Here is a 72,089-nt window from a genome sequence, read left to right as displayed (position 1 = left end):
GTGGGCACGCCGGCGTGCCTAGATTACTAAACTCAAACATTCGGTGCTACTGCAACCAAAGTGTGAGATAAAAACAGAAACGCGTTGTTTCAGTTTCAATAGTAGACGATACACGACAACTATGCCGAAAACGGAGTTTCGCAGCCCCACCATTGTCGCTCCGGTCGTTCATTTAACACGCACCCCCTCCCTGCAGTCTCATCTAAAAAACACCACCCACCCTTGACATAATGGACAATATTGTCTATCCTGGCATTAATAAAAATATTCTTTCACCACTAAAAAATCGTATTCCGTCATAGCAACAAGATAAACCCGACAATAGCCCTAAGACATGCCTATACAGCAGTGAAAACGCTGCTCACTGAATAACGAAATAAACGAGAAAAAGTTTTTAAAAATGATACCATGTCATTCTACAGTCAATATCTGGGACTAAATATTGAATAAATATAAAACCTTACTGTTGGTTTTACGTGTAGAGATGTCCCTTTTGAGACTGCGTGGTCATATATTGTCTTAGACAATCCGTTTGGGAAATATACGCTCATCTGTGACGCCTGGGTATCTTCCAAAATAGCTGTGCGTAACACCACACCTGTTGTTTACGGCGTCGTCGCCCTTTTTAGTACAGTCTGACTTCATTGACAATTCATTTATTCAGTAGGCGAGAGTATAAACTTTCTAACGATGTATAACATGTCTAATTCTGCTTTTGGAATAGCGTTTTATAGGTCAGCGTAACAGAAAATATTCATAGCATCGCTATCACTTACGCATTCACTCTGTTAGCAGACAAATACACCTGATGCACCTAACGAAACCTGTTCAAGGATATTTTGTAATTTTTTGGAAAATACTATTATTATTGAGGACTTCTGAACATAGCTAAGCCATATGTTTGCTGATAGACCTAGCTGACATCGTTTTCTGGAGCAAAACAGAAGCGAATAGAACAATATCATTGATACTGTCTCTGTCTCTATCTACTGAACATAGAGGAGATTTCATCATTGATATGTACTTATTACCGCTCAAAATATTTCGGTTATATACGTTATTTTTGAAATTGAGTATCTTTAAATAGGTTAGTGGTGTTATATAATGTAAATATTTCACACTGTAATGTAAGCGTTAGATGGAAGTGTAATAGTTTTTGTGAAGCATGCAACAGTGATGACGTCAGAGCTGGAACATTGCCAAAACGTGGTGGACGGGTGAAAATTGTTTTCATGTTGTCTCATCCCCATACAAGAAAACATACGAGAGTACAGAGTATAGAAATACTCTGTAAGTTAATTATTACACATTTAGGTACTGTACCGCATTGTGTGACAATATTTTTGCATTATTTTTAAAAATCTGATAGCAATGTTTCATCTTAAACCCTCATAAGGGGCTCATTTATATGCTTTATAATGGACAAAAAGCATTTTATTCAATTTTGGAGAGATTTTGGATATGTTTCTGGACACCTAGCTATTTTAGACCACTGTACTGACTGAAAGCTTGTAATTCCCATTTGAAAATTATGCAACAGTGATTTTCTTGAGTCAAAACAGTTGATTTGTAGTGAAATACATGGATATGTTATGATTTACAGCAATGCATAATTTAGACATTTTGGATAGATTTGGAGATGCTGGGTACACTGCTTAGTTTTAGCTTCATACATCTATAGTAGTTCTACACATCCACCCTTAGATTTTATGAACTTGTGGTCAAGAAGTTTTTGACCTAGCACATGTATAGTTTAACCTTCTGCATATATGCAATCTCTCAGTATTTCATTGCAAACTTAAAAAGTGCAAATTTATTTTGGATTTTTTTGTCAAAACAATTGCATTTGTGGCACTTTATTTCTTCCAAAATTATGAATATAAACTAATCTGTTAGTATTGTAAATTGTACAAATGTCTTGCTTCATTTAAGCCATTTTTCAAGTCTCTGTGGTGTTCGCGTCTGGAGTTATAAAGCTTTAAATAGGGTACCCCCTAAATGGGCAAGGATTGGCAAAATTTGGCTTGTGCCTTAAGATGTTAATCGTTGTAGGAAAGCGGACTTGTCGTCAATTGTGGAGCAATTGTAATTTCCGGGTTTGTCAAAAAAAAAGTGATCACTGAAACGGACTCGCCCAGTTTCTCCTTACAATCTAACTAGCAAGCGGCTAAGTTAAAACAACTTGAGCTTCAATATGCGTTTAAAGAAATAAGCAACTTAAAAACATAATTAAAATAAATGTAAACAGAATGTAAAAAGAGGGCAGAAAGACTTGAACTAGAAAATGTTTTACGTTTGAAGGAAATTGAGCTACAGTTGAGGCCAAAGGTTTACATAGACCTAGGCTAAAGATATTCAACCTCGGGTTTTCACAACTCAGCACATTTCATGTTACTATACATTTATTTTGGCAAGTCAATTAGGCCATCTACTATGTTCACACCAGAGGTCATTTTAAAACAATCGATTAGAAATTTATTTCAGCTTTAATTCACTAGATCAGAAATCCAGTGGGTCAAAAGTTTACATACACCAAGTTGACTGTCTCTTTAATCAGTCTGGAAGATTCCAGAAATTGATGTAATGACCTTTTAGAAGCTTCTGATTGGGCAGTTGTCATAATTAGGAGTTAACTGGGAGTTAATCGGCACCTGCGGCTGTATTTAAGAGCCTACCTTTTGACCCACTGCCTTTTTGCCCTTGATACCATGGGAAAATCCAAGCAACTCAGCCAAAATCTCAGAAAGTTCGGTTTCTCCTTAGGAGCAATTTCCAAACAACTGAAGGTACTACGAGCATCTGTACAAACAATTGTATGCAAATATAAAAATCTTGGGAACACACAGACACTACATCGTTCAGGAAGGAGGCACAAATTAACTCCCAGGGCTGAACGAACTTTGGTCCGAAATAAAGTAGATACCCTAATTGACTTAACACAGGAAATATATGGCAACATGAAATGTGTGGAGTTGTGAAAATTGAGTTTAGCCTAGATCTCTGTAAACTTTTGGCTTCAACTGTAGATGCTTACAGGCAGGGTGTTACGTCCCCTGCCTCTGCTTGCCTGGGTAGTGCAGGTGGAGGTAGTTGCTTAATTACTTAATTGCCTGATTGCTTCCACCTGCCTGTGGCCCAATATAAGCCCAGTAGTATGAGGCAGGGGAGTTTTTTTTCTTTTGGGTCTTGTGATTTGTGGGGAGAGCTTTGGTTTTGTGAACTTTGTGGGTTTTTGTTTGTAATTTAGATTAATAAATGTCTGGGTTTGTTTTTAGATCAGTTTCTGTCTTGTTTTTGATCCATCCAGACTTTGTTTGTTGCGGCCAGTCGAGCCAGCCGTAACACAGGGTGTTTCTCCACCTTCAAAAACTTTTGACGTCAGCAAACACATTTGGTTGGTACCCCGTTTTAATAAAAGAGGTGGATAAGTACTTTTCCCACTTCACGATTTCTTCGCAAGAGAGTGTGGACACTTAGTACAGTGCGTTCTAACCAGCAAAGCTCAAGTGGTTTACTCCTCTTTAACACTGGAGGAGAGTTCTGATTATGATGTTGTAAAATATGCTATTTTAAAAGCTTTTGAACTTGTCCCTGAGGCTTACTGCAAAATGTTTTGACTGTTTAGGAAACAAGACAATCAAACATAAAATTTTGCTCAGGATAAGGAGCCATTATTTGATAGGTGGTGCTTGTCAAAATGTCACAGAACTCAATCAACTCCGTGACTTGATCCTTCTTGAGGAATATAAAAACTGCATGCCAGAATGTACCGCCACCTATATAAGTGAACAAAAAGTCACAAAGGTCTCTAAGGCGGCTGTGCTGACCGAGGAATTTGTGCTGAAACACAAAAATGTGTTTTTTTCTGAACTGCCTTCGTGTTTTTTTTAGGGATACTATGAAAAGTCCCGAAAAAGTAGGTACTCTTACCCCAGAAAAGGAGGAATTTATATAATGATTTGCATTCATTGTAAAAAGAAAGGTCATGTTATTATATAAGAAATGCAAAATCTCAATTGCTGGTGAATACCTCGCTTTCAGATTTCTCTTTAGTGAGTAATGCGTCTCCTGTGGAAAAGGGGAATTTACGTGAGGATTACACCCCCTTTCTTATGGAGGGAGTAGTGTCACTATGTAGTGATCCTTCTGTACAGCAACCTATTACAGTTCTGAGAGATACAGGTGCTGCTCAGTCTCTTGTTTTGGAAAATCACTGCCACTGTCAGAAAAATCCTCACTTGGTTGTAGTGTTCTTTTGCAAGGTATTTACATTTTTTTGTGTTGCCTTGTTTTCTTTTTCATCTCCAGCCTATGATCTACACTCTTCTTGTACACTCAGGTATGATCTTGTTTAAATATATAAATATATATGTATCCATATTAGGCTGCCAATATCATTTGCCTGCATCCTCCAAATAAAATCATTGGGCCTCATTCACTAATATCTTTTCACTAAGTTTTTTCTTAAATTTGTTCTTGTGAAAGGTCCTAAGAAAAGTCTACGTCAGATTCACGGTGTGTTCTTAAACCGCAGAATTGTTCGTAACTGTGTTTTTAAAATGATGAATCCCATTGTCCTCGTAAATGGAAAGTGCGTGCCAGTTGTGTCTAATTAGCATAGGTAAACGCCCTGCCAATCCTCGTAAAAGGGCATGAGACTGCAGGGCCATGTGCACACACAGAAATCGAAAAGAAAAGTTGAGAGCGAAGTCAATAATGCCCAAATGAAAATCTAAAGACGGTGGAGCACCGGACTCCAAATGTAAGAAAAACTGCAGTAGTTCTGAAGCGGAGGTATTGCTGCAGGAAGTGAACAGCAAACGACCTGTCATATTTAGTAGCGTCAGTAGTGGATATAAAATAACACAAAAAAAAGATGCACGGGATGCTATTACTCGTTCATTGAATGCTGTATCCGGAGAAGGGTGCACAACTGATGAAGAAAAAAAAATCGTTTGATATCAAATCTGAGGCAAAAAAAAAATGCTGGTGGGAGTGGGCGCAAGGAATTGCGTGTTATGCATTCAAACGAGAAAAGCGCTTCTCGTCACATTAATACCGCTATTCAAATCAACCGACAGTAAACTGCATCGGATAAAACACAAAACACAAAAACACTGTGACGCCTCTGAATAAGTGTTCTCTTCTTCAACATGTCCATGTGTTTAAAAAGTGTTACCTGTTAAGTGCTTAGTTTGTATTCAAAATTTAAACATTTGCTTTAGCAGTATAGATCAAACATTGCATAATTTAAACCCCTAAAAATAAAAGGTCACTACAATGGTTTGATTTTTATCATTTATTTACAGATGAATTCCTGCTGAGGCAACCACCCTCTGAGGCGGAACTTGGCACCTTAACGCTTTGTAAAATAATGAAAATAATTATTAAAATATATTATCAATGATAAAAATATTATTGTAATTTAAATCCTAAATTGTATACTGTAGAATTGAAGAAAACGCAATAACCAATTATTTTGCACAAACATGTCAGCACTCAAATGTGCGTAAGTGTGCTCTTGAGTGTGCGTAGATTCTGTTCTTACCTAAGAACAAATCCCAAATAAGAAAACATTGGTGAACATTATAATCTTCGTGAAAACTGCGTAAGTGGTAAGAACAGTTAGTGAATGAGACCCATTGTGTCGCCTATAATCAAGTCTGTGTTTCTTGGTTCTGTTATGGTAATTTCTCAGGTTCTTGCAAGTTAATATGTTTGGATATTTAAGCTCCCGGTTAGTGTAACAGGAGGAGTTTTCAGGTTGTAACACACACCTTCACACCTGTATACACACACACACACACAGCCTTAATAGCATTAGCCACTGAAATTGTTTGTCTTGGAGTAATAGCATCAGGCATTTACAATGACATGTATTTTCATGTATCTCGCCAATCACAGTAAGAATGATCGGGCGTTGATAAATGCAGCGGCTTAAAACAATCGTCATTTAAATATCACGCCCCTATATATTCTCTGTTTAGAGGCCTCGCCCCTAGAGTTTACGACATGGAGAAGCGTAATACGGCCAAGAAGAGCAATTTCTCCAACCTAGAATTAGAATCTGAACCAATTAGTTCTATTTGGCAGCCTGAAAAGTGGCATAGAAGGAAGTCAGTGTGGAAGGAAATCACTGCTGCGGTCAACAGCGTTGCCGTAGACAATCAAACTCCAGCTGAGGTTGGAATATTTAATTTATACATCCGTGATATGTATAGCCTATATAAATATATATATATATATATATATATATATATATAGTCATTAGCTTATATCGTAATTTTTTACATTTAGGTGAAGAAAAAATGGTCAGACCTCAAACTCACCACCAAAAAGCATGTTGCAGCCCGTAGGCGCAGCACCCAGCTGACTGGAGGAGGCCAGCTGGATTCCAGCCTTGCATTGACGCAGACTGAGGAGCGAGTGTCCGGACACAGACGCACCACCTGTGTCTGAGCCGGATAATGGTAAATTTAATAGCCTAGGCTACTAGTATTTAAACTTAGCCAGATTTACTATGCTGCACTGCATGAAAACTTGCGTACACGACTTGAGACTTGACCGTAGCCTCCACTCACGTCCAAATTGATAAATGCTGAGCTTTGCGTGGAAATGACCGTACGCCCAGTTTTGTCATACGTTCATTTCATAAATGAGGTCCAATGTGTGTGTGTGAGTTTGTGTTTGCGTGCATGCATGTCTGTGTGTATGTTCAGGAGGTCTGTGAGGCGTAACAGGTGGGATTGTTTGAGGACACTAACCTGTGTGCAATCCATGCCAAGAGGGTGATCATCATGCCCAAAGACATCCAGCTGGCTCACCATATTTGTGGAGGGCTTAGATTTGTCTTCCCTAATGCTCACACCCCTCCTCTACCCCTATTCCCCACCCACCTACAGCCAATCCTACACTCCTGCCCTCCTATTCTCAGTATTCTGTAGAGTTATGTTTATCATGATGAGAATAAATTGTGCAGTCATGTTGCACACTTAGTCCTGTCAGCAGAAGACCTGTAGGGTATGTTTCTTGAGCATGTACCTGCTTGGATCTGATTGACTGGAGAGAGAGAGACAGCAAGAGACAGTCAAACTGCTTCACCCTGCGCTCAAACCATCTGTCCAATTTGCATGCACTCAGACTTGTATCTGTCCATACCTACAGTACGTATGACCAGAGGGGAACATGAGAGGCACTTTATTTGTAGGGAGGGAGACACTGAAGACAGGCAGTGAAGAGAGACAGGCATGTAGGCATTGGGACAGACTGGTTTTAAGAGAAGCAAAGTGGTCAGGGGTATGTTTGCTGATGATTTTGTCAGCTGGGTGCTAGAATAACTACCCTTGGCCAACCCCTGCTGTCATACTCCTCAGGGCGCCAGTGAAGGAGGTCAGCAGTTTCTATGATGCCTGGGGTGGAGCAGTGGGAGTGGCAGTTTGTGAGCATTGGCTCATGGCCTTTTGTTGCGAACTGTAGAGAAATATGTAATCAAGCATTTCTTGGTTGAAAAATTGTCAATTACAAAATGAATGAATTTTATTATTGTTGTTTTAGTATGTATTTTTTCATAACAAGTCTGTTATTTTCAGAGTTTCATAAATTACAAAGAAGTGCCAGTAATCAATGTGAAGTTCTTATTGAAGAAAACAAAAAAAAAACATTATTTTCAAAGGAACAATGCTGCTGAAGACCTAAGGGGTACTCTGGCAATGTAAGCTTAAATATTCTCTGTCAGTCTATGATATCTCCTTGCTCTGGTCAGTTTAATTTATCTTTAGAAGTGACAGAAGTGTCTAACAGATTACCATAAGATGGCAGTATGTAATGAATGTTTACTTTATTTCTGTACTGTCCCCCTTTGCTTCAGTCTCTCTGTTCACACCTGCTCATCCTAGATCCTGCTCATCCCATAATTCTATTTGGGTGTGAAGCTCTATCATTTTGTCTCTTTATTTTGATTTCAGTTTATTCAGATGTTCTGTCCAGTTACACCTCAAAATTTCGATGCATAGAAATACTTTTATGAGCCCAATATATTCTGGACATTTATGACGTACTGTAAAAGAAGGAAGTGAAAGTGGAAGATTTTTTCCCATTCCTATGGTGGTATAGCATTTATTTAACCTTTATATACCCGGTGGAGGTTCGCTGAGCACGGATGCTCTTTTGCAGGAACACCCTGCTTCATGCTAAGTAGTTGCTTTTCAGCAAGAGGTACTAAGAAGCTTATTGCCATCAGGTGCAAAATGGATGGAGGTACCTTTGAGTATTTTATTGTAAAATAACTAACCACAAATTTATTCACAAAGCTCTAATCTGAGTTCATTGGATTTAGACTAACTTTTTAAACCTACACTGCTGCAAATATTTTAATTGTTATGATCTGTATTACTTAACCATTTTGTATAGGTAATAATTCCACTTTTACATTTAGTTACACTGTTAGTTCCTCAGTATGGCCCCATCAGACTGCATTTCAAAGGAGAGGGGAGTGGCTCTCGGGGTGCCCAATGCTCCACAAAGAAAAATGTGACAAAATTATTACTATACAGCATAGTGTAAATAGTTAGGAAAAATGGGTCCAAGTAAAAAAAAAAAAAAAAAAACAGAAGTTATGCTTTAATGTTTCCCAGAAGTGGCTTCAGTCAATCCATTCTTGTAGTTTCAGCCAATGTGCTCTGCAGCACTCTTGGCCAGTTTCTCAGATTGGCATGGCATGACAGCCTGATCTTGGTACTGTCTGGGTTGTGCCATATATACATTTTTGGACTTAACTGTACTAGGGAGGTTCTGCCAGCCTTTTCATCTTGAAGCTCCACAGGTAGCTCCCTGGTCTTCAAGGAGGTTTGACTGATCTGATCTGCTGTTTCAGTCTTGAGACCTCACAAAGTTGATTAAATTTATTATGAAATCATGCAATTAAATGTAGGTGGATTTGACGTAAACATAAATCAACAAAATACACCTATTTAGAGTCATCCCTTAAAAAAACTGGAATACACCTGGCCCAATTAAAGTTGTTAATACAAAGGGGGAGAATACTAAGTAATTCCATAACCTTGCTTCCATTACTTGATTCCTTCTGAGCACACCACAAGGAAACATGAAACGGAGGACAGAAAATGCAGACAGGAAAGTTTTCATAACAATTCAGACATCCTTATCTGCAGTATCATTTTGCAACATCATTCAGGAGTGATGTTGAAACATACCAGCAAATGTACTTTGAACCTTGTAATATTTTTGCTTAGCAGCATTTTGTAACAAAACTGTATTATGTACATGCTATTTAAAAAGGGATATTACAAATACCGTTTTGTGTAATTTCCACCCATCCATCCATTTTCTAGACTGTTTATTCCTGATCAGGGTCACAAGGTGGGGAAGGGGCTAAAGGGGCAGGAAGTTTTCCAGTTCCCATTCCCTCCCATTAATTTTTGCAAACGCGCTGAAATTAATCGTTTTAAAAAGCAAACTAACTACAGAGAATAATAGGTCGACAAAAGAGAGCACTAACATCACGAGGTCTGTAGTTTTTTTAATATCTAGTGTATTTTAAATGCTTTATTGCCTTATAAAAGAAAAAGATCTGAATAAAGTTAAATCAAATGGCTTGCAATATTTCTACGTAGTAGCCAATCTGAAAATAGTTTCTCTGTTTATAGCTAACCTAAACCTGAAAACAGCTTATCAGCTTGAAAAACCTCAGACCTTATGAGGTGAGTGGTCTCATTTATTGACCTATTGGCTTCCTTAAAATTATTAATTTGCGATTGTGAAAATGAATGGGTCTGAATGGGTGAGTGCGTGAATGGGACTTAATGGGATCCTGGAATCCGAGAGGACAGTCCTGCTGTCAATGATCAACAAGGACATCTGGTGTTGCTAGTATTCATGCTACGCAAATACAATGGGGTCAGCTCCAAAAAATGACTTGTGTTATACCAAAGAGAAATTTCCCTTTAAAAGTTCTCATAGCGCCCCTCCACGGGTTCATGTCATTGCTCTGCGTTTACTGGTTTACTATGATCCTTCACGTTTATGTACTCAGTGCACATGCTCTGGTGCCAAAAAGCCACATAGTCAAACATGGCAAACCTCATGAATTGGCTTCATGCAGCAATGAGCAGCTCCCATAGGAAACCATCAAACCGGTAAGTGGAAATAGTCTCCAGTTTTTGTAAATTCTCAGGGTTGGATTCAGATAAAGATTAAAGCGTTGCTGCAGTACGGGCACTTCCAAGTATAAATAGGTGAAATGTGTCTCACTTCAAATTACCCGCTCCTCCCTTGCTCCCTCCCAATCGAAAAAGCGTGTGTACGTATACTCCTGTTTTATTAGTATGTGTGTTATATCCTCCCAAGTGAAGTTTGCAAGCGAAGTTTACGAGGGTGTAGCAAAAACTGGATTTGGATGCAGCCTAAGTAGAACATTTAGACAGTGAACAGAACGTGCGGTATGTCTCAAAAAGTTCTGTATTAGAGGTTAAAGGTAAGATTAAAGCATTGCAGCAGTAAGGTCATCTCCCAAGGACTTTCGAGTATAAACGTGAAATGTGTCTCAATTCAAATGAACTACTCCTCCCTCGCCCCCTCCCACTCCATAAAGCATGTGTACGTATACTCTTGTTTTATTGGTATGTGCGTCATATCCTCCCAAGTGAAGTTTACAAGGGTGTAGCAAAAACTGGATTGGGACGCAGCCAAAGTAGAACATATAGACAGTGAACAGAACGCACAATATGTCACAAAAAGTTTGGTATTAGGAGTGCAGGATCCAAATAATTAGCCATTATGTTTCAGCCGATACGCAACTATCACATAGACAAACTAGAAAGACCATAATGTTTTATACAACTGCTTGATTAGTCGGCAGTCATATTTCAGTGGAAAGGCTCTAAAGGCTTTTAAAGGTCTTATAAGTAGGCCTACTTTGTAGCCAGTTGGGTGACTGGGATCAAGCTGTGGAAGGTACTCAACAAGTCCTTGTTTTTGATCTGGTCCAAAGTGAGTTGTACTTTAGCAAGCTAGCAACATTTCACTTGCCTTGACTAGATCCAGCCCCCTGAGTCGCCTGCCTTTCACCCTGTAAATGTTATAATAGGCTATAATTAAGTTCAGGAAATTCAGAATTGAATGGTATACAGGGCTCGACAACAAGGTGGTTATTGGCCCAAGGCCACTAACAGATGGGTTCTAACAGCAGGTTTATTGATCTGTCACTTTCCCAGTAGGGCCAGTAGGTGAGAGCAGTTTTCATATTTGGCTCAATTCTGAATATACTACTGGAGATAGATTAATAATTTTTAATACAAACAACCTACATCGCTTGGCTATGATTACACACCACAGTGAAATTTCTGGGACATACCATTCACTAGCAATCTGAAATTGAAATTACCAAGAGTGAAATGTTACAGTACATTTAACCCAGAGGTTGGGGTAAAAACTAATGCAGCGAGGGGTACACCTAACAGTTTTTATAGCTTTAAAATTTAACACAGTAAGGCAGTTCAATACAATACCATGTTGAATGATACAATGTCTTTCATTTATCTTTTGATTACATTTATATGTTTTTCATGGTGTACCTACGTCGCTGAAAATCTATCAAAAGACTGTACATTATTCTCCGGTTCCCGTCTAATGTCTGTTTGATCGAAACAGCTGTATCAGTCAATGTCACGTTACCACATTGCCAAAAGTTAAAGTTGAGTTAAATGAATGTATGAAGATCCAGAGTTGAACAAGTCCAATCAATTGGTTAATTAATATTTGACTGACAACAGGCTAACAAACCTGTTCAAGTTGACCCCACAGGGGGAGGTAGTTTTGCCTGACTAGCATCCCAACAAGCTAGTTGTGATATCAATTATTTTTATAGCTTTCTTTGCATTTGTATCATTCTTTACAGAGTAAGAAGGCAAGAAAAAGAGCAAACAGAGCAAACACCAGACCCCCAAATAGCAAGTACATAAGGTAAGAACTCCCATTGGGGAGAAAACCCTCAAAAGGTGGCAAGAAAAAACTCCCCAATGGGAAGAAATCTCAAGAGGAACCCAGCTATAGAGGGGGAGCCCAACCTCCAATGGCCAGCCAGGTATAAAGTAGCAGTAGAATGGAATGTAGCAGAAATTCAAAAAGGGATCTATCACAGCAATAGAATGGTTACAGGTTACAGCTGAGGAGAAAGCTAACAAGAATAATAGAAAACCAAATGGTATTGTTCAGTATAGTGCAGTTTAGGGGACGGGTCTGGAGCTCCAGGCTGCTTCAAGGGATGGACAAGGTAGGAACAGGGCTGAAGCAGTCCATGACTATGGAGGTAGGGTCAGGGTTGGAGCGATCCCGTGGACTCAGGCCGAGGAAACAGGCTGGAGCGATCTTTGAACTCAGGGCGAGGTAAGGGAACATTCAATCAAAACATACTTTTGGCAATATTTCCAGATATATTTATTGAACTCTCCTGTCGTTTGTTGGAGCCAAAGGGATGATAATTCTGTATGTTTAACCTAAAATATGTTGTTCAAGCTTGAAGCATCTACTTAAAAAGTCTGTGTTACATTTTACCCCGCATTAGGTTTGGCCTCATTCTCCCCTACTCTAAATAAGTCTTATCTTGGTCAAAGAGAAACAGAGTGTAAAGAGAAACTACACTTCAACATGATCATTTCTGTTCTGGTGCTTGCTTATCAATAACAAATGTTACAGCTTGATCCTTCATTAATACCAATGGTTTCTCTAAAATAACTGATTATATAGCTACTTTTTCTCTACTGAAACTTGTTTATCAATAACCAATGTTACAGCATTATCATTTATTCATTTTTGACGCTTGTTTACCAAAAACTAACAAGAGCCTTACAGCTTAATCATTAATATTTGTACTCACAAACATCTCAATTGGTTTGACATTAACTCCTAAGATAAAACAGCTATTTACTGAAGTACATTTAAACATTAAAATAATAATTTTATCCCAACTCCTACCTTCATGTATTGCTAGCAAGCTAACCTGATATTAGCGGACTTATTGCTATAATTGTTTTATTCTCCATTAAACTGCAAGCATCTCACCCACTGAAATTTCCAGGCAAAGTAGTCATCCATGATTTCCAAAATTTAGCATCAACAATTGGTCAAAATATCTAAGAAAGATTAAGCTTGTCCAAAATTTGGCTGACAACTGGCAAATTTTCATATTTACTACATTTTTTTGTTTTTATGAGCAATGCTGACTGGTGCCTGAGACCTTTTAATGCAAATTGTCTGCAATCTCCTTAAAAAAAAGTGGTTATATATTTGATATATTTTTTGGAGGCTGGGCCAGCTAACAGTTCGCCCCTTCCAGCTTTTGCTAATCACAGACAATGGGGCATAAACTGCTGTGTGAATGTTTGTTTCCAACGCGATTAATGTTACCCCTGAAGCAGCCTATCCCACTGGGAAAGCAAATTTATCATAATAACATTAAACACAAATGCAGAACACAAAATCACCATGATGTTGATAAGTATTAAGTTGTTGTTAACCACTGTAGGTCATTGGTATAGATGGAATTTTTTTATGAATGACCTTTGTGAACAGCAACAACTGCAGTGGAACGGCACGTTTACCCATGGTAATTCAAAAGAAATCCAGGAAGACCTTATTTGGCTACAACTTTATGCCCATTGTAATAAGGGAATATGGCGCAGCTGTGTTTAATCATTTCTTTGTACATTTAGTCGCGCTGTTTCACAGACTTCTGCACAAAATGTGCCAAAAATGAATATTTCAATAAAACAAATCTCAGGGGCTGCTGGGTGGCTTATCCTGTGCAGACATTATTCAAGTGTGTAGATGGGCTCTATCGCCTTGTATTGAATCTAGCTCAACCTGTGCCCTGTGACCCTGCAAGGCAGTTGATAATTGGCAGAGTCACCGGTAAAGGAAGAAATCTCCTGAGAGATGTCTTTGTCTCGCTGTGCATCAGTGATCTCTGGTCAATTGGGCACCCAGTCTTGCATAATTGTGTGAGCTAAACTGGAGTGTGGAATAAAAAGAAACAGTAACTGACTTCATATTTCACAGGAATGCCATGCTTGTCTGTACTCTCACAAACTGACAGAGGGGTTTGCAGCAACACTAGAAATATACAAATTTGGAATTGAAAAACTGGAAGAAAACACAGTCATTCTGCTCTTTTACTTAAGTTTTTAAAATATAGTTCAATCAATAATCTCATACATGAACCAAAGACCTGATAGAAACAGTTATAATTTTACAGGGTATGTTTTCTTTGGTGAAGACCTGTATGTCAGCAGTCTCCATTGTGTTTAGTGTGGAGTGGACCTGGTGGCCCTGACCATGACTGCGCTGTCTGTAACTCGTGTGGCATGGAAATCAATCATGGACATGTTCTTCAGCTTGTGCTCAAAGTGAACGTGCCGTACCCCAGGACCATAGTTGGAGAACACATGGGACACCTGTGAATATGCACATACACACACACACACACACACACACAAACACAAACACATACATTTGTTACAATGGCAGTAGTGGAAGTTACCCCCTGGAATAAATAAATTCTCCCAGACTAATTTACGACACTCCCATAATGTTTCAGTAATGTGTTTTTTTCAGTACAGATGAAAATACACATAACAAGGTAGGTTATTAACTTACTGTAACTGAGATCTATGTAAAAAAAGACAATGAACACACACAGGCCTTACCTCTTTCCACGTGTGTGAGAAGTTGCTGGTGTCCTCTTCTGGGCTGAAAGTGTGCTCCTGAATCACAGTCTCCCCATTGGCTCCCAGCAGCCTCACATGCAGCTGATAGATGAACTGGTGTAACTGGCTCTCCTCATACCTGCAAAAGGAACACAGATGAGCTTCCCATCAGGGAAAGTGTGTTTATTTTTTATAAATGTGACAAAAGATTTACTACGGAATACTTGTGTACTGTCCTGGCCTTGGAATCTGTCTCGGATGATGAATTGAGGACTCAATTTTGAAAGGAACCACAAAAGAAATACATTTGTACTGTATGTGTGCATGCAAATATTTGCAAGGTATCAGACCAAAACAAAATGAAACACTGCAGTGCGTAACATTACATTTGCAGATCAATGGCACGAGCGCCCATCTGAATATTTTTCTGTCAAATTTAAGGTTCTTTTGAAGCGGGACATCCGCAATTTATATACAGTTCACTCGATACAGATGTAAATACCTGCAAATTAAAGCTGACAGTCTGCATTTTAAGCTCATATTCCTTGTTTCATTTAAAATCCAATGTGCTGGAGAACACAGTCAAAACAACAAAAATTGTGTTGCTGTCCAAGTACTTACAGACTGCACTGTACATATCTGTTTATATCTGTATGTATATATATATATATATATATATATAGTAAGCTTTATTTGAGGGCTTTTTTATTATAGTCGGTCCTTGAATAATATGCATCTAAAAGGGCCCTAGACATAGTAGATAATGTGTACATCACATAATCTACTATGACTAGGACCCTTTTCGAGACATTATTCAAGGTGTGACTGTAATGCAAAGCTCTCAAATAAAGCTGGCTTACTTTTGAATTTATTTATTTTTTTGGTAGTTTAGTCTATTTTAATAAGGCTACCACTGGGACACAGACTTGATGTAGTGCCTAGATTGGGCTGCTCTACAGCCAAAAGTAAGCGTTGATGTAATGTCCAAATGTAATGGCCAGCCAGTGACTGGGTAAGTTCTCATTTTGATTTAAACTAAAATGAGAGAGGTGAATTACCAAGATGGCGAAGCTGGCTGCTGAGGCAAGACCCAGCACAAGCAACAAAGCATTTCAGCCAATTCGGCAATAGGGAATGTTCTGGCATTGGTAAAACACTTATTAATTTAGCCCTCAAAAAATTTAAGGATGCTCCTTTGCTTTAAGTCATGACCTGAAATGTTTGACCTTTCACCTTATATTAATTCCAACCGATGGAGATGGATACATTTGAAATATTTCTGAAAAAATGCCAATGTCTCTGGTTCACTATTGGAAATAACATTTTCATGCATATAGAAATGCATACAGAAATGTGCATTTCATATGGTTAATATTGTGTTATCCTTTTAAAAACACAGTGCTATGGTCTCGGTCTCAAATTGTCTTGACCCCCCTTAGTCTCAGGCTTCACTTATAGTCAAATCACCACTGACCACTGGAATCAGGCTGGACTGAGCGGGTCTCCACAACATCCCTTGTAGATGCTGAGATTACATAATATTACTATTACAACATGCCGCTTTACATGAAAATTAAGTTAATGTTAGCAATTAAAAGTTAACCATTTTTCACCACACTGTATTTGTGTAATCCAAGAATAATAGCAAATTAGTCACTTTATCTGAAGCTAATTTTGCATGTGCAATTGTTATTTATGTATATACTAACTGCAAATAATGTGTGTGGGGGTTCAGCAACTAGACTATTAGAATGTGTTGTTGCCATAGAATAGTTCACCCAGAGGAATAAAAACCAATTGGAAGTGTGGTATGGTGGCACATCTCCATGTTACAGTATGTAGACAGAAGCGGAAATAAGGTGCAAGCAGGCTCACCAGTCCTGGACAGAGATATCAGGCTGGAAATTATCCAACAGCTCCTCCCAGAACCCCTCGCCTTTCAGATCGACCTTCTGCTCCAGGAAGAACCAGCTGAGGGAACACCAACAAACACCAAGCGCATCCCCTTAAAACCAATACATACACACACTAATCACCAACACGTGCCCTTATCACCCATACAGTACACTGAAAACAAACCCTAAAAACCACCACATACATGCACCATGGCATAAACTCATTAGCAACACACATGCTAAACAGATATCCTCAATTCATACCTTCAATATGCACTCATAGTCAATACATGCACTTGACAATGGGGCAGTCAGATTTATATTCAAATTCATACAATTGTTGAACAGGAAAAATCATTTCTTAATTAAGGTTAGAGTATTTTTATCATGTGTGCACTGAAGGTCAAACATCTGTGTTCTGGATGACGCTTTTTCACTGGTGCACAGAAACCAGATTTAGAATTTTAATAAAACAAATTAAGTTAAACTAGATTAAGAGTTTCAGAAGAAACCCTGACAGGGCCTTCACACAGTGAGCAACTTGGTTGATGGGTTGCTCAAGTTTACTAGGCTGAGGGAGGGGCAGGAGCTTACCGTTGTATCCTCATAGCGGTCTCGTGAAACTACATATTATTGAAGATAAATAATAGTGTCATCAAATATGTATACTTGCCATATAGCCACATATCATCTCTGTTTGTTTCTATAGTTGTCAGGATACTGATAAATATTTGTTATTGCCATCTCGTTAGCCATATATATCTATATCTCTCTCACTAGTTAGCTGCCTAGCCAGCGATCTCTCTATCTCCCTCACTAACTAGCTATCAAGCAAGTTGAAACTGCCGTCCAAGCGTCATTTTCAGACGCTGTACTCTTTTTTAAAAACATTTTGTATAACACCGGATGCAATTGTACCATAATGATAAGTTGTTTGTGCATTTTTCCCCGAAACTCTGATTTGCTGTTGACAAGTGATGCCTGCGAAAATTTAAACTGTGGGCAACATTTTTCGGGCAACTTTAGTTGCTTAGTTGCCCAGTTGCTCGTGTTGCTGGGTGTCACTCAGCTACATAGAGAAAGAATGGACTTCCAGCAACCTGGGTAACAAATTGCTTGCTGTGTGAATGCACAGTGAGTTTGCATGTGATTGCAGTTAACATAAGATAACGTAAGACAACGTAAGACAAGAACAGGCCTTTCAGCCCAACACTGCTCGTCTATTCCTACCACTAAACTGTACTTAATGCTTAGTTTACCTAATAGCTAGATAGTATCTAACACTGTATCAAGCCGGGCCTTGAATACATCCAGTGTTTCTACCTCCACTACATGACCAGGCAAGCTATTCCACACTATGACCGCTCTCTGCGTTAAAAAATCTTTTCCTAATGCCTGAAATTTACCCTTTGCCAGTTTCCATTTATGCCCCCTCATTCTGCTAACCGAACTCAACTTGAATAATTTCCTGTAGTTCACTTTGTTAATCCCTTTAATGAATTTAAAAGCCTCAATTAAATCTCCCCCAAGTCTCCATTTACTAAGCTTGAAAAGTCCAAGCATCTCAAGCCTTTCCTCAAAACACTTTTATACCTGGAATCAATCTGGTTGCCTGTCTTTGGACCTTTTCCAGCGCCTCTATATCTTTCTTGTAGTACGGTCCCCAGAACTGCACACAATACTGTAAGTGTGGTCTGACAAGGGTATTGTATAGGGTGAGTATGATCTCCTTAGATGTAAACTCAATACTCCAGGCTATGTATTCCAGCATCCTGTTGGCTGTTTTTTTTTACTGCTACAGCACATTGACCAGACCCTGCTAGGCTTTGATTAACTATTACTCCTCTTTTTCTACATGTGCACATTCTAATTTTGTATCACCCATAAAGTAATCCTACCCTATGTTTTTATTTCCCACATGTAGAACTTTACATTTAGTTATATTGAATTTCATTTGCCAGGTTTCTGCCCACTTCTGGATTCTGTTTAAATCTTCTTGGATTACTTTAGTGGATTCCAAACTGTTGGCTAAACCTCCCAGTTTTGTATCAAACTGTTGGCTATTGGCTAAACCTCCCATTTTTGTATCATCTGCAAATTTAACAGTTTTCATTGTATAATGTGATGTGTATTTATGCATTGTTGTGTGTGGTATGATAAAGTGCAAAATGGAAAAAAGCCCTGTTTCACATATAGTTGCAAAAAAAAAAAAGTTTGTGAACCTTTTGGAATTACCTGGATTTCTGCATTAATTACTCATTAAATGGTCTGATCTTCATTTAAGTCAGAGTAATATACAAACAAATTCCACTTTAAAGTAATAATCTCGAAGATTTTCATTAAAACAAATGTCTGTGAAGTCACTATCTATCGCCGAATTAGGTAACACAATGGTGATTAATAATTTATGATTAAAGAACTGGGTGTCTGTGGCGACATTCCCGGGAAAAAATCACAAGCGACGCATAGTTAGTGACGCGTTTTCCATCACCCATCAGTGGTTGGTCCGCTTGAGAGGGTAGGCGGAACTAACGCAACAGGCTCGCTCTTCAACTCACTTGTGTGTGAGTGGCGTACTGTTTTTTCTGGTGTCTGCATGTGTTACAATAACAGAGAAAGGGGGGGTGGGGGGAGTTATGGAACCCTAAAAAGTTTTTGTGTAACATGAGAGATCATATTATTTGTTGATGTAGATTTCGTATTACATTTAATTACACTGTAACTTTACTAAATTACATAGCTATTTGCACAGCTAACGCTAGCTACCGAACCATGTCAAGAAAGACAACATTAGTTTAGACAACGTTGCACACAGTATCCATCTCTCATATCAGGTAACGTTGCGTTAGCTAGCTAGCTAATGTAATTAACACAATCTAATGTCAGCTAACAATTAGAAAAAACGCTAGCTAATGCTACCGACCGGTACCGACCTCGCAAACCGTATCTCGAATGCAATGCTACCTTGTTGCAATGTTGCAATGTAGCTAACTAAAGGCCAGTTCAGATCAATGAATCGCAATGAGACTGGATGCAACTTGCAAAATTCCAAGGCGTCTGATTGTAAACGTTCTAAAACTGCACTTGGCGATTTGACAAGTTCGGTCTATTAAAACCTCAGGGCAGGCAACGGCTCTGCTACTAGCAGTTCACACCGCTGCAATTTTCTCTGCAACATTCTAAAACCGTTTCGCCTCGCTGCGAATCATTGATCTGAACTGGCCTTAACATTACCATTATTTACATTGCCATCGCGTTCATCAATATATTATAATGGTCGGAATAAAGCCGGGGTATGTGGAGCAGAGCCGGGTCTGATTTCTGAAGACGCCATGCAGGAGAAAACTAAATAAAAGAATACGGCAGTATGGATTAGCATTATTATTTTATTACGCTTCCTCATATGCTCCTTCAGCCTTTATGCCCTTTTTGATGAAATCTCTTTTGTTTTTGTTTTATTCTTCTTGTTCTGATTGCTAATTTAACACCCAGCTCAGCTTTATTCTCGAACAGTTTAGCTAGCAAAACCAGAAACACCAGGTGTAACAGTTGTTTCAAAAATACCACACAACAATCATTCACAAAAAAGACTGCTTATTGTGCACGAGATACATACTTGCACGAGCCACAGCGAATCCCGCGAATTCTTCTCTGCAGTGTAAAGATGTTCATACCGGGCAAAAGGTGGATAAAGAACGTTTGCAGAAATTGATCATCACTAATTCTACCCCAGGTTTGCTACGGCATTTTAACCCGGCTCGGCAGTGTAAAGACATCTTAAGTTAGCCTAATGTTAGACAACGAATGAGTATGTACATAACGTTACTTTTATAACAACCGTTTTTTATTCAGTAAATAGTAAGTGTTATAGTTGGCGTGCCAACTGACTGACGTCACACAGGCGACACTGGTTGGATCCGGTTGGATCTATGGGAAGTGAGGTCCAAAAACACACCTGCAATTACCGCTTCTCGCCATTGGTACCACCAAAGAGAACGAAACGGAAATCTTTGAGATTGTAACTTTAACTAATAACACACAATCAATTGCACTTTTCATATCTTTATTGAACACATTGTCTAAACATTTTAAACATTGTCTGTCACAATTTAGGCCGGTATGTGAACCCTTGCATCTAGTAACTGGGATTGGATTGGATTGTAAAACGAAAATCTCTGCACTTTACAAATAAAAAATAGAAATTAAAAATGATGTAATGCTGTCCGTTGGCAATCTCCTTGTCTCCACTGGCAATCAACTGATGTTCTTTGACCGATTGCCAGTGATCCTAAGCAATCTTGAGTGTTCAGTTGCTTCAAAATTAAGTCAAAATATGAGTTTAAAGTCAAGTCAAGATTTTGTATCACAAAATGAGTTTTTACTCTACATTTAGTTAAAGATTAATTATTTAATATTTTAATTAAATATTTTAATTATTTATATTGATTTGCAGAAATTTTCAGTTGCCCTGTTATTACTACATTTTTCTGTTTTAATTGCCTACTATAATAGCCTATATGCAATAAAAACAATGCTTAACACAATGCGGTATCTAATAATATGCATAATTAAGGCTGGGCATTTGTCACGGAAAATAACATATTGAGTCAAAAAGCAGTTGCAATATAGTTAAAAATCACTGAAAACAGTGTGAGTGTTTAAAAAAAAATCATTCATTAAATTAATAGATCTTATGCATGAAATGACTGAAATAAATCAATTAAGCGGGATGTTGCCACTATAGGAACAAATGTACCAGTATGCATTAATAGACCGTCTAAATATCTTGGCATATCTATGAGGCACTGGCAATCTATGTCTTTACTTAGTTTCTCCAAATTTGTGCACCTTTTACCTGTATTTGCAATTCTAAAATGTGACAGGGATGTTTCTGGGCATGGCACTCTTTTCTGTGTGGGGATGGGTGGGAGTGGCTATAGAGCCTGCGGTTTGGGATCAGACTCCACAAGTGTTTGTTGTTTGTGAGCTGCAGCAATGACAATGCTAAAAAGCCTAGATACAATCAAGCAAAAAGACAAGCTGGCAGAGCTTGTTCAATAACTAGAGTGAACCTTGAAATAGATTTTCCTTGTTGCTGTCAGCTGCAGTTCGCCAAGAGGATGAAAAGCGATGCAGAGTTAGTCCGTTTTCTGTTGGATCTGTAAGTAACGTTAGTAACTTGCGTAGTTAGCGTTAGTAACTTTTTGCTAGCTAGTTATGTTAGGCAGCTAGATGGCCAAGGTTGGGTATCAAATTCTGTTCTCCCATCAGGATATCTAACCCCTATGGGAACTGCTGCTGCTATTTATAGATTCAACTTGGCTAGCTCAGTAATTTGTCCTCATCCTGGTTCACTGATAATAAAACACATCATAACTTCCTAGGCATTGGTAGTTCACCTGTAATTATTTCAATCATTTATTTCTTACTCTATACCTCAGGAACATATGTAATATTATATTACATTTTATTTTGTAACGACATTATCCAAAGCAATGCATAATTAACTGCATACCAAAGGACGCTGGAACAGCTACAGAACACAGGTTAGATAAGGCAGCTACAATTTGCATTAAGTACCAGGTATCCATAGCCATGAACATATACATATTATCTGGTATTTGAGAAAATAAAGAAAAAAAAATTTCAATAGGATATGGATAACTTCATGAAAAAGTCATTCACTTTATAAGTGTATTAGCTAGCAATAATGTACCTGCGGCCTGCTAATGGTACTTATTCCACACACAATTTCGTGTTTACATCCCAGTTCTAAGTAAATGTCCAGAATAGCTAAATACCGAATGAGGAAAAACACAAAAAAAATGGAGTCACTAACATATAATGTTCTCACATGTTAAGGGGTGCACTCAGTGTAAAGATTGTTATACCACAACCTAATTGCCGTTACCATCTATTTGGAATCATTCATTTTGCTAAAAATGCTATTTTCAATATCTCAGACCACCTCACCTTGTCGCTTTACATTTTGCTTGTGGCACACAAGGGTGCATCCTCAACAGAGGTGTGGTTTGAGGACAGAGGAGGTGGCTTTCCTGACTACAAACACAGAGTCCTCAAGGGCCACAAAAAACCTACATGGTATACCTTAAGGGATGTGAAACACGCATTAGGCCGACTAAAATAATGAAACAGGGTTGGGCTACCATTTAATTTTGTTAAAGTTTGTTTTGGTACAACCTGTTGTACATTGCAAGGTTTCAGTCTTTGAGGCATTTTGTCACAGACTCATTGCCTAATGGGGGAAGGAGAGCTCAGCAACAACTCACTGTTCACAGGGGCCGTCAAATATTTCATTAAAACAGCTGACAAGACTGGAATTTTGATCCCAGTACATTCTAGAATCTACATTGTCCCACTTTGTTTCTCACAGCATTAAGGATGACAATTCCCATTCAAACCAGCCGAGAAGTCACAGAAAGTTTGCACTGCAAACTGAGGAAATAATGGAACTGGTTGAAAAATAATAATAAATATATGGAGAAAGTAATGGAACTGCCAAAAATGGCAATAATTACGGTATGCCCCACCCTCCCCGGCGTGAATGAGCACTCGAATAGAATGCTCAATATCAATATCCAACTGGGTACTCGAGATATGCTCCAAGATATGAAAATGAAGCACGGCGATGCCCCAGTCTTCTTCAGCAATCCACTGCTCCTCACTGCCTCTTTTCAGGGCTGGTACCATGACTGTCCTCTGTTCAGGTAAAGTTTATATAATTTATTTCGATGTTCAGGTGATAAACAGATACGTTCTTTAAAATTAAGAGCAAACAACACCATGCTGCTTAGTAAAGTAACAATAATGACTGCAAATCTTGAATATATAAAGTAATCAACTAGTAATCAAGTAGTCTACTACTAGCTAGCATGCTAATGTGTGGTAATTTTAGCTAGGTAGCTGAGGTGATTTTAGTGAGCTTGCTAATGTGAGGTCAGCGATAACTGTGCGTTGCAATTCGGGGCGATATGCAAAGTTACCGGTTGTATGGGATCCAGCATGGGACTGTATGGGAACCAGTGAGAAGTTGGTTGTCAGGTGTTTACATACTTTTCGGTCACGTAGTGTCAGAAAATTCAATTGTGTTTAGCTTCTCTCTTGCTCGGGTACATGGGTGGCGTAAACCTCTGAGACTACTATGATTTCAAGTACCGCAACATGAAGTGGTACCAGCAGTAGTACCACCATATGCAGGAGGCCGCATTGGCTAATGCCTACATCTTGTTCAAGGAGAGTGGGAACACCTTGCAAGCCCCAGTGGCTCATGCAGTGCCACAATTTGACACAAGCACCCTTATCAGCTGTGGGGATGGAGGCAGCCTTGGCAGACGCATCTTGGAGGTCCATTAAAAACAGGACTGAACGGTGCGCTCCACAAGGAAGCAAACACCAGATGGGAAGTTGAAGAGGAAACTGTCAACTTTCCACTGCAAAACGTGTCTGGACAAGCCCTGTCTGTGCCCAACTAAAATCTTTAGCTTGTTGCTGTTATTACCTTTTAACTGTTCAATGTTTTTTTTTACTCAATCAGTTCTTGTTCTCTATACCAGTCATTCACACCCAGGCTTGTTATTGCTGTTCACTGTTTTTCTACTCAATCAGGTCCTGTTCTATGTCCCAGTTATTCACACCTATTTTGAATCAGCTGGCCAGTAATATTACTAGAAGTAATTTTAGTGTCTCCTGTTGCAAGTCATTCAAAGAAATTATACTCTTACGCAGAAAGTTAGAAACCATAAGAAGTGTTCAAAAATAGGTTTTATCAAAGGGTGTGTTCCAACCACTTATTTTCTTACCTGTTTGCTTCCTTTCCTTGCCTCCTTTCCTAGTATGGAAGGTGAAATGGGTCAAAAATGCGTGGAATTTACATTTGTAATCTCGAGTTGTTAATGTGGGTGCATTCCAATCGCTTATTTTATTCGTCCTTTGTTCCCGAGGCCCTTGACTGACTCAGAAATTGATCGAGGTGCGCCATCTTTAAGGAAAATGCAACCCGTTAAATGCTCCTTCAAGAAGTGAGAAGCTAGGAGGCTCACCAAATAATTCTTCAGCAAGAAAACACAAGTGCATCCTCTGTGGAAATATTTTTTCGGAATGCCTGACATAAATATCAACCTGTGGATCCACCTTTCCCCAACTGATGCTTGAAAGAGCTAGGAATTTCCAAATTCCTTACACGTTTCTTCAATTTCCTCTGTCTGCATGACCTTGGCTTGCCTCCTTTCCTTGCGTACTCAGATAGGTGGAGCTAGCAGCAAGGAAAGGAGACAAGGAGATAAGATAAGCAAATGGAATGAGCCCACATTGACAAAACGTGATTCCAGATGTCAATTTCATGTATTTTTGACACATTTGGCTTTGCATACCAGGAAATGATGCAAGGAGGTGAAAAAATAAGTGGTTGGAAAGCATCAAGAGTCTGCAGTCAGAAACTGATGACAATATTGGCTGGGCACTCTGCAACTCATGTTGCAACTTCAAGGGAGTGAATACTTATTAATTCATTTTCAGGTTTGTATTTTTAATATAATTATGATACTTAATTTCATCTGAACATTCTAGAGTTACTTATATAGGAGTAGAAATTTTTATTTAATTTCATTTAATTTCGCTAAACATCAAAACAAGAAATAATCAAATTTCTTGTTTTGATGTTTGATGAGGGTGAAATCTTTAAAGGAGTACCATGGTGATTTTCACACTTTCTCGGTTTTATGTGCTATTTGCACAAGAGGCATTGAAGAAACACAGTAAGCAAAGTATTAAATATGTCCGTTCTGTATTTTTGGAGAAATATGCGTTTTAAATTCATCGTCCTATTTTCAACCGGTTGAGAAAGTTGTCATTTTTCTACGTCACGAATACAGTAACCACTCCCATTTCCACGCCCCGTAAAGAAATCTTACAGGACACACCGTCCTGCTGTTCAGACAATGCAAATATTTGACTAACGTTAGGTTCACTTAAATTAGAGTGCCTTTAGATTGTTTCTGGTTATATTCATTTAGCTAGCTAGCTAACGTTAGCTAGCTAGGAGGTTTGCTTTCATAAGGCAATGTTATCGATAACGTTAGCTTACTAGTTTGCTTTTATGAGGACGTTATAGTTGTGCTTTTATCTTAACTTGGCTAGCTAGATAGCAAAAATTATAATTGGATATAAGTCAACGTCCTTACCTTAGCTATCTATCGATACTTGATATACTACTAAGCTAGCTAGCTTGTGAAAATTCAGTCTCCCAAAGAGAGCGTATCATGGGGGAAGCTATAGTAACGGGGCACGGTCTGTCAATCATAGCTAACTGACAGTTCTCATTACCACGCCCAGACGGTTCGGGTGAATTTTTATAGTGGGAAATTTAGGCTTAGAAAAATACGTTTTAAAGTACATTGAAATGACTGAAGAATAAAAAAATTATGCACATTTGTTTTGTTGTTGCCTGAAGACAACTGGGAAGTGTCACGTTCAACCACCATGGTACTCCTTTAAGGCAATGAACAAACAATAAGAATGTACTATGGCATATCCATGCCCATCTGTAGTCTTGGACATTTTTCACAGTACTCTCCCTCACCTGAACTGAGGCATATGACAGATAACGGCACCAGGAGGGATCCCACTAGTGTCATACGGGAGGACCTCTCTTCTGATCTTCCAGCTGGTGAAGTCACCTGCGCAGCAAAACAAGAAAACTGCATTAATTAACTCATTACAATCAACTTAAAACCCAGGGCTTTTGTAGGAATCTCCCTGGTCTTAGACTCCATTATCTCCAAAACTATACACAGTACAGACATAGTTCAAAGCTTCAAATGAAGAGCACCTTTGATACTCCTACAGGAGTCTCACACAGTAAACATATAGTACATAATTATTCAGAAAAACAACACAGAAATTCAAAAATCGTTTTTTTTTTTCTTTTCTTCTTCTTAATTCAGCAGTGAATATATGTACTTCTGATACTGGACAAAACCAGATTTCTTTTGCCAATTGCACCCTAGGATGTCTACAAGAACAGGAAAAAAGTTTGGAGTTGATTGAACAAAGCAGTATAATTTGACTTATTTAACCAAAGGTGGGTCCACTGTCACCAAAACCTTTCCAAATGGCACCAAACCTCTCCACATTGTGAATATCTTTTTTCCAGCCATTTCCGCTACAAGAAGCTTCAAGAGTGGCACCGTCAAGAACCTCTTTTTGGAAAAGCAATTTATTTTAGTCAAAATGTGTCCTTTTGGTGAGCATCTGTGCACAAAACCTTTTCATAATTGTTGCTTATCAAACATTAACTCCGTGTTCACACATTCTTGAATAAAAATAACGGCATCACACAGTGTATCTGTAATGTAACATGCATATAAATGCAATTTAGGAATTTAATACAACTAATTCAGTCAATTCATTCAAAAATATAGTCAATTCATGTTACTTTGACCTTGTAACCTCCTATTGGTTGTTTGTGGTCTCATGACAAGTTTAGAGGTCAGAACAGAAGTGCCCATTTTTTCAGAGTTGTCAGAGCAGAAACTGTGATTAGTTTTCTCTCTTGTAATCTTCTTCCATGTGTTCGCGTTAAACCTATGAGAAGCTTTGTAGTTATATTATGCATAATTATCATGAGAGATGTTTCATGCTTATGTTCTGTAATTTCACCTTATATTTGAATTGCTATTTAGACCATCAGTTTGGCCTTGTTACAAAGCAAATGATACTGTCATTAGAATTTCTGGACATAACTTGCAGTATGTCTCATATTGTATCATTTATTTACATCGGTTAAATACCTGCACTTGAAAGGATTTGCTTATGTACCGATATTGAATTTATTTCCGTTACACTTTGTCATTTCAGTTTCAAATGGTGTGTGTGCTCTGCGATAGATTGGCGGCCTGTCCAGAGTATATTCCTGCCCAATGCATGCTGGGATAGGCTCCAGCACCCCCCGCAACCCTGCCCAGGATAAGTGGATATAGATAATGGATGGATTTCAGTTTCACACATAAGAGGAATATAGTGCTGCAAATGTATACATGTTGAACAGGACATTACATTACAGGCATTTAGCAGACACTCTTATCCACAGCGACTTACACAACAGTTTACATTGTATCCATTTATACAGCTGGATATATACTGAAGCAATTCAGGTTAAGTAAATGGTAAATGGTAAATGGACTGCATTTATATAGCGCTTTTATCCAAAGCGCTTTACAATTGATGCCTCTCATTCGCCAGAGCAGTTAGGGGTTAGGTGTCTTGCTCAAGGACACTTCAACACGCCCAGGGCGGGGTTTGAACCGGCAACCCTCCGACTGCCAGACAATCAGTCTTACCTCCTGAGCTATGTCGCCCCTTGCTCAAGGGTACAATGGCAGTGTCCTTCCCAGGAATTGAACCTATAACCTTTCAGTTACAAGCCCTGTTCCTTACCCACTGTGCTACACAGCACACATACAAGTAAACAACACAAACTTTGCTTATTCGCCTGGGTCATCATTCAAGCTTGCATTGTCTTCATTCACACTTGTCTTCATTCTTTTGGAGTGTACAGCTATCTGTCTATGCAGGCAGAGTTTCGCATGTAGGACACAGAATAGTTTCAAATGTGTATATTTGCCATATACTGTATGTGTCCAGCTGTATAAATGGATGTAAATGCTATGTAATATTTGGGCACGTTGCTCTGCATAAGATTGTCTGCTAAATGCCTGTAATTTAGTTCACCACTAACTGCAAACCATTGCCCAACTTCAAGATCTACAACAACCACATCAAATGATGAAGCCATCATATAGTTGGCCTACATCAGTGGATTAAAGACAAATCTTTTTTAAACATAAAGCTTTTTGTAAGAATCCCCCATCTTAAATGAACCCCATTATCTCCTAAATTAAATATAGTACAGACATGGTTCACAGCTTAAAATAAAGAGCACATTTGTACCAAAATGAACTCCAGATCCTATGGGAGCCTCACTCTTTCAACATAGCTGTAGCACTAGGGCTTACTATGTATAATTTTAACATGCAGACTGATATTTGCAGTGCTGCTGCTTTCCCTGAATGCATGAGCAACCAATGACCGTGAGTGATCACACCCTGCTCGTGTTGATTGACAGGAGGGCTTACCATTTTGAAAAGTGTCATTATGAAATGAAAAAGGGAGTTTGGAAATAAAAACACCATTACGGAAATATGCTATTCGTAAAAGTGTCATTATCAAATAAAAAAATCCATTCAGAAATACAGCATAAAATAATTAAATAGCCATGAGGTGGGAATTATTTAATTATTAATTTATTAAGTATTTATTTAATTATTAATTTATTTAATTCTTTATTTAACTTTGGCACATTTAGTCCTCCATAGTAATCGCTATTGAGCTATATAATAGAAACTAGTTAGCAAGCAAGTGAACTAGTGACCATTTTTGGGTGCTTTGAACTAATCCAACAAATAGATACAATGTGCTATAGGCTATTAACATAATACTTGCAAGCTGGCTACCTGCAACACCATTTCAAGTCCAAAGTTGTGGTGTTGTTCTGTCCTTAAAATACCACACTCACCTGCTAGTAAGGAATATCACAAAATCACAATCAACATTCACGTTCATGTAACATTCACAGAGGGTATGAAATAATATTTAATAAATGCATATTGCCTCAGACCATCCTAGGTTTTGCAAATACACATTAGAGCCCGACCGATGCCAGATTTTTGGGTCCGATGCCGATCCCGATTTTGGAGAGTCCTAGCCCACCGATTACCGATGTTTTGACCGATATTTTGTCAAAAAGTGCAACATTTTCAAATCAATTTGAAAAAAAAACTTATTTTATTAGTTTCTATATTTAAGAACATTTAACTTAAGCAAACAAATAAAAATAAACACACAAAGAACTTTTTAGATAAAAGTAAAAGATGATATTAAATTAAATATATATATTAATACTATCTTTAAGTGTGTGAAATCAAAATAACTCCACACCTTGCTTTTACTCCTTTCTTTTCCAGCCATCTTTCTAGTTTCAAACAGGTATTTTTATGAATATTATTATTATTATTGTTGTTGTTGTTATTAATTTGTTATTATTTCTTAGTATCTATTCTCAGTACGTTAATTATATTTTCTTATTTTATTCCTACTACATGATCTCAAAGAGTAAGACTACCTAGCGCGCTTCCCTGTCCATAAGAATTTGGTGGTGAAAATAACTACAATGCACTCTGATGTGTGACTAGATGACACACTCGCTCGCAATAATGCATTAGCTATTGACACAGCCTCATTATTTCTTATTATATATTCTCAGTTAAATGTTAAAAAGTTAAATGAATTATATTTTCTTATTTTATTTCTACTACATAATCTCAAAGAGTAAGACAGTATCTAGCGGAGCTAAAGAGTGAATCAAGTGTAACGTTAGATGAAATTAAATTGACTGGATGAAATACGTGAAAAAAACTACAATGCGCTTTCGTGCAGGTCTCCAAAAGCAATCCTTCTCTCATGTTATCACAACAAAGCTAGATAACATGGCTTAAAATGATCCATGTTATAAGTGTTTTATCTGTGTTTTTATCTCTGTCTGGTTAGCTTGCTACGATGGCGCGTGACTAGATGACACACTCGCTTGCAATAACGCGTTGGTTATTGACACAGCATCATACAGTAGCTAATATCATTATCTCAGATAAAAAAACAAATGTGTGATGCATTCAATCACCACTTTATTTTGGCTGGTTATTTATTTGAGAATACAGCGATGTCCTCTGGAAATGTAGATCCTACGCTGCTTATGTGCTCACTGCCACTTCATAAAGGCTTGCTAGCCAGCTAGCTTGCTAAAGTGAACCAAATATGTTAGCTAGCTCGCTGGCTTGATAATGAGGATTGATAAACATAGTGGTCGTATAAACGCATTTAATGAAGAACTTTCACTAAATATACATACCTTTATTGCAGCAATCGAATCTGTGCAAACAAGTCTTGCAGTGGAGAATACTGGATGAGGCACGAGTGACAAATGTCTTATTAGAGAAGTAGCGCGTCAGCTGCTGCAGTTCACACTTGTACTTACTCCCTCTACTGGATAATTCTAGTAAATAGCAATTACAACGTTCGAACAGACAAGGACAGATAAATAATCATTGTTTTTTGTTTATTATACTTATTAAAAAATCGGGACACATCGGCGGCATAGCTGCCGATCCCGAAGTCGTCAAAAAAGTCAAATAATGGCTGATATATTGGTCGGGCTCTAATACACATGCCCGCCCAAGCCATGTTTTACTTTAATGCTAACGTTACACTTCTCAAATCAGCCTTGTTGCTGATTTGAACTTGAAAAATATACAACGTGCTGTTGGCTTTTACCTTCTAGGTAGTTAGCTATCTACTACCTAGAACACAATCACGATTTCACATCTACAGTTGTTTTTCTTCAAAATTATCATACTCATCTGCTGTCGCTAGTCATTTAAGATTAATAGCGCCACTGCAGTATACAACACCACCACTCGCGCACGTTTCAACAATTGATTAATAATGCCACCTACTGCACGACATCACTTTTGCGCATTTGAGCAATGGGGACTCAGAAAGTCAGCCAGCCCCTCAGTAAGAAATATTCACTGCTCTTGGCTGGCCCTCAGGGTCTAGCACAACGCCGTCAGGTGTTTCCTCCCACTGGCATAGCCCACAGGTAGCCTAATACCACTGGCCTGTAGTGTAAGAAAAATAGGCACTAAAGCTGTAAGATTTATGGAAAATCACAAGGCATTAAGCTTAGATGTGCAGGGCCAAGTGAACATATTGTGGCAACGTTATTCCCCACGAGAAATTGAGAAAAACGTTAAGATTTCCAGGTGTAGTGTTCAATACACACTCATAAAGGTCCAGCAGCTGGCCAGAAATGTTAACAGAAGAACAGGAAGATCAAGAGGCAGTTGACAAATATCTTGTGGTGTCTTGCAAAAGAAGCTGTTGTAAAATTGCACCACAACTACAGGAAGGAACTCAATGCAGCTAGAGAGAAACTAGTTCCCCTGACTACAGTGAAATAGCGACTGTGAACTGCTAAGTTTTATGACTGGCACATACAGAAGCTGAATAAACTTACCGTGCATAATCACAATAATAAAATAGCCTACATAGAACCTAGAAAATGACTGAAATACTAATACAAATAAAATTATATAACACAGTAACACAACTAATGTCCTAGTAACATACATGAACATCTAATTTAAACAGTTTAGACTTGCAAGTCCTGAAGAGGATCCAAGCAGCGTTCGTATGCTGCTGCTGCTTCTATCGAGCCAGAGCTCTCCAGCCCAGAGTGACGGTCGCCATCACTGTCACTTCTGTCACTCTCCAGTTCCCTCAAAGTCTTCCTCTTATGCTTGCTTGGCTTTTGCAATCATACGCCGATGAACAAAGCCCTTATAAACAATGTATGGTACATGTGCAGAGCTGTACCTTGTGCATTCTGCAAAAGCATCCTGCAAGTTGATGGTTACGCAACATAATATCCCAGCGGTTATTTCAGCAAGAAGGAAGGCGTTAACTAATTATGAAACCTGTGAAAACCTGTCAGGTGACTGCTACATAGAACAGGGTTTCCACAAAGGGCTAGATGGGCATATCATAGATAAATTTTTCCAGGTAGGATCTTGCAGTCAGGTGATTTACTCAACACTGGAATCACTGACTGAGAATTTTTTCACCGTTTGTAAGGTCAGAATTTACTTCAGAAGGATGCCACTTTTTGCATTTGAAATTGTATTTACGTATACAGAAATGCTTGTTTTCAGGTGTTCCTGAACAGGCATTCAGCTCAAAGGAAAGTCGACTTTTCCTTGCTTATGTACAAAGAGCGGATTTATTTGTTTTGTCTCAGGGGGTAATTTGTTTGTGTAAATCTCAGTGGAGAAAGATCAGCCGCCACTTGTCTAGTTCTGGACACTTTATGAATTACATAATATGGTAATTTCAGCCTTTGGGATGGGGGACAGCCTTTTTGTTTATTTTGTTATCTCTAGTGGTTTGACTAATTGAAACAGGCTTTTTTGTATCAAATTGTAAACAATCTAAGCTTTTGTATGTGGGTTATAAGGCTGAATCTTGAATCAAAGACTGATAAAAGCAATAAATTAAGACAGTGTTATTGTTTGGTATCTAATTTTATGGCTATTGGGCTTTAGGGGTTTAATCTCAGGTTCAAATGTGTCTGGACTTCCCACCACTAATGACTGCTGCCATAAAATACACTAGTGACTGTAACTCATAGACCGTATAAAAATATGGACAAAGTGCTTCATGACGTCACCCACTGATTTGCAGGTGGTTAGTGCTCAACTGGCGCATGAAGCCCAAACTAGGGAGCAGTCACATTGCCTGTTGCTACCAATGCAAGCGCAGTGGAGCAAAAGAGTGCAGTCCCCAACTACCTTACATGGTAATTAGACGCGCCCACGTCTGGACAACAAGAGTGGCCTTGCAACCAAAGAACCGTACTGTCATAACATTTCAAAAAAGTTAATTGTGCAAAATACGTTTAGTATTAAGATATTTACATAGAAAAATAGACATAATAGATCACTAGCTTACTAGCTAGCTAGTTATATAGACAGATAGATAACAGAACTCTAGACAGCTAGACAGATATATAACGAGATAACTAGCTAGCAAGTTAGCTAGATAGACAGATAGATCGATAGCAAGAAAGTAAGCTTACTCCCCCTACCTAAGTAAATCCCCCTAGCTTGTCTTCTTAAAGAAACTTCAAAACTGCTTACAATTCTGATTTCACCAACAACATATACAAATTATAAAAGATGAGACTTTATGAGAATGAACTGAAACCCCGAAATGGTCAGAAATCGTGTTTTGACATAGAACCTTGTTTATCGGAAAATGTCTCAAACCGAAAGAACTGGAGAGAAGAATCCTTAGAACAGCGGTTAGTACAGTTGAACGCAGGCCACAGCATTTTTGGACCTTGGACTTTTAAATGGTGAGATCGTATGTAGCTAGCTAATTGGAATGAAAAGACACAGCATCACACCTGCCGCTGAAACACTCTGCTTGCTTGCGAGGATGGGGAAATCCTTATATGCTCATACGGTAATAAGACAAGCCACATTGCACACACTGAAATTAACCCAGATTTGGGAATTTTGGCGGAATTATTTTAAAACATCAGACCCAGGGGAGACATTACAAGGGATGGGATTAACTAGTTAAACCATAATTTCTTGTGTAAAAAATTTATTGACTTTATATTTATATTTTATATTTAAAATTGGCCTCTTTTCAGGCTTTCCCCATTGACTTAACATTGGGTGGGCGGAGTTTCAAGTTCTTTTTGCAACCAGGCGTTGCAGTTCACGCAGTAGCCACTGGGGTAAAAGGCTTCACTAATAGAGGCGAGTTGTTGCCCCTTGCTGTAACTCCATACAGTCATTTGAACTGTAGATACCAACTCATTTTATGTCTGCTAAGTTCAGAATTCATAGGGAATACATTAAAGGCAAATCAGTTTTTACAAGAGGAGAAACTGCATCTGGTGTAACAGGCTGAAGTATGCACAACAGTCGAACATTATAGATACAAATTTCTGGGATTGTGGGTCATTCAGAACATTGAAACATTAATAAAACTGAAAGTAAAGCCAAAATGCAGCAACTGTAATTCAAATTATTTATTGAAATGATTAATTGTATAAATCTTGCCTAGTTTTTTAGATGCCCATTTTTAATGTTAAAAGGAATAATTGGAAGTGATTAATTTTAGTTATTTGATTTCTGCATTAATCGTTATGGGTGATTTTTATTTTTATTGGCCAAGCGATGTTTCTGATAAATGTAAGGTCTGTTTTGATTTAAACTCAGATAGTCACAGAACAAAATTGTCCAAGCCTGAAACATGCAAATCTACTCTTATCAGTATTATACTTTGCAATAGACCAGACAAAATGGTGACTAATGGTGTTTTTGGTCTTGTATTACTGACCATTGCCCTATTGTCTGTGTTAGAGCATGACAGTTTAAGAAATCATATCCCCTTTACATTAACAAGAGAAATCTTAGGAATTTAAATGAAAATGAACACGATTTTTATTCATGACCTCCATAAGAGTTATATATCTCACATTTTCAAATTCTTGATGTTGAGACAGCTTTAGCATCCTTTATAAGTACCTTTAATGCTATGGTGGATAAACATGCACCTTCTAGAAAGTTATGCGGAAGTTCCTGGAAACACTTGATTGCCGCATGGAAAGAGAGAGACCACGCCCACACAAACCCAAAATCAAATAAACAAGCATCTTCACCATTCCCCCTCATGGTTTCTGGGCAAAAACAATAATCTAAAACAACAAATTAAAATAACAAACATAAAGGAAAGTAAAAGAGAGCGATAACTATTTCAGTTTGCTGCTTGTAGCAGGCCTGCTTTCCAGCGGACCCACTCCTCCTACTTTTAATTTTAAAGAAACAAAACCAAAATGAAACAAAACTCCAATAAAGAAACGCGCTCTCGGTATCGGCCCTGAAGTGTGGAGAGCAATACACCTTTAAGCACCTGGGCTGATTAGTTAATGCAACCCAGGTGTGTGTTCTCTCTACCAGCCAGCATTGCCAAGACCAATCCGCTTCACCGCCAAACCGAATGCCACATATGGGTTAAAATAAATTTAATCCTTGTTTCTCCCAAGATATTTCATGATTATTTCAGCAAAGGAGTTGAGCATTGAAAATTGCTATGAGCACTGGGTCCCCCTCTGACTGGTATACTTTTAGGTAGTTAAGAAACAATTGCATTTTACAGATGTTAAAAATGCAAAAACGAAATATTATTCACTTACCAGCTCAGACAGAAATGCATCAAAATTATTACAATAAAATCTTGTAATAATTATCACAATTCTGCCCTTCTTGTACAGATAAATCATTAAAATAGCTTAATTACCAGCATGCCAGAGATCAGCATATATATTATCTGACTATTACCACCAGTGTAATCTTCAAAATTTGATAGGCTCCTTTTACATAACCCATAATTACATGATTTACTGCCCATTTATAAGTTACCTTGCTTAGCAAAAACTTTAGAATCACTGATAAATGGGTCTTCCTGGCTAGCCATTCAATCCTATGTCACCGACAGTCTGGTTTAAGGTCTGGACACAGCACCATCACCACTACCTCCTTAGTCATAAATGATATTATATCTGTTTTGGACAATCATCAGTTCTGCGCAGCTCTTTTTGTAGATTTGTCTAAGGCTTTTGATATGGTTGCTCATCCCATTCTTTTACACAAACTCTCCTTAAATGGCCTTGATACCACAGCTTTCAAACAGTTTAAGAACTACCAATCAAATTAAAGAGTGTGGTTTTTGGTAGTATATGATCTGAAACATTAAGTGTCATAACAGGAGGTCCTCAGGATTCTATCTTAGGATCAGTCTTGTTTACACTGTATATTAATAATCTTTTACACATCTTCTATAACTTCTGCAAAGTTCCACTTATATGCTGATGACACAATAATTTACTGCTGTGGTCATTCTATGCATATAGCTGTTGAAAATCTTCAGTCTGCTTTTCATTATTTGCAGCATGCACTGCTGAATTTCAAGCTTGTGCTAAATATATCTAAAACAAAATGCATGCTATTCTCAAAGGCAAGAAATCGTCAATACGCTAATGATCAATACATTAAGTGGTGCTAATATAAAGAAAGTCTCTGCATATAAATATCTAGGCATTTGGCTTGACCAAAATTAACTTTTAAAACTCACATTGACAATCTGGTAAAATATATATACATATATATATATATATATATATATATATATATATATATAAGCTTGGTGATGGTGAAGGAACAAATCTTGTTTTCCTATGGCCTGCAGACAGAGGATTGTCAAGGAAACATTTCTCTCTGTTTTGGATGATGATGTTATATATAGGCTGTCTCACACTTGAGGTTACTGGATGTTGCTTACCATTTAGCCCTCACGGTTATAATGCTTATCGCATCCATTCCTGTACTCTTACACAGAAAGTTGGCGGGCCATTACATTATTTTAGGAGAATTTTTCATTGATATCTGTTTATTTACAAAGCACTTCTAAAAAAACCTCCATATCTTTCAGAGCTTAGAATTTTGAAAACTGGTATCCAGAAGACCCGCTCTGAGGACTGGTTGTCATTTCCGGTTCCTAGGGTTAAGTCAAATCTGGGAAAGACTGCTTTTAGATTCTGGGCTCCAGATACCCGGGACTTCTTACAGCAAACCCTGAACCAGTGTCTCTAAAGCAATTCAGAATGGTGATACATAATTTGGTTGGCCTGAACTGTGAATGTTTTAAGTGAATATTTTTTTTATGTTTTAGGATATTTAAATGTATTTATTTATTTTTTATTTATTTTATTCTGTATTTGTTTAGGGTTTTAAATAACTGTTTTGTTTTGTATATTAAATATTTATTTTGCTTTGTGATACTTATTTTACTTTCTAATTGTATTTCATGTGTATATTCTACACGCTTGTAAAAGAGGGCACCTGCTCTCAATGTGTCTCTTATAATACATAAATAATAAATTTTAAATGTGAATATCACAAGTACATCTTTTCTTCTACATATGTTTTCAAAAAATGCAGAATAATAATAACTGCTAGCAAAAAAAGCATCTGTCTTGCATTCTCTAAAACAAAAACATTGCAAATAGTAAGTTAAGGTCATCAAGAATACAGCCTACATGTACAGTACGATCACAGAGAAACTGACAGCCATTGTCCAATACAAGTTTTAGATGGATGCTCAGGGTGAGCAGAAAGTTCAACACAAAGTAGTTACAATTTGTGCTGTGCAAAAAAGACACAGCAAGGGAACATTGAAAGGGGAACAGTTGGCTGTGGGAGCGCATGCAGCTTCTGACTGCCCAATTCAACTTAAATTGCTTCTAGCACTGTTACTGAATATATGTAGGCCTACATGTCAGTCTTCAGAAACACATTAAAACCCATGTTGTATGGTCTACAAAGTATTGTTGCTTTTTGTTGATTATGTCACTCCCATGAAAACTTCTTCCAAACTTGCAGATTTTACACAGACCCAACATGCAGTTACAGAGGGAAATATGTATTTGCTGTTTTTTTAACAAAATTTTACTCAATTCCATTTAAATGCATTTTTGGAATCAGAGATAATGACAAAGAGAACTGTGTATTGCAATAACTGTGCTCCATAATGTTTTGGACAGAAATATTTTTTCTTGATTTGGCTCTATACTCTACAATTTTAGATTTTTAATCAAACTAAAGTGCATTAAAGTGCATGTTCTCATATTTTATTTAAGGGTACTTCTACACACTTTGGTTTTGCTATGTAGAAAATACAGCACCGTTTTTACATAACCCCCCCATTTCAGGGCACATTGATGTCATGCAAATGAAAGTCATGTTTAGTCATTTGTTGCATGTTATGTAAATGAAAGTAGTCGTGTAGTAAATTGTTTAATATCCTTTGCATGTAATGACTGCTTGAAGCCTGTGAGCAGTAGACATCACCAGTTGCTGAGTATCTTCTCTGGCGATAACCTGACAAGCCTGAACTGCAGCCATCTTCAGATCCTGCTTGTTTCAGGGGGTATTTCCCTTTAGTGTTCTCTTCAGCATTTGAAATGCATGTTCAGTTGGACTCAGATTAGGTGAATGGCTTAGCCAGTCAAGAATTTTCCAGCTTTTAGCTTTTTGCTTTAGCAGTATGTCTGGGACCATTGTCTTGCTGTGGGATGAAGCAACATCCAATGAGTTTGGAGACATTTTCTTGAACTTGAGCAGGTAAGATGCTTTTGGACACTTCAGAATTCATTCTGCTACAACCATCAGCAACTACATCATCAACAAAAACATGTGAGCCAGTACCATGTTTCACATATGAGAAGGGGGGGGGGGTGGTTTGGATCTTGGGCAGTTCTTTTTGGCGCTCATTTTGCTTTTGCTATCACTCTGAGATAAGAGAATCTTGGTCTCATCTGTCCACCAGACCTTTTTCCAGAACTCTGCAGGCTCTTTTAACTACTTCACAAACTGTAACCTAGTCATTATGTTTTTTGTGGCTAACTAGTGCTTTGCATTTTGCTGTGTAGCCTCTATAGTTATGTTCATGAAGTCTTCTGTGGACAGTAGTCACTGACACATCCACGTCTGCCTCTTGAATTGTGTTTCAGATCTGAAATACCCTTAAATAAAATCTAAAAATTTTAAATTTAGCCACATGTGAAATGTTTGATTAGAAATAAAAAAAATTCTAGAGTACAGTGCCAAATCAAGAAAAAAATATGTCTAGGTTATGGAGCTCACTGTAATATGGAACTGAAAAGAATATTTCCATATGCTACTTCTGGGTTCCCACCTGTTCATTTGACCAGCCAGTCTCAGGTTAATATCTCTGAGGTATACCCATACTTTTACTGAAGTACACAATAAAATTACATAAGGCTGACTGAGAGAAGTGTGGCCTTGAATGATGCCTACACACTGTCATTATCAAAAAAAAATGTATAAACACAAAAATCTTCAAACACATGTGGAGAAATACACATTTATACATCAGATGATTGCCATGTCAGTATATTCATGGAAGCATAGGACTTTTTCTATAGCCAATGTTGCAGAAACTAGTATGCCATACAGTGTACCACACCATGTCAATGGGGTCATATGTTGAACAAGTTTTTGCTAACCAATGAATAAAGCTCAACTACAACTTTTCTATTGAGTTATGTCAAGTAAAATCACGTAATGATCCTTTTTCTTATACAAAGGTATTACAGATACAGGGTTTATACTTTATATCTAAACTGAAAGATACTTTCACCTTTGAATTCGTAGATGCTGAGAAAGTAATCTGTAATTTTATTATATACAACATAGACTATATCATAATTCCTTCAGCTGATAGTTCCACACAAGTTTTGGTGATGTTTCTCTGATAATGCAAAGCATTGTAAACAGGCATATTTATACCTTGACATTTTAAAAAATAAATACTTTTTGTAAGCCTATTACAGCTTGCAATATAGAAAAAAAGTAAGTTTAAAATTCTTTGAAATAAGAAAAAAACAAGCAACATAAAAAACAACATTAATATGTTATTGCAGAGTTTTTGCATTTTTTCAGCAAAAACACTACTGAAAAGGTGGATTTTAAAATCTTTACAATGGGCTGACCAAATTCTGAGGCTGAGCATCCCATGGGAGCACAGAACAGAACATGCTAAGGGAATCCACCTGAATGTGTCCCTCTTCTTGTTCTTGACCCATTCGGGCCTATTGGAATCTTGTGTTGGAAATCTTGTGTTTGAACTAATGACCTAGAATTGTTATTAGTAGTAACATTATTTTTTTTAAAATAAAATAAAAATAACACTATAATAACACTATACCTACATATAGTAATTATTCTGGCAATATATAGGTAGTTAGCCATCATCACAATATATCTAAGAATTCACAGCCCGCTACCTAGCAATAACTTGCTTTCTATGTTGCTGTTGCAGCATGAAGTGATACTGTGCAGTGAAAAAATAATATCAAATACATGCCTATGAAGTGCCAGGCCTTTAATACCACCATTATCAGGATGATTGCAACTGACTCTGTTAGACTTGTGATTGGATACCATTCAGGTTGCCCATTTGCACAGCAATATTTTCTAACCCCTACTTACTCAAGCTTATAACATGACATAGTCTGACGCACAGGATATAGACTGTGGGTATAACGCTGCCATTGGCCGACTATTTCAGTCGGAATTCTCCTCCTCTTCCGCTATCTGCGTGCTACCGTTTTTGCAAGGGCACTGTCACTGCATCCTGGGCTTAGCGCCGCCTAAGACGATTGTGATTGGTTTAAAGAAATACAAACAAGCCAGAGCGTTTCTTCCCCCTATACCGGAATGATAATGGGTTGAGCCAGACCTTTCTCCAGCGCTGGCACAGTGCTGAAACTAAGTGAGGAGATAGGTCTGGCTATGCGAGACTAAACATGACATAACATGACATAACATAACGACAAGAACAGCCCAACAATGCTCTGCATTTTTCTGACCAAACTGTACCTAGTGCTCTGATTACCTACAGAGTAGATAGTATCCAACACTGTATCAAGCCTGGTCTTAAAAATCCCCAGTTTCTGCCTCTACTGCGTGACCTGTCAGGCTATTCCACACATTGACTACTCTCTGCGTTAAAAAAATTCTAATGTCTGTATGGGATTTACCTTCTCCTAATTTCCAGTTATGTCCACTCATTCTACTAACAGATCTCAACCTTAAGAATCTCTTATGGTTCACTTTGTTAATCCCATATATGAACGTATAAGCCTCAATAAAATCGCCACAAAGACTCCTTTTTACTAAACTTGAAGAGATTAAGCATCTTAACGCTTTCCTCATAGCTTTAATCTTTAATACCAGGAATCAATTTGGTTGCCTTTCATAGGGCCTTTTCCACAGCTTCTATATCCTTCTTGTAGTACGGTACACAGAATTGCACACAGTGCAAGCATGGTCCAACAAATGTATTGTATGAGGTAAGTATAACTTCCTTGGATTTATACTCAGTACTTTTAGCTATATATCCCAGCATCCTGTTGGCCTTTTTACTGCTACAACACAGTGCCTAGAACCTAAAAGGCTTTGATCAAGTCTTTTTCAAATCTCCCAATCCTGCCTTATATTTTTTATCTCCCATATGCAGAACTTTACATTTGGCTATACTGAATTTCATTTGCCAGGTTTCCATCCACTTCTGGATTTTGTTTAAATCTTCTTGGATTACTTTAGTAGATTTCAAACTATTAGCTGGGCCTCCCAGTTTTGCATCATCTGCAAATTTTACTAATACACTTTCTATGTCCCTGTCAAGATCAGTGGTCCCAGCACCGATCCTTGAGGGACTCACAAGGGATCTTCCCTCGTGAAAAACCATGCCAGCTATCCCATAGGATGTTGTTATTTTCAATAAACACTTCTAACCTCTCTCTAATGATAGATTCCAGTATTTAACATGTGAAGCAAGTTAAACTGACAGGTCTGTAGTTTCCTAGATCCATATGGTCAATTTTCTATATATTGGTATTATATTACCATGCTTCCAGTCCTCAGTATTTCTTCAGTTTCTAAAGACTGTTCAGCCTTATTTTTCTCAGTGCTGTCGTTTTTATATATCTTACACAGTTCATTTTTTTTCTCAAACTCTCCTGTACAGCCTTGTTCATCCATTGGGGATACTGCTTCATCAACTGACTGTTCCTTAACTTTTAAATAAATTTACATTGTGCCTCAAATAACCCTTTTGAACCTGCCCCACTTTTCATTCACAGTCTTGCAATAAAGAAGTTGCACCCAAGTCAATATTACTTCAATTTGCTCGCATCTTGTTAAAATTTCATCTACATGTAAAAATTTGGGCTGTAGAAGAGGCTTTGTTCATTCGAATTTTTAAAACTAACTGCAGAATGATCGCTAAACCCAAGTGGCTCAGTTACATCTATGTTACAAATTCTGTCAAGATCATTAGGCTACATAGCATCAGATCCAGAATTGATTTCCCTCTTGTAGGCTGACTGACATACGATGCCAAAAACATAATTTATAACAACATCTAAAAATTCTTCCTCACTTTTCTCTTGTTTGTTTTGTTTCCAAAGTGCATTGAATTCACACTACTGGCCCATGTCACATTCTCCTATGTGCTTAATTCAAATATCCTCACTAAGCATGAACTGGAATTTAAAGAAGAAGAAAAATCTTTTACAAAGAGCTACACCTCCACCTCTTTTACTGGATCTATTCTTCCTAATGAGTTTGTACCCCTCAATATCATATTCATCCCCATCCCCATCCTCCTCCCCAAGCCATGTCTCTCTAATCCCAACTATGTCACAGCCCCCACTATTAATAGCAGCCTCAAGTTCCAAAAATATATATTTTTAATACTTCTAGCATTCAAGCAAAAACGTTCCAAATTATGACTTCTACACATCCTCTCCCATTCCCTCAACCCCAGCTTTCCTCTGCTTGTATGTGGTAGTATTCCATAAAAACTACAGTGGAGGTTCAGCTCCTAATCTTTTCTGCTAGCTCAACAAATGTTTCCTGCAAAACCTCAAACCTACCCTTACTTATGCCATTGGTTCCTACTGTACATGAACCATGACCACGGGATCCCGCACCGCCCCGGCCTGGAGCTTTTCCTCACGCTCCAGGAGATCTCTCACCAGTGCACCAGGCAGGCAACACACAGACTATGCTGTATACCCCACAAATAACTGAGTCCCCCACTATCACCAATGCCCAGTGGCTCATCAATCCTCCCACTCACAGGGTCAAGGGCCAGGTCCAATTCCTGCCCTTCCAGGACCAGACAGCAACGATGGCAGAATAGCTCCCCCTGAAAATCGCTTTCCAGAAGCATGATCATTCTGTAAACTCTTACACACAGCTTTGGCCAGACTACCCCCTAACTATCACTCTATCTCTCTTGAAGTCTAGAGTAAGTTACTGGCGAGGTGGAAACACTAAGACCACAACTTCAAAACATCCGAGTGGCTCCGAACAACTAGCAGCAGAAACCATAGAGGAAAAAATAAGGCACTTTTAACGATCTAACATTAAGCATTGAATTAATAACATGATAAAGAACTACCACATGCAGAATCAATCAGGTTATAATCAACTAACTTAGCTAGCTTTTGCTAAGTAGCAATAACTGAGAGAACCCTTGTACTAGGTTATATTTCATCTATACAGTATCTCAAAATACAACCATAATTTATCCAGAATCAGGTCATAATAAACTACAGCTAAAGTTTACACGTAACAATAAAGGCAAACTATCTAACTACAAATATATTTTGCTCCTGGGGAGGTGAAATACCACACTAAAAAAACCTCCGGTCTGCAAGAAGGTGGCCGAAGTAGCTAACCAGCTAGTTTGCTTGCCGAGTGCTTAACAGTGGAAAAAAAGTAGGTTATAAAATATGGGTTTTAAAAACTCGAAATAATATAAAATACACACTTGAAAGAACAATGCAATCCTGTAACAAACTTTTCCAAACCACGTCTTCCCCTCACGCTCCACCACAAACAGGAAGTGCATGTCACATACAAGCAATTGAGTAAGAGCAGCAATCAAGCAAAAAGATAATCGGCTGTTCTCAAACCAAAATGCTTCAAGACATGGAGAGTGGGATGTCACTGTTTCACCATTTAAAAAATGGTGCAAGTGATCAAATCCATCAGCAAGCAGGATGAAAACTGGCATTAACCATAGTTCCAGAGGTAATCACAGATAAGAAAAATAACATAAACATGTAATGTAACCTTGCTACATCCAAATGTCCTGTTGAACAATACATTTTTTTAAAAACCTAATTTGTTTTAAAATACAGGTTTCCATAAGCCCTTCCACTTTTGAATAGTTTCCAATGGGAAGTTGCCCTCAGAGGAGAAAATAACATACCAAAAATAAAATGGTTACTGTTCTTGGACGCTTTTGACTACAGGGATAATCCTGGTCTCTTCCGAAAGGTATCCCTTGGGAGTTTGTTTTCAAAGAGTCAGAATTATTCTAATTACTGAAACTATATAACAGAAGCTCAAACACAGTGGAAGTTCTTTCTCAACTAAAATATTTTTTTCAGTGGATACAGATGCTTGAGGCTGCGGTTGGTGGGCTTAGAAACACAATACAGATACCTCACTATACTGGACAAATCCTGGTTCAAATTTGATAACGATACCACAAAAATGAGCCTTCTGCATTGTTTTTCCTGAGCTGTGTCTAGGCAGGTTTCCAAAAAAAGCCATTTAGAGACTCAAAAAGGACACTTGATAATCAAATGATATTATGGTTATTAGATGTGTAAAATTCCATATAATTAGGGGTCCAAGCAGCGAAGCTGGTGGAACCCTATTGTATCTGTTAGGATTATTATTATTATTATTAGGGGTCCAAGCAGCGAAGCTGGTGGAACCCTATTCTACTTGTTAGGATTATTAGGGGTCCAAGCAGCGAAGCTGGTGGAACCCTATTGTATCTGTTAGGATTATTATTCTTATTTTTTTCCGCTAAAAGTGTCTGAGGCTCAGCAACCATAAGTCCTGGAGCAACCAAATTTTGCAGGTGGGTTCCTATGGCCCCCCACTACTCAGGCACTAAAAATCACGTACGTCAGCCAGATGGTGGCGCTATAACAAAGGGTAACGCGTAACGCGTATAACTCCCACACCATGAGTTAGATCAACACAAAACTTCATCGACCTATGCATCTGAACGTGCTCTACAACTTTGCTATTGGCCCCACCTATGTCCGCCATATTGTTTGCCCGCCGTTTAGACTTTTTAGTTGGGGCGTGGCACTTTTCTCCGCTAAAATGTCTGAGGCTCAGCAACCATAAGTTGTAGACCAACCAAATTTGGTAGGTGGGTTCCTACGGCCCCCCACTACTCAGGCACTACAAATCACCTATGTCGGCCAGATGGTGGCGCTATAACAAAGGGCCATGTTTAAAAGGTCATAACTCCCACACCGTAAGTCAGATCAACACACTTCATCGACCGATGCATCTGAATGTGCTCTACAACTTTGCTATTGGGACCACCTATGTCCACCATATTGTTTGCCCGCCATTTGGACTTTTTTATTAGTTGGGGTGCGGAAGAGCTGGAGCTCCAAATCTAAGTGTTACGACATCTAGTAAACTTCTTTACGGCAAGCGACATCCATGGCGACGCAAGTAATCCGACACCGTAGGGTCTAGTTTTTATCAGTGAGGGGAGGGTCTGAACGTCGAGGAAGCAATGGAAGACAGTGCCAGCCAGAGTGCATGCTAGGCTACCAAAAGTTTGTTAGTACAAGCTTTTTGAGAGGATGAATAATTACTTTTCTTGACCATGGATCCATTTGAAGACAGTATCGGGTGAGTTCGTTTAGTCTTTGACTCTGTCATAATGCTGAGAAATAGCTAAACCATTTCATTTATAGTATTTGAGTTTCTGTGCAAACGCGCGAAAACACGCTGGTATAATAAAACAATGACGGTAATACATATATAGTCCGCTTTGTTCCGTTGCAACCATAACATAACACACTATCTTGTGTCTACAGCTGCAGTTTCTCACTGCAATTACTAATGTTGAATATAAACAAAAGATGCAATTAATGCTGTACTCTGCCAATGTCTAAATAAATAATATGATACTCTGAGCGTAGGAAGCAGTTAGCATGGATGGCGAGTTGATATTTCGTTTTTTGCTACTAAAAGTTTGTTAGTAAAAGCTTTTTGAGAGGATGAATAATTACTTTTCTTTGGCATGGATCCATTTGATGACAATATCAGGTGAGTTCATTTGGTCTTTGAATCCGTCATTATGCTGAGAGAAATCGTATTCTCAATTTAATCTCTAGATTGACTGTAAGCTTAGGGTTGTAACTAGGTAGCTGTTTCGTAGGTGACTTAATGCACTCATCTTAACTATTGGTTGAATTTTTGCATAGACTGCGTTGTTGCTGTTCTTGTTTGTGTTAGTGTTAATCAGTTTAACCTACAGGGTCCAAGTTGAACTAGCAGTTGTTCCCTGCACTTGGAACGGTATTTCTCTCTAGGGTTTTCAACACACTTGTTCCTGCTTATGGTTAAACACTTTGTTGTACGTCGCTCTGGATAAGAGCATCTGCCAAATGCCTGTAATGTAATGTAATATTCCGTAGCAACATGATAAACCCGACATTAGCCCTAAAATATGCCAATACAGCAGTGAAAACGCTGCTCACTGAATAACGAAATAAACGAGACAAAGTTTTACAAAATTATACCATGTCATTCTACAGTCAATATCTGGGACTAAATATTGAATAAAAATACAATCTTACCACTGGTTTTACGTGTAGAGATGTCCCCTTTGAGCCTGAGTGGTCATATATTGTCTTGGACAATCCGTTTGTGAAATATACGCGCATTTGTGATATCTGGGTAGGCTACTTTCAAAAATAGCTGTAATACCACACCTGTTGCTTACGGCGTTGTCGCCCTTTTTAGTACAATTTAGCTTGATTGACAATTCATGTATTCAGTAGGTGAGAGTAAAAACTTTCTAACGATGTAGCTATAACATGTCTGATTTTGCTTTTGGAATAGCGTTTTATAGGTCAGCGTAACTGAAAATTTTCTTATTTGCCAATGTCTAAATAAATAATACGGTAAGCTACTGCGCGCAGCACGCAGGTCAAGCGTTGATAATTCGTCTTTTGTTTTTCTTTTTCTCAATGTCGTATTTATTATTTGAAATGTGTATTTATGTGTTATTATTCTATCTGTCTCTGGGGCACTCTGAAATGTGCATTATCTGCTAAGCTGAGCAATGGACTGGAATATGTGTCTGACGTAGTGTTGCACGGTATTCCGAAACTTCAGCACTTTTTCGGTACTTAAATAAAGAGAAACGGTTCAGTATTCAAATTTTCCGACGTTCGGTAGTTTTGTGTCCAATGTAAAAGCCAGGGAAATGTGTCTCCCGCATTACTGATTTAGAGGATGAAAAGTGTAATTTGTCAGAATCTTCGCTAGATGGCAGTAGCAACTAAGGCTGCCAAGTGAGGTGACTTGCGCTTGTGCACACAGCTCCTTGATACAGCGCAAGCTTCGACTCAGTTCACTTCAGTAGCAACAGGTGTTCCTTTTTGGAAATATTTTATTATAGATAGATGCTGTATTGTTATTAAAATATACTGTTTTTAAATCTATTTAAAGGTGAAAGACCTGTTTTGTAGATTATTTAGTTTACAACTGTTTAATTTTTGAAATATATTTAATATATTTTTCTATCGTTTAGTGTTGTAACACTATAGGCCTATGCTTATTAATATGTTGAAGAGGCTTCAACTTAAAGGTATCGTGACAACACTAGTGTGACGCCTTTTTTTAGTTGTGGCGCAGAAACACTGCAGCTGTACATACACGCCGGGCCATCTAAGTGTTACGACATGCCATCTAAGTGTTACTACATAGTAAAGGCCTTTACGGGAAGCGGCCAGGACACATCCATGGTGACGCAACTAAGTCATCAGACAGCATGTCTTAGCACAAATTTGGCCATAAGTCATCAATATTTTACGACGTAAGACACACATTCCAATCCATTGCTCATCATGATATTCAGTAGATATGTTGGGTGAAAGTATATGATCATGAGGACAAAGCCATTTTAAAAGCGCTCCATAGGGGGTGCAATTGTGCCAATGCTTGGACCCCTCCCAACGCCGCTTGCGGCTTTAATTTATAATATATTCTCCTGGATGAAGTTCCCCTTGCTTGTCACACTCACCCTCCTCTTCTCACTCCTAGCTCTCACCTTGCAACCACTGGCAGCAGCAGGTCTGGAAGACTGTAGAAAATAAACATATTAGCTATTGGGATGGCAGGTATGCCATCCAGCCAAGTTACCCCTTGGCGGAGCATTCCCCATACCTATACAGCAGCGAGAGTTTGGCACTAAAGGGACTTTGCTTATTTTTTTTTATTTTTTTTTTGGTATTTAGAGCCATGTCGGCATCTAAGGCCATTTCATGGCAAGAACATGGTAATGATAACATTTCAATATATAGAAAGTAGAAATCGATCAATAGAAAACCAGAAAATTTAATAAAACCTATATAAGATGTTTCAAATGTACTTGTGATAACAGGTCTAAAATTATTTCAGGGGACACATTGTTAAAAACATCTTTCATGGAACTTTCTGAATAAAACTGTTGTCTTGTGGCATTAAAGGCAGGGCAGTTCAGTAAAATGTGCTTGACAGTCAAGGGAATGCTGCAGGAGTCGCATGATGGTGGTTCTTCACCCTTTAATAAAAAGGCATGGGTGAGTCTTGAGTGACCTATCCGACACCTTGTAAAAAACGATTTGGTCCCATCGTCTTTTAAAAGAAAACACAAGTCTCTTTCCAATTTCTGGGTTAATTTCATGCAGTTCGTTACCTTCGCACTGGTCCCATTCCGCCTGCCACTTGTTTATGACGTAAGCATGTAAGCAAGGTCTGAGGTCTGATGGTGGTAGTAAACATTCCCTGACTCTTGTAGTTTGGGCCTCCTTTGCAGCAATGTCAGCCTGTTCATTTCCATAGATACCACAATGGCCTGGTACCCAACAAAACATGATGCTGTAGTTCTGTTTATGTAAAAAACAGATTTTAGCCAAAATCTGAACTACTATGGGGTGGTCTGTTTTCAAAGATTCCAGTGCTTGGAGGCATGATTTAGAGTCTGTAAAAATTAAAAAGTCCCGTTGTTGTGCATGTTCAATGTGTTCCAGAGCCAAAGCGTGGGCTTCTGCTGTAAAAATTGAACTTTGTTCTGGAATGCGGATGCCATAACGTTGGTGTCCAATCACAGCTGTAGCAGAAACGGAATTGTCCAATTTGGATCCACCTGTGTATACAGGTGTGTGAAGAGGGAAATGACTTCTTATATCAAGAACTTGTTGCTGGTAGGATTTTGCATTTTCTCCTTCTTCTTCTCCTGCCAGAAATGCTCCTAGCCCACAAAGAATGTCTCCCCATTGGTGATTTTACGCACACCAGCCAATCCTTCCCCAACACCAGCCAATCAAAATGTCACATACACACACAAAATGGACTTATATCTTTTTCCCCACGAAAATTGCCACTCTCTACAAGTAGACAGTTTGTGGCTCGGTGGTAATGTTGAGGACTATGAATCGTTGAGTCACAGGGTCAAATCCCACTTGAAGCAAATGTCTTATACATGCTTATTTGCTCACTAATAATTGTCTATTACTTCTCAACTATTTATTTTGCACCACATCTACCCACCGTTCACCAAACGTATACACAGCATTATGGCATACCATCTACATGTTTAGTTAACCGCCTACAATATTGCCAGGCCATATGGATACAACCAGAGCTTAGCTGTGTTTACTTTATGTCTTCTTCTTTAAAACCACAGACACATTTTACCAAGAAAATTCACACCTTTGGACAGCTACTTGATGGTGGCGCACTGCCAATGTCATTGACTGGAAAGCACAAGGTTGGACGATCAAATCCTGACTCACCCTTGAGCAAATCTTAAATTACATTTTCTTATACTTATATTTGCTAACTAATAATTGTCTATTGCTTTTGTACTTATCAAAATGTCACAATCTTCAACGCATGTTTACCAAAAGTTACTCACGGCCAGCCATATGCATTTCATGACGGTAAATTTATTGATTTTCTGAAAGTTACACCAGCTGACTTGTCGTTTCTACAAACTATATTTCTTCACTTGGCTACTGTAGAAAACATTCTTATCAGCAAATGCCACGTTTCTACATTCATGTTACCTCGTCCTCTTCTCTATCTACCCACATACAAACAATTACTACGTATGAACTGTCTGCAACACCCCATTAAAACATTACATTTAAAAACATGACTCATTCATAATTAACTACTAGTACTGAATGTCAGAAAAGTATATTTATACAAACGTTTCCCTGCGCAATTTCACGCATTACTTCAACAACTATTTAAACAAGCAATTAGTAATACCGTCTGTTTTATATACCGTTCAACAAGAAAACTCATCTCGCTTATGGTCACTATTTTCTTTGCACTGTAATTATGTCAGAGTTCGCCTACATGCCCATTCTGCTAAAAACATATTGTTTCAACTACTCAATTTCATCATTTGTCCTCACTTCTCTCATACTACTGTTATTTTCTTATATGCAAAGATTGCTGGGACATCTGTGTATGCTGCTATTCTCCACTGTCAAGTGTTCCTTCCTGTTCTACTACTTCCAATTATCACGTAAGGTCAGTGATCTAGCTAAGCAAAACAGCAAAGAGGAATCCTACCTACAGCTAAGCATATCAAAATAAACCTTAGAAAAAAAAGTGCATCTCGACGAAATAACAGAAAATGGAGCGAGACAGAAGGGTACACAACTTGTAACCTAGGGAGCTGAAATTCTACGAACTTGCTGATAATTTTGTCTATGAAGGGTGGTTGAATGGCCGTCAAATCAGTGAGTACATACACTGGGGACATCTCTGTTGCTTTTCTCACGGTGCAAACCTCTTCTATACTTCGGCCACTTTGTCACAGCCATTGTTTTACATATACAACAAAGCAAAAGTGCTAAACGGTACACGTTCATCAGACTGTACAAATTCACACAAGGATAGCCATAATCCACATCCGTTTCGCATTTTCACACCCAGGTGCACTCTGCTGTTCATCACAAATCATGTCCTCAACTTGGCCCCCCCAAAATCTCACTCTGCCTCCCAATCAAACCAGTCTACATCTGGCACTGCCTAACGCTGTATGCGTGTTGCATGTATGTAGATGTATGCATACTTCTCATAGTCTAAATTTATATGCATTACTGTTCTCACATTCTCATAACAAAAGAAATGATATGTCATAAAAAACACGTTTTCAAACTGTCCATGTTGAGTTGTTGCGGGTCCCACTATCAAGGTTTATCCAAGTTAGCACAGTTCTGGGACTAAAAATGACAGCTGATTTTGTTCACTGGATTCTTGCCAAGACAAGCATACTGACTTTATTGTGATGTGTGTCGTCTGTGGATTTCCAAAGCGAAAAGAAGGTGAGGACCCCTAAGCTTGTTTTGTCACCCCAAATTACAAAATAAGGAACTGTTGTCACTAAAACATTGGCACAGGAAAATAGTTTATAGATACAGAACCGTATGTTTTAACACTTGGAAACGGTGTATTGTGTGACCAGTATGATTGAAAATATGGGCCAATGTGACTTAAGGGGTCCTAACCTGTATCTGAACTGTGGGAGGAAACCAGAGTACCTGGAGGAATCCCAGGCGGGCATAGGGAGAACGAGCAAACCTCACATAGAAACGGCCGGGCTGGGATTCGAACCAAGGACCGCCTTTAACAGTTTATCATAAAAATGTTTGCATATCCAAATTGATATTTAACAATTTCAGCAGCCTTACACATGAACTACTAACTTCTATAAATACAACTTCTATATCAGATTGGTAGGCACTATCTAGTATAATCAATGCTCTAACTTTATGGCATGAAAGTTTATTTAATTCAACCTTTTCAAGGTCTTTGTATGCTATTCATCAGCTTGTCCTGCAAATCAAGATCAACCGAAGTCCAGGGCTGCTTCAACAAATAATTAAAATCTCTATTATCTGTTATCAAGCTGTGTCAGGAAAAGCACACAGTAATCCCATTATATATATTTTATGGTTAGCCTGCACGCAAAATAAAATTGTGAACTTGTCAGCTTGGCAGAAAAAAGGCAAGTGTTTCTCCATTATAGCCATTGCGAAATTGACAATGTTGAGGTGCACTGAACGCTATTTGTTTCTGCAACATAATGACTCCTCCTGCCTTTCCAGCTCCTACTTTATGGTAGGCGCACTAACCCTCTGGTTCGAAGCGAGGCGGCTCCGCTCCAGGCATTCCGGCCAGCTCATGCTCAGGAGGCGGGGCACAGTGAGTCAGACCTGAGGAGAAACGGAGACGTTATAGTAGAGCACTGCCGTAGACTCCGTATTTACCTAGTTTTACAAATAACACATTCAGAAAACATTCTCGTGTTTTATTAACGTTTATGTTCCTGCACTTTTTTCGTGCCTATATAGCCTACTCAATATTATTCCTGAAAACAAAGATTTAAAAAAAAACATTTAAAACTGGCATGACAAATGTGGCTGTAGACTAGCTAGTAGGTATACCTAATCACAAATTAAACTGCCTTAATTGCCAGACGGTCAAATCTCCCAAGTGAGCCAAAGCCGGAATCTAGATGTCTAGAGAGGTGGAAATCTACTCAGAGAAGCACTGACAAACGGACTAGATTAATGTAGGCCTACGTTAAAACTCAGGTTTTTACCTATATAGCCTGACGACGTATTTTCAACCAAACTAGCCGATTTTTCAACCTGAACGCTTAGATGAGCGAATTTTCACCATAAAATATTCGCTCGATTATTAACGTGTTTGGAAGGCTATAAACCATTATTTGCCAACAAAATAGCCTATACCACCAAAATCCTTCCTACTTTATCCGAAATAGTTTATAGAGAGATGGTTTCCAGACACGAAACTGTACCGAACGGAGCAGGATTCTTCAGCAAGTTCCGACCAAACGGTTTCTTCTCGTAGATCGTTTTCCAGTCGACGGTGTCAGGCATCGGAATATCATCTCCCAGGCTCCATTCCACTTTGCATTTCTTTTTCCAATCTGATGCAGCCATTGCGACACGTAAACTATACAACAGAATACAATTAGGCTACAGTCCTGACAGACAGTGGTAGTTGCTCACGTCTGCCCCACCCATTCCAGGAAATTGTCACGATTGCAACATTAACTACCCATTCCCGCTCGTTAAAGCTGCAATATCTTCTTACTTTAAATACTGTACATAATTTCATACCGATCTGCTACCTCTTATATTCAGACAATTATTCGGATGGCAGGTACGCCATCCAGCCAAGTTAGGCAAGATAGCCCTACAACTTGGCGTCATTTTGATATCAGAACTTTAATGGCAGACCTAGATTTTGCCAGTTTGAATGAATGAGTTATAGACACAGCTTGGTAGGCTATGCGTGAATAACTTGGCATTTATACGTTGAAAACGTGTTTTTTATGAGATGTCTTATACTGGGGTGAAGTTGGTTTTATATTGGGATATTCGGACTTCCTGCTTCAATAGCTCACGAACGAAACGTTCAAATACGATACCATAACTAAATTATTAACCCTGGCAACGTAGGCAGTCGATTACAACCACATTTTCGACAGAATTAGCCTACTTACGTTTAAAATTTATCTTTAAAGCCGCCGGTGCGCCGAGTGTTTAGGGATCGTCTACAAAGTACAGACCAAGAAACTGAGGAGTTGCAAGATGTCAAAGCCGTCGTGTATAATACCTACCTTGGACTGTGGAGTAAACTTATGATGACCATACTGCAGCTTTTAAGTTTGGACGTTTTGCATCTGTTGATTACTTTTTTAATAAGCTGGTTTTAATTTTGTATATTTTTTTTCATTTCTAAAATTCAATAAACTCTCAATTGTACGATGGGATGCACTAAAATCAGCACCCCCTTGCATTGCATCCCATTGACGACATTACAGCTTTTCGGTTTGGAAATCTTCCATGTTTTCATTTGATGTTTTTATTTATTTATTTATTTTTATAATTTCAATAGATTTTCAACTGTGTGGTGGACAACATTAACAACAAGCCTCCACATAGTACATGCTCCATTGACAATACTGCTGCTTTTACATATGAACTTTTTTTGGTTTAATTTTGGTACACCTTATAACAAAAACATTTCAGTGGCGAATCAACTGCAAATAGGATAGCAGAAAAGCACACACTTAATAGACAACTCCCTACCGGCCATACTGCAACTGCCAGGTTCACAAATTTTCTAATTTGTTTAATTCAGGCAAATTTGTATTTGGAAAAAAATTCAAAGCTTTGCAACCATCAGTTGAACCACACAACTCTTTACACAGCACTTAGATCGTATCCATTTATACAACTTGATATATACTGAAACAATGCAGGTTAAGTATCTTGCTCAAGTGTAAAACAACAGCATTCAACCTGAGAATCGAGCCATCAACCTTCTGGATGCAAGGGCAGTTCCTTACCCATTACCCTACAGCACCACCATGACAGTGGACTGTGCTGCCATGCTTAAAAGAGGTCTAGATTAATTTAGGTGAATTTGTCTTTTTTCTTTAACCCTCTATGGTACGCATTATGATGCCAGTTGGTAAAAAAATGTTTGTAATGTTTTTTTGTCATAAAATAGACCAAGTAAACATAATTTAAAGAAATTTTCAAGAAATAATTTTTTTGGGGTACACTTTAGGGTGCGTTACCTTAAAGCAACACAGTACCATAATGGTAAGGAATGAAAAAAGAGAGTTATTGTTTAAAGTTTGAATGAAATTTATTACAAAACTCATGGAAAATATTCAACGCCCCACCAGTTTAAAATTCATGCCATTTGAAATTGAAAAACATTAAAAATGAACTTTTTTCAGAAGTTAGTTTGTCTGAACGTTACCTTCAGACAACATTGTACCATTGTGGAACAGCCTATAGGAATGAATGCAATAAAGAGCGTAAGCATATTTCATCAAACTTTATATCAACAATCTATCAAACCGAACTATCAAACCCCTCTTCAAAACAAGATAGTGAGTCACATGTCAGTGTTTGATCATTTGTGTTACATTTGAATGCTAGTTTTCAGTTTCCTGATGTGTGACTTTCCTCAGATATGTTGCCACCATTTCTTGTGTTGCTGCCATCTTTGGCTCACTGCTTATGGTAATTCATGAAGCAGTTCTTCTCAGCTGTGAAGCATAGGTAAGTGGCACACTTTGAGCACTGAACTTTCACTATACCCTTACAGCCAGGGTATTTGCACCGGCCCCTATTCTCCACCCAAACAGGCCAATGATCAGTGTTGTCCTGACGCACAGGTGTTGATGGCACTGGTGCAGCATGACCTCTGCGCTTCTTCTCAGCCAGGTCTTCCTCAACATTTTGTGATGGTCTCCCCCTCCTCTTCAAGACTTTCCTCTCCATGCAAAGGCAACTTGCAACTTCAGCCTTGAATTTTAGCAAGCTGTACACATCTTTCTTTTGGATGCCACAGTCCCTGCAGTCCCTGCGGTATAAGAGCCACGCCTCAACTAGAGTGAAATCCATCATGTGGAACACAATCCTGTGATACCACTTCCTTGACCTCACCTTTGTTCTGTAAAGAGCAATCAGCGAATCTAGAAGATCCACTCCTCCCATACTTTTATTGTAGGTCTGAACAATATTTGGGCATGTAACCTCCACTACTTCCTTTCTTTTCTTATCCCACCTTTGCACGGAGACCGTTGGGTTGGCTGAGGCAAAGGTTGAGAGGAGTGTGACAGCACGATTGTCATGCCATTTAACTGCCCTGAGCTGGGCTCCATCATGCCTGGTTTCTTTCTCTTCAAAGGCTCCCCTGCCTTTCTTCTTCATTGCTGCATCCTCAGAGAAGCTGCACCCTGCCAGGCGATTCTGCCGCACTGTTCCAACACAGTGGATCTTTCTCTTCTGGAGAGTGGTTTGGAGATCTACACTGCAGAACCAGTTGTCAAAGAACAGCTTGTGGGAGAAGTTGCCTGGGATTATGCTTGCAAGTCGTAAAACGATGTTGCCACTTGCTCCAATATCTGGCATTCCATCCATTGGAGAGATTGAGCCAGTGTATACCTCGAAGTTGTAGGCGATCCCATTGCTGTCTGTCAAGACAAATATTTTGTAACCCCAGCGCTTTGGTTTGTTTGGGTTATACTGCTTTATGCCACTTTTTCCCTTGAATGGCACAACTTGCTCATCAACACAGAGCCTCTCATCCTTTGGGATTGCTTGAAAGCGTTGCTGGAGTGATGTCAGTAGAGGACGCACTTTGTAAAGTTTGTCATAGCCAGGTTGGCCTGGAGGAATTTGCTGCATGTTGTCTGCGAAATGGAGGTTGCGTTTGATAGCCTCCCAACGATGCATCGCCATGGTATTCACTACACAGTCAACCCTTGTGGTTGAGTTCCAATACATGCGGGATCCTGGCAGCCCATAAATGGACATAGAGCAGTTTATTGGCATTAGCTTCTATATTTCATCACAGGTGACATTTAGTGGCTTTTCTAAATTACATTGGACAGCGTAGAGGTTAGATTGCTCCACCATGTTCTTAATGCAGGTGTTACTTAACAAGCCCCTGAAGTATTCAATTGGAGGCTTCACTTCTGTGGCTTGTGGGAGACTGCCTTTCCATTGTGGGACAGGAAGAATGGTCCTGCAGTTTTTCCACTCTAGTCCCTTGGCCCTTTTTGGTATTTCTTGAAGGGGAACTAAAAAACAAACAAATATCCTAAGCATGCTATGAAAATATCAATAAAATGCAATACATTAAGAATAGGTGAAAAATGGTTATCAATGCATTATACACCCTATCTTATACTGGTAATACCTGTCGCTGCAATTTCACCCTCACTGTCCTCATCTTCATCCTCAGGTTCATTCTCACCCTCACTCTCACTCTCACTTTCTCCTTGCAGGGTTGCTAGCAGCTCGTTGTCTTCCTCACCACTACATTCTAATTCATCCTCACTAACATCAACTGGGAGTGCTAATTCTACCTTCTTCTTTGAAGAGCCATAGAAAAATGTTGTGTTCATTCTCTAAATGGAAGAAAAATGTGTGTAAAATATAAGCTTATGCTCTGCAGAGAGGACTTACAAAGTGCACTGTTATAGTAGACAATACAGTGTAATAGCCTGAACTTTATTACAACTAACACTATCAGATTTATCTAGGTTAATTTGTAGAGATAGAAATAAAATTATGATGACTGTTATGCTTTTGAACAGTATATAAACCTAAATACACAATACCAAAAAATGTCATGGTGGAAATTCATAATGGTACGGTGTTACTTCAAGGCAACATTTGCATTTTAACAATTTTCCATTACTTAATTATCAAATAAAGTACATTAAACGATTAAAAATGAAACTTTACTCACCTATTATTGTGAATCCGATTTTTTCCAGATTGTAAAATGACACAAAAAGACGTTTTAAGACCAATTTTGTGGAGAGAGATGATGGAGCTGAACCATGTGGAAAAGGCGGCAAAAGAGGGATTCAAAATGGCCTCCAGAGAGTCATGTGACAAATTAAAACACTGCTATTGGTTTCCTTAGGGCCCTGCCTCTTTTTTAAAGCATTGCATCATAATTGAGGATGTATTGTGTGAGTGTAAAAGGCCAAAAATGGGTATGTTACCTAGAGGCAACACGGTACCATAGAGGGTTAATGTTTTTCTTCAATTAAGGTCAGTTTTTATTTGGCATGCAATAACTTTACAGCTGTCAGTAGAACAACACTAAAACCAACAATACTTAATACAAGGCCCCCTACTCGGCATACTACAACTTTCAGATTTGGAAATGTTACTTAATTTTGGTGAATTTTTATTTGGGAAAATCAATAACTTCGTAACTGCAAGTTAAACATTTCCGGTGGAGACGGTCCCTTAAATCTCCGGAAGCGCGAGATGCTGAATATAGCTCAATTCTGTCGAAGTTCGTTTAAATATATGAATATAGGAAAGACTTTGGTAAATACTAAGGCTGTAGCTTGTAATATTTTATGCCCACACAATTTATGGTTTGTTTGATTATTTGACGTTTCGTTCGTGATCTACTGAAGCCGGAGTCCGAATATCCCAATATAAAACCAACTTTACCCCAGTATTCCACATAGGCTACAAATGCCCCATTCGCACGGGACTAGTACGCTACCTGGGGATCTCTAGTAACTTGTAATAATTGCTGAGGTCGTCTGTGATCTTAATCCCGTGCGAAACTGCATCTCGGTGATTTGGGGTTGTATTTTACTGTTACGCAGAGCAGAGCCTTGACATTTTCAATCATATCCGGGGGGATAATGTCGGTAAATTCATACTCAAGAGAGGAGTGTGATCAACCATAGACCGTATAAAAATAGGTATCAACGTTAGGTTTACATGGTGGGAAATAATTCATTGTCACAAGGAATTGCCACAGTTAATTTTTAACCTGGCAAGCTGGCTAGAAAGTAATAAATGCATTGCTAGCTAACTTGAGTTGGATTGTAAACATCAAATAACCTTGATTGTAAGGCTAGCTTTGCTTGTTACCTACCTACACACTTCTCTCTTGAGCGTCTAGCAGCGATTATAGACTAACTATCGAGATTCTAAGTAACTGGAGATAAAACTTTTTTTGTAGGCCACTCCAAGCAGATCATAAACGCTTGAAGATAAAAACGACTCATTGAAATCGGTTCAGAAATGTAAACATTATAGTGCTTTTTATCCAGAAAAACCGCAGCTGCCCCGTTTACTTATATTTGTTTTCAGGGCAGTCTTGCCTGGTCCAATGACGGCGACGTTGACGTATCGCAGCAACTGGCCGAAGCAGTCAATGCGGCGTCAGTCAATATAGCGAGTAGGCTATGAGCAGGCTAAAGTACGGTGAAATGAGCGACCGTGAGCGACAATAAGACGGCAGATTCGTCGGAAATCGTTCGAAATAAAAGTCTGCCTGCGCGTGTATTTTTATAAAGCTTTTTTTATATTTCTGCCATGTTGATTCTTGGAAGTGCAGTAAGTCTAAATATGAAATACCATGATCTTGCTTTTTTGTAGGAGAATATAAAACGGATTCCAGCATATTTGTCATAATTAATAGGTCATGTTACCACTGAGGTGTTCTAACAACTCTAGATGATCCTATAACAATTGTGGCATGTGGCATGGGTTTGTTAGTACACAATAAAATGTCCAGTGCTAATTCAACTCTAAATAGATAACATTTGGACCCACATTCCAGAGTCAGACCAAAAGTTATCTGTTAAGACTTGAATTAACAATAGACATTTACTGCATACAGCCATTCACTAAATTGATATGATGACAAAGATATCAAATGATATGATAGAAAATTTGATAGAAAATGTTGTGGTTCAACTAAACAGTGTATTCCTCTCTACTGCTAGTATAGGTCAATGGATCGTGTACATCAGGCGCTGCTGCCTCCTCTGGACATGTTGTCTCAATGACATTTTCTATGACGCTTTTTTGATATAAGTGACACCATATCTGAAGAGTGGAGGGTCCAAGGTATTCAAAACACCCCCATATCATTGAGACAACATGTCCAGGGGAGGCAGCAGAGCATGTTATCTGTTATAGTATCAGAAAGCAATTGGAACTTAATTGAATGAAATTCGCCTATGTACTGCATGTTCAAACCCCAGCCACATTTTCTATGACGATTATTTGATATAAGTGACACCATATCTGAAGAGTGGAGGGTCCAAGGTTTTCAAAACACCCCCATATCATTGAGACAACATGTCCAGGGGAGGCAGCAGAGCATGTTATCTGTTATAGTATCAGAAAGCAATTGGAGCTTAATTGAATTAAATTTGCCTATGTACTGCATGTTCAAACCCCAGCCACATTTTCTATAACGCCTATTTGATATAAGTGACACCATATCTGAAGAGTGGAGGGTCCAAGGTATTCAAAACACCCCCATATCATTGAGACAACATGTCCAGGGGAGGCAGCAGCACATTATATATGTTATGCTATCAGAAAGCAATTGGGATTTAATTGAATGAAATTTGCCTATGTACTGCATGCTTTTACCCCAGCCATGATATTCTGTGTGTGATGTTTTCACCTTTACAAACAAGTGTTAATATTCTCCTTGCCATTCTAGTGCAATATCCAGCCACATTTTCATATTTATTTGTTTTAAGTTGCATAGTTGATGTAACAAGTTAGCACAGAATGTTGAAGCAATGCATTTTAAATTACTCTAATTCTTCCCTTACCATTAAGTTAAACTCATGTACTGATGTAATGTTGTATTGGATATTGCAGTAATAATTAAAAGTATTGGGTGTATTTTACTTTTAATTCTCCATTTAAAATTTTGCCTTGTCATTGTTAAAAATGTAGGGGAAAAAAGTAGAAAAAAGGAAGACATATTTGTTTGTAATTAATATTAGTGTTGTGAATAGTTTTACAATGTCTGTGTTTGAAATCGAAGTTGTTTTAATATTGTACAAATAGAAAACGAATAGTTCATATTTTACGACAACTTCAGTCTGATTTTTCCTTAATTAATTTCATTTTGCTGATCGTAACAGTGGTTTTACCGTCGGTCTTTTATTTTGAAATTTTCAGACCCGCGCGAAAGTCCTTAATGTCGCTAGCTTCACACTGCTGTAGGCTAAATAAATTCGAGTAAAATACAGACTTCGCTTATCCCGTTTGAATGCGCAGCACGAAACACAGACGCGGGGGGTAATTTCTAAACCACATGAGGTCCCCAGGTAAAAGGCCTACTAGTCCCGTGCGAATAGGACTAAAGACTGGAAAGCTCGCCGAACCCGTGAGCGTATGGACTGCAATGCACTCTCTATGGAGTTATCTAGATAGCCTAGCAACCGTTTCGTAATCATAAATTGAGACTGGCAAGAGAGACAGAGAGACATGCATAAGAGTAAAACCTGGATTGTTTATGTAATTATATGATCTGTAGCCTATGTATTTCAAATAAAAAATTTCGGCAACTTTACGAGAATACAATTCATAGGCCTATTTTAAATGCAGATTTCCATTTTCGCCTTCAACTTCACTTTACAATATGGATCTTGGTTTAGGAGTCTGTGCATTTTGTTACTCACCGATTTTTCGCAGTTTCGTTGCACCTGCCAAAAATGTACTTTAAAAACCTACTTTAAAAAAACAGCATGGCAAGTGTCTGTCCTAGTGCGACTACAATTTTATCAGTCGGTGGAGGTGTAGAGCTGCGTTAGGCTACTGCAAATATAGTAGCCTAGCCTAGTTATCAACTTGGCGTCCGTGACGAGTACATTGTGAATTTCTGACAATTCATTTATTTCCTTCAGTTGGGCTACAACACACGTTATTGTTTCAGTAAGCCGCTAATAGCCGACTGTTTCGACTGAATGACGGAATTTTATTTTAAAGGCATTATCCCCCCTAAGTGTTGACGTATTGCATGTTTTATTTTGTCCTGCTTTGGGCTACTCTGATTGTCATGCAAATATTGCGTAATTACGCATTGAATGGAAACAAATGAAGGGACGCAATATATATAGAGTTTATTGATGTTGTTTGTTTAGTTACCCATAAAGCGATATGGTTTATCTAAATCTCCTGACTAGTCCGGCAACTTCGGGCACAAATATCAGACAATAATTGCAGTTATGTAGCCTATAGGGTGACGGTAAACGTGGCACTTTTAGACGAAGGGATATAAGATTTGGTTTTTTATCGGATTAGGCCTCCTAAATGATAAAGTTAATCACTAGAAGGGGGTAAACTTATATATAAGTTAAACTATATAGGCTATATAAGTATCACCTGGCTTGAAGGCCTGCCCCTTGCAGTGCTGGTCGTAGGCGCGCTTCTGTCGCAGTCCCGCAGTGTCCTGGGCCTGGCGAGAGAAGTTGTGTGCCACTCGCAGTCGTTCCAGCAGCTGGCGGAAGTAGCAGGCCTCTGTACGGGCTGGTTCTCTGCTTTCGGGCGGGGCCCCGAACACCAAATCCACAGGCGTCCGGAGCTCCCGTCCGAACATCAGGGTGGCGGGTGTGCAGAGGCTGGACTCCTGTACGGCAGTTCTGTAGGACCACAAGACCAGGGGCAGGTGGCGGTCCCAGTCTCGCTGGTGCTGGCTGGCGAGGATGGTGAGTTGCGCAGTCAGGGTCTTGTTGAACCGTTCAACTAGTCCGTCGCTCTGGGGATGGAGTGGAGTTGTGCGGGTCTTGGCTACTCCGAGCCGACTGCAGACCTCAGCCAGCACCCGCGATTCAAAATTTCGCCCCTGGTCGCTGTGGAGTTGGGCGGGGACCCTGAAACGGGCAAACATCTCCTCGACCAGCTTCCCTGCTGTTGTTGCAGCACTTTGGTCCGGCACCGCGTACGCCTCGGGCCACTTCGTAAAGTAGTCCATAGCCACAAGCACGTAGCGGTTACCGGCCTCAGTGACAGGGAAAGGGCCGAGGACGTCCACCCCTACTCGCTCCATCGGGGCCCCCACCACGTAGCGTTGTAGAGGGGCGCGGGAGCGCTTGGTAGGCCCCTTGCATGCCGTACAGGAGTCACAGCAGTGGACGTGCAGCTCCACGTCCCGGCGGCACCCAGGCCAGTAAAAGCGCCCCCTCAATCGTCAGAGGGTCTTGCTGTTCCCGAAATGGCCCGCCACCACCGAGCCATGCACCAATCCGAGGACTTGGGGGCGGAGCGCTCGGGGAACGAGGAGTTGGAGGAGGTCGCTTCCAAGCCCGGGTGCCTGCCACCACCGATACAGCAGCCCGTCCCGCAGCTCAAGGTTCCTCCTCTGCCCGTAGTAGGTCTTGAGCTCGGGCCCCTCAGCCGAGACCTCAGCCCATTGCGGCGGTGTTTCTGCCTCCAGCCAGCCCCTCACCTTTCTTAGCGTGCTGTCGGCCTCCTGGCCTTCCCGCAGCTGCTCCTGCGACACTGGCAGCCACCCCGCCTCGCTGATGTTAGCGGTAGCCACCGCTAGCTCCACCTGGCTCTTATCTTCCTGTCGCTGGCAGTGTTGACAATCCAGCTCAGCACAGGGACGGCGGGACAAAGTGTCAGCGTTGGTGTGGTGCCGCCCCGCCCTGTGCTCGATCTGGAAATCGCACTCTTGTAGCTCTTCTAACCACCGTGCGACTTGGCCCTCTGGGTGCTTGAAGTTTAGGAGCCAGGTGAGCGAAGCGTGGTCAGTGCAGAGGCGGAAGTGGTTACCTTGGAGATAGGGTCGGAAGTGCCTCAGTGCCTTGACTACGACCAGCAGCTCTCGGCGGGTCACGCAGTAGTTCCGCTCTGCCCTGCTCAGGGCCCCGCTGTAGTAGGCGACAGCTCTCTCTCCGTCGCTGTCCTCCTGAGAGAGGACGGCTCCCACCCCCACGTTACTGGCGTCGGTGTCGACGATGAATGGCCGGTGCACATCGAGATACGCCAGTACGGGGGCCTCTGTGAGAGCCGTTCTGAACCGGGCAAAGGCATCTGAGCATTTGGTGGTCCAGACGAACGGCTGGTACTTGTCGGTGAGGCGATGGAGGGGACTGGTAATGGAGGCGAAACCCCGCACGAACCGCCGATAGTAGCTCGCCAACCCCAGGAAGCTGCGCAGCTCGCCTACATTTGCTGGAGTCGGCCAATCCCGCACAGCAGTTACCTTAGCTGGGTCGGTGGCTACCCCTCGCTCACTCACAACGTGCCCCAGGAAGGCCGTCTCCCTCCGGAGCAGCTGGCACTTCCGGGGATTCAACCGTAGCCCAGCCCGGCAAATCGCTGTGAGCACGTCGTGGAGGTTAGCGAGGGCGTGCTCGAAGCTACTGGCATGTACTAGGAGGTCGTCCAGGTACACTACACAGCAGCTTCGGGGGACGGCCGACAGCACCCTTTCCATCAGCCGCTCGAACGTGGCAGGGGCATTGCACAGTCCGAACGGCATCACGCAGAACTGCCACAACCCTTGCCCGATGGTGAAAGCGGTTTTCGCTTTAGCATCCTCGCCCATTTTGACCTGCCAGTAGCCACTCCGGAGGTCCAGCGAGCAGAACCAACTGGACCCCGCGATGTGGTCTAGCGCCTCGCCGATGCGGGGGAGAGGGTAGGCATCTTTGCGCGTTACGGCGTTGAGGCGCCAATAGTCCAAGCAAAAACGCCACTCTCCGTTCTTCTTCTGCACTAGGACAGCAGGGGCTGCCCACGGGCTGTTGGAGGGCTCAATGACGCCTGCAGCGGCCATCTCTCTAACCTTCTCCTCTGCCCCCAGCCGCTTTGCGAGTGACAACCAGTGAGGGCGCAGACGAACCGGTGCAGCGTCACCAGTGTCAATGGCATGCTGCACTAGCTCGGTCTGCTTGCATTCATCATCGAGGGCAGCGAAGAGGTCTGCATTGTCCTTCAGCAAGCGTTCAAGCTGTTGGCATTGGTGAGGGTTGAGGCCGCTGCAGCTGCGTCGCCACAGCTCGTGGACAGCACTCACCGTCTCGACAGAGGGAGGGGCAGGTTGTGACAGTGGGGCAGGCGAGCCACGCTCTGTGTTGGTTAGCTGGGGCGGCGGCTGGTGAGGGTGGGCTGAGGCTGCTCAGCGACGGGTCCTCCTGGACCTGCGTTTCCTCTTGGGGGTGGCGTGGAGGGCGAGGGTGGTGGCACCGATGGAGAGCCTGGCGTTGGCGATGTCCACCGTGGCACCCCAGTGGACCAGCAGATCCAGGCCGATTATGCACGCGTCGCTGATGTCGGCCAGCCAGAACTCGTGCGTCACCACCTCTCGGTTTCCGACCTCCACGCTCACCATCTTCTTGCCCCGCATGCCGAGCCTCTGCCCTGTCACTGACTGCAGCTGAGTGGTTGTTGGGGACCAGCCAGTGTTGGGGAGCGTTCCTGGTCGCACCAGGGAGATGGTGGCCCCCGTGTCGACCAGTGCCCAGCAGGATTGCCCATCCAGCCTACAATGCAGGTATAGCCCGCCCGCCTCCCCCAGTCGGCCCACTCGCTGATGGATGGTTTGCTCTTCCGCCCTCAAAAGGGCAGGCTGGAATTTGCTTTTGGCTCTCGTAATGGAAGGACTTTGCTCGGTTCCCACCTTCACAAAGGCAGATGGAATATTTGCTTTCGCGAGTGGGACCGAACTGGTTTCAGGCGCAGCAGGCTGCTCCTGATTGAGGAGGATGGGTTCCTGGGACAGCGGTTACCTCACAGCGCCGCCCCCCACGTCGTTTCCCGCCGGCCGTGGCGATCGGGGCTTGGGCGCTGGGCAGTCGCGGGCCAGGTGCCCTGGCTCATCGCAGTAATAGCAGCGGCTGCGCCGTGCTGGTGGTGGGCGCTGTCGTCGCTGTTGTGGGGGTGAGCGTGCCCAGCGGACTTCTTCCTCCTCCTCGTAGCAGTCGCTTTTGCGGACGCTGGGCCGGGTTGTCTGCCCTGGAGCCAAGCAGAGGACGTCCTCCACCCTCTATACCTCCTTGAGAGCGTCGTCTAGGGAGCAGGGCGTGGTCAGGATGACGTGCTGGCGCAGTCGTTCCGGGGAGAGGGTCTGGAGGAAGGCGTACAGTGCGAGCTCGTCCTGCCTTGCCGAGTTGAGGGACGGGTAGCCCTGCCGTGCGTGGAGCCGCACGTCCGCAGCCACGGTCCCCCAGCTCTCTTTTCCTTCACGGCGGCGGCTGTTCAGCTTCTCCCGGCTGCTGTGCATCGACCGCGTCTGGCCGAAACGCCTTGCCAAGGCCGTCGTCAGCGCCTTGAGATCGCCCTGTTCGGCAGCATCGAGGTCTAGCAGGACCTGCAGCGCTGGGCCCTCCAGGGCGAGTGCTAGGTGCGTCGCTGTCTGGCTCTCGCTCCAGCCGCAGTGACGGGCAGCCAGCTGCAGCTGGGCTAGGTACGTCTCCCACTCCGCTGCTCCACTGAACCGGGCTAGCTTCGGCTGTATGCTAGCTGGCATGCTAGCTGGTGTGCTGGTTGTCATGCTATCGCTAGCTGGCATGCTAGCGCTGGCTGGCGTGTTAGCGCTAGCTTCCCTCGGGTGCGTAGGTCGAACAGCACTGGCTCCGTCTGGTTGTCTGGGGGCCTTCTCTCGTTGCGCCACCGAGCTCTGCAGGTCGGCGCCCGTTGCCGTCTCTGCTGCCTCGGTCTTCCGCCGCCTTGGTACCCCCAGTCTCTCTTCCAGCTCTCGGATAGCCTTCTCCACTTCAGCTAGCTGAATCCCACTTCCGGACACCAATGTGGCGATTTTGCGAAGAAGCAGAGACGGAGACGGGCTTGGCTGTTTTCGAATCACTCCCGGGGAGCTTCGCTTTATTTGTGACATCTCTTCCAAAGAGTAATTCGTAGACTGACCATCATAGCTGGGCGAAGCCTGCTTTTATCAAAACCCGGGTCGCCGTGATTGGCTACCGAAGCACCGTAGACGAACCAATCACACAGCCTTAACGTCACATCACACAAAGGTTGGACAGTTTGCATACAGCGGAAACAGCAGCGCGAGACACACGCGCAAAACAGGGGAGACAGGCAGGGAATACAACACAACAGTAGTGGCTAGGTGGCTAAGGACAGAAACATGATGGTGCAAATCATAAACCCGAGGGGCTGCTAGAGCTACGTAAGCGATTCCTAGCAGGCTACACACTTAAAATGACAAACAAGTATTTACACGATCGCGGAGCGGGACAAGTTAACCGCTAACAAGTTAACACAATTATTTACTTGTCACAGGCAAGATCGCCACAGTATATTTAAAAAAAGTTCTTCAAGTGGGTTTGGTCTAAATCAATTGGCTATTGATTGAAATAAAGATAAATACTTTTAAAGATACTTTGGCCCAGGTTAAATAAATATCTAGACCATCTGTACTATGCTTTGTAAACAGAGACACAAAAGGCATAGAAAAGTGAGGCTATAACGCATAGCAAAGATAAAAAAAGAAGAAGCATTTGATTATTATATGTTATAATATTACCAGGTTTGTGACCTGGCTTGGACTTCTTCAAAATGAGCCCGCATATTGCCCATGGACAAGGACGACCCTGTCTGTTTTTGAATTTCATATTTTTAACTAGAGATTTTAACTTGAGATTTGGGGTGTGATTGATGCCGCCTAGGTATCCCTAGCTAATTACTTTTTAAAAATTTTATTTAAATCTCTTGTAAGTGTAGTGTAGTGAGCTAAGCTACCAGTTACTCTACATTAAATGAAGCTTCACTGCACTGAATCTACCCCCCAGAGAAATGTAGCAAGCTAAGCTACAGCAACATGGCAAAAGTAGTTTACTACATCAAAGCTATTTTTTATTTTATTTTTTTTGTTTTAACATTGAACAACTTCATTCCAAGGAGGCCATTTTAGTTGGGTGGATCCTCTACAAAAGAAATAAAATTCTACAATTTTGTATATTGTCTTATTCAAGAATCAATGCACACTTAATTCTAACATCCATGCACAATCATGCACCTTACAACCATAGCAATATCCACCTGACTTCCACCTGATAGTAACATAACTGAACAGTGTATACTCAGAAAATAGTATATTATAGTTATGGTTATGGTTCTCTAGTCTCCATTCTAGTTTTAGCTATTCTATTAATTTTTATATTTGAGTTAGTCTATTTAGTTATTGTATATAATTCAGCCTTTAATTGTATTTGTTTCTTTTACCTAGCCTACCTCATTGTTTTTGTATTTTGATGTATGTCAAGTGGCTGCTGTAACATTTTAATTTCTCTTTGGGATTAATAAAGTAGTCTATCTATCTATCTATCTATCTAACTATCTATCTATCTATCTATCTCTGTATTGGTAACTATATCTACATAAATTTCAAGCAAATCATTTTGATTAAATACCATACTTTGGTTTTGTAGAGACTTGCATTTTTGTTGTACCCTCTGCTGGTCAATGTTAAAAACTACAAAAGTCATATTTCAGAGTAATCTAAACTTTTCAACTTTTCCTCTGTTCTCTCATTTTTCCCCACCTCTTCCCTCCTATATATTACATCACATTACATTACAGGCATTTGGCAGATGTCCAGAGCGAAGTGTAGGCTATAACCATAACCAGGGACAAGTGTGTTGAAAACCCTAGAGGGAAGTACAGTTCCAAGTGCAGAGAGGGAGCGACCGCGTAGTTTAACTTGGACCCTGTAGGTCTGATCAACACAAACAAACGCAGCAAAGCAGTCTCTGCAAATAATACAAGCAATAATTAAACAAGTAGGCGCGAGTGCAATAACTAAAATAAACAGCTTACCTAGCTACATGCCTATCTTTCCATCAAGTAAACTCAAGCTCGCGTGTGTCTGTATTCCAGGCATCAGCCCAAGGTACGTGATGTTACCGTCATACAGAAGTGCTTCTGTCGGCTACACATACAGGTCCGTGTATGGCTGTGGCGTCATTTACTGATCCTTAGCAGTTTTATTTCAGACCGCAGCAGAAAGCTCCGCTGCGCTTGAGCTTCAGAAATGCTTGGGAAAATGTAGCTTGTGTGGACGCTACCGGAACTACTTGGTCAATAAAAGAACTTCGCTACTGAAAAGCTATTTGATTCAGAAAACAGCGGCGCTACCACCAAGCTACTGAGAAATGTAGTTAAACCAGAGACTGTAAAAAATATGGACAAAGCTACTGTGACGTCACCCATTGACTCTCCGTGGGTCTCCGAAAATACGTTTTGAAGCTCAATGGCGGGCGCGGCCATTTTGGAGTTGGAGCCAAAACCACAGAGTTTAAAAGCCGCTCTGTGATTTTTACAATTTGATTGACAGTCCGGTGCGGAAAAGCCCATCAACCTGAACGAGGCTAGCTGACTGTCTGCCGTTATGTTTTAAAATATATTATCAGATGTTTACGGAGTTTAATTTCCATCCGTGACTGTACTGTCATGTAATCACGTTATATGTATGACATTAAAAATACAATTAGGCTATGTTCAGTTATCTTCAATTCATGTTTCTCAGCAAAACGAATATGCTTAACTAGCATATCAGCTTGCCAGTGAGCTAGGTAGGCTATCCGTGGTTAGCTCACGCATTAGCAATATGAACCACAGGGGAAGAACATTGACTACACTGATGGTCAATCAATCGGAGATGTGTAGGCTACTGGTGATTTGACTAGGCTAATTTTCGTATAACTGTCTGGTAGATCTGCTGTTAACCGAGCAAGTTATCGTCGTAGGTTTTCGCCAGTCAGTTAATGAGCCAGTAACTGCTACTACTAGCTACTCCATCGCCGTTTGTGGTGTTCACTTGCTGGGTGACGCTAGCTGACCGATCGTTCGCAAATCACTTTCTACCGAATAAAAATTAACACTGTCAGCGGTTATTAACAAATCTACCAAGTATTTTAATAACTGATCTGCAGGCGTGTAAATATGACAACGCACTTTGTACAGCAAGTTTTCCACCTGGTGCATGAAGACAAAAATAATGTAGCCTACGTTGAATTTCTAATTATTATTAGGCTATCGTTTTTTTCTTGTAAATCATCAAAACCAATGGAGAAAAGCCAATATACGCAAGGAGCCCCCAGAACCGATTCTGAGAACCACTGTCTTAAATGCCTAGCTTGTCGGTCTCTTAAATGCTAAAAACATATTCCTTTCTAAATGCCAAGATGGTTAATTTCGTTAAATTCTGTGTGTGTGATTTCAGCAAATGAACCTTGAGACTCTTAATTCGCTTCGTGAAACTGAAAAAGTGTTTATCCCAAAATCGGGATTATAGTAGCTTTGTCACATGCTTGAAGCATGGCCCAGGTAGACATTTACGGAATGTACACGACTGACAAGCCGCCAAACACGTCTGACAGATTGAATGTTTGCCGGTTAAGGTTAGCTAGCTAGTCAAATGGCTTGGTAGCCGAAGTTGCGAACTGTTTTAGCATAGGCTACTACTGGACTACCAAATATAGCAAGCTGATTACGCTTTCTGCCAACTAATTATTTGGTTAAGTAGGCTAAAGGAAATAGTAAAAATGACTCGGCTACCGAAAAACTTAAGAGGAGGATTATTTTATGGTCGTCTAGTGCAGCTGTAAATAGCACACGCCATAATGAAATCACCACGAAATGGGATGCCTGCATTTTCAGACTTAGCACAGGCGGACCGTAGCCGGAGCCGCAATGGCAAGGCCAAGTAGCGCCACCGCCCACCCCAGTGACCATAGACTGTGGCCCCTACTGTAGCATAGTCCTCCGAAGTAATCCGGAAGTGACGCAAGCTGTACCTCATTGGTCCAGAACAAATATTGGCCCTGTGCCCAAATGATGCAATAAATCATAAAATAGACCCATGGACAGTCATAAGACGAATAAAATACACCTAGTATGACTATTTGTTCTTGTGAGAAAAAATTAGTGGCTTTGTATTTTTATTGCATTTGTACCGTAGACTTACATGGAAACCGGATATGAAAACACCTATACTGGAGCCATCCGTAGTGGCGCTAGTGAGCAACCAGGAACTACAACACCAGGAAATGAGCTTCAAAAACGAAGTCTGGTTTTGGCCGCTTGAGTTAAACTAGTAACGCCGCTATTTGTAGCGACGCTGCTGCCCAACACTGGTACCTATGTCCCAGTGTGAAATCCTCTAACATGCTTTGGCTTCACTTTCAAGGTATCTGTAGGCCGGTGCATGGAATGCGTTGTGGCCATGTTTTTTTCACCTTCCCATTGACACTTTGTTTGGAATTACCTCAGGTGAGATGGACTCGTGTACTAGTAGTCTCCATGCTGCCAGATAATCTTCGGTGGGTGATTTTATTGGCTTTGTCATTCCTTATTTTAGGTGCTACTTCCCCACTAGCTGCTGTTTTGCCTTGGCCTGCTGTTTTACCTCTAAATAGTGATACTCTAAATAGAGTAATAGATTCTCGTTTTGTCTTGGCAATAGCTTTTTATATTTCTCTGCCTGCGCAGTGTAACTACTCAACATGTGGTAATTATGAAACATTTCACAAAACATTTTTAAAACACAGAAATATTTTACTTTCTGTCCCGAAATTTAACATGGTATTTCTGAGCTTAGACATCAACATACATACATACATACAAGTTTCAGACATTGCTAAGCCTGTCACATGCCCACTGACAACTGATTGGCGGATGGTGGCTATATTTTTCAGATATGAATTAATCATTGCACAACTGACGGCAGACTAACTCAAAGACATAGTATGCAAAGTTGCATCTTGATTGGTCAAGCATTTGAGAAGTTAGAGGCCTTTTTATTTCTTTTTCTGTAACAGCACCACCTATTGGCGACAAAAATTGACATGCTGCCTCAGAGTCCATTACTGCATATGTATGTGTAACCATACACAGGAACATTTGTGGCCTCTGCCTTCCTGACCATGGGACTGATTCTTGACTGAATCACATTTACCATTTTTCTGGACAACCAAGGCATAATTAAGTGCCGGTCCCCTTCCTCTTTTGGCCCTGCAATAAAGCGTGGGGCAGGAACACCCCTTTTAGTAGGAAATGGGGAGCCTGACTTAACACACTTAACACATAAAAGCAGCAATCAGTGGTTTATCTATCAGTGTTTGATTGACTGCTCCAATACACCACTCCATAAACCAATCAAATGTTTGTGTGTCCAAAGTAATCCATGAACCAGGTTCCAGAAAACACACTTGGGGTAAAAACTCACAAAAAGTTTACCAACTTTGAAGACACACTAAGAAAATTGACGAACTTCGATGATTGCCACAACTAGCACCTTGCCTGATCTACAAGACAGGCCTACTACCATCCGTGAAATAAACCAAGCTGGTTTATTTCCCTCTGACAGCTGATTTGAGGAACAAGCATCCTCAGACATTTCCTCCAATATCTCACTTGCGGTCGGACCCAAGTGGAAGATACACTACAGGGCAAGAAATATGTGGACACCTGACCTCCACCATCTCATCCACAGTTATGGGCATTAATATGGAATTGGTCCACCCTTTGCTCCTATAACAACTACCACTCACCTGAAGACTATACTAGATTCTGGAGATTGCTTCCATTCAGCCAGAAGAGCCTTTGTGAGGTCAGGCACTGATTGAGTGATTAGTTCTGGCTCACAGTTTGCTTTCTGATTGATCCCAAAGGTGTTGGATGGGCTTGAGATCAGGGCTCTGAGGAGGCCAGTCAAGTTATTCCATACTGATCTTGACAATACCA

General features: G+C 40.1%; 1 protein-coding gene across 2 annotated transcripts; it reads right to left on the bottom strand.

The window, feature by feature from the left end:
* Positions 1-14,158: 14,158 nt before the first annotated feature.
* nccrp1 (P1, F-box associated domain containing) lies at positions 14,159-53,083 on the bottom strand. Of its 2 annotated transcripts, XM_035433125.1 has the most exons (7): positions 52,850-53,077; positions 52,161-52,241; positions 48,077-48,109; positions 26,214-26,310; positions 16,596-16,691; positions 14,721-14,859; positions 14,159-14,468 (listed from the first exon to the last, which is right to left on the bottom strand). In XM_035433125.1, the coding sequence occupies exons 1-7, from the start codon at positions 52,992-52,994 to the stop codon at positions 14,319-14,321; spliced, it is 741 nt and encodes a 246-aa protein (XP_035289016.1). In that variant the 5' UTR covers positions 52,995-53,077; the 3' UTR covers positions 14,159-14,318. The 2 variants fall into 2 exon arrangements, with proteins under 2 accessions (XP_035289016.1, XP_035289017.1); XM_035433126.1 differs by lacking the exon at positions 48,077-48,109 and having other exon boundaries at positions 52,850-53,083.
* Positions 53,084-72,089: the final 19,006 nt, after the last annotated feature.

This window comes from Anguilla anguilla, chromosome 9 (assembly GCF_013347855.1).
Source record: "Anguilla anguilla isolate fAngAng1 chromosome 9, fAngAng1.pri, whole genome shotgun sequence".
Classification (NCBI taxonomy): Eukaryota; Metazoa; Chordata; class Actinopteri; order Anguilliformes; family Anguillidae; genus Anguilla; species Anguilla anguilla.
This window is presented reverse-complemented; position numbering and strand designations above follow the sequence as displayed.

Bases quoted from the DNA above. Each gene is read 5' to 3' on its own strand.
- nccrp1 (XM_035433125.1), bottom strand. From the start codon at position 52,994: ATGGCTGCATCAGATTGGAAAAAGAAATGCAAAGTGGAATGGAGCCTG. The intron at 52,242-52,849 runs GTACAGTTTCGT...GTTTCTCCTCAG, and splicing joins GAAGAATCCTGCTCCGTTCG to GTCTGACTCACTGTGCCCCG. The intron at 14,860-16,595 runs GTGAGCCTGCTT...TTCCTTTTGCAG, and splicing joins GATATCTCTGTCCAGGACTG to GTATGAGGAGAGCCAGTTAC.